Raw genomic sequence first — 71,360 nt, forward strand, 5'->3', positions numbered from 1 at the left:
GGTAGAAAGGTCATGAGTCACAGGGTAGAACGGTCATGAGTCACAGGGTAGAACGGTCATGAGTCACAGGGTAGACTGGTCGTGAGTCACAGGATAGACTGGTCCTGAGTCACAGGAAAGACTGGTCGTGAATCACAGGGTAGACTGGTCGTGAGTCACAGGGTAGACTGGTCGTGAGTCACAGGATAGACTGGTCGTGAGTCACAGGAAAGACTGGTCGTGAGTCACAGGGTAGACTGGTCGTGAGTCACAGGGCAGAAAGGTCGTGAGTCACAGGGTAGACTGGTCGTGAATCACAGGGTAGACTGGTCGTGAGTCACAGGGTAGACTGGTCGTGAGTCACAGGGTAGACTGGTCGTGAGTCACAGGGTAGACTGGTCGTGAGTCACAGGGTAGACTGGTCGTGAGTCACAGGGTAGACTGGTCGTGAATCACAGGGTAGACTGGTCGTGAGTCACAGGGTAGACTGGTCGTGAGTCACAGGGTAGACTGGTCGTGAGTCACAGGGTAGACAGGTTGTGTGAGTCACAGGATAGACAGGCTGTGTGAGTCACAGGGTAGACTGGTCGTGATTAATAGGGTGGACTGGTCATGAGCCACACAGCAGAATGGTCGTGAGTTACAGGGTAGACTGGTCCTGAGTCACAGGAAGGATTGGTCGTGAGTCACAGGATAGACAGGTTGTGTGAGTCACAGGGCAGGAAGGTCGTGAGTCACAGGGTAGACTGGTCGTGAGTCATAGGGTAGACTGGTCGTGAGTCACAGGGTAGACTGGCCGTGAGTCACAGGGTAGACTGGTCGTGAGTCACAGGGTAGACTGGCCGTGAGTCACAGGGTAGACTGGTCATGAGTAACAAGGTAGACGGGTCGTGAGTCACAGGGTAGACTGGTCATGAGTCACAGGGCAGACTGGTCCTGAGTCACAGGAAGGATTGGTCATGAGTCACAGGACAGACAGGTTGTGTGAGTCACAGCGTAGACTGGTCATGAGTCACAGGGTAGACTGGTCGTGATCACAAGGTAGACTGGTCGCGAGTCACAGGTTAAACTGGTCCCGAGTCACAGGGTGAAATGGTCCTGAGTCACAGGGTAGACTGGTCCTGAGTCACAGGGTAGACTGGTCCTGAGTCACAGGGTAGACTGGTCCTGAGTCACAGGGTAGACTGCTCCTGAGTCACAGGGTAGACTGCTCCTGAATCACAGGAAGGACCGGTCGTGAGTCACAGGGTAGACTGTTCGCGAGTCACAGGGTAGACTGGTCCTGAGTCACACGGTAGAATGGCCCTGAGTCACAGGGTAGACTCGGCATGAGTCACAGTGTAGACTGGGCGTGATTCACAGGGTAGACTGGTCATGAGTCACAGGGTAGACAGGTCGTGAGTCACAGGGTAGACTGGTCATAAGTCACAGGGTAGACTGCTCATGAGTCACAGGGTAGACTGGTCGTGAGTCACAGGAAGGACCGGTCGTGAGTCACAGGGTAGACTGTTCGTGAGTCACAGGGTAGACTGGCCGTGAGTCACAGGGTAGACTGTTCGTGAGTCACAGGGTAGACTGGCCATGAGTCACAGGGTAGACTAGGCGCCAGTCACAGGGTAGACTAGGCACGAGTCAAAGGGTAGACTGGTCCTGAGTCACTGGGTAGAATGGTCCTGAGTCACATGGTAGAATGGTCCTGAGTCACAGGATAGAATGGTCCTGAGTCACAGGAAAGACTGGTCGTGAATCATAGGATAGACTGGTTGTGTGATTCACAGTGTAGACTGGTCCTGATTCACATGGTAGAATGGTCCTGAGTCACAGGGTAGACTGGTCATGAGTCACAGGGTAGTCTGGTCCTGAGTCACAGGATAGACTGCTTGTGTGAGTCACAGGGTAGACTAGTCGCGAGTCACAGGGTAGACTAGTCGCGAGTCACAGAGTAGACTGGTCCTGAGTCACATGGTAGAATGGCCCTGAGTCACAGGGTAGACTGGTTCTGAGTCACAGGGTAGACTGGTCGTTTGTCACAGGGTAGACTGGTCATGAGTCACAGGGTAGACTGGTCGTGAGTCACAGGGTAGACTGGTCATAAGTCACAGGGTAGACTGCTCGTGAGTCACAGGAAGGATTAGTCCTGAGTCACAGGTGTGAGCTATGGGGGCAGTTTCAGGTGTGATGGACGGTATGTGGCCACCAGATGGAGACAAAGTCCCCCTCTTATTCCAATTCAGGTGAAGGCCACACCCACCTCCAACACACCTGAGGCAAACCTACCCATTAGCACACTAGTTTAAAAGGCAAACTAGTGCATCCCTTCAGGGCCAGGGAAAGGGGGCCTAAGTGAGGACTGGGAGACTGGACAGGGAAAGTGCCTGAGGAGAAAGAACCAGTGGTAAAGTAACCCTGGCTTATTGTTTTTGGAGAAGGAACCAGTGGTAAAGTAACCCTGGCTTATGTTTTGGATTTTGCTAGATGTAAAGCTTTTTCCTCGTTTGTTAAAATAAAACACAGCTAATTGCTGTTTGTCATAGACCAATCTTGTGACTGTGCTTGTGTTCTCCTGTTCCCGCATCAACACACCCTTTGGTCTAGTGGGTAGTTGATCGCACGGGGCAGACCAGCCTGGCGTCCCGGGGTAGACTGTGTCCCGGGGTGGGCCGGCCCGGCCTGGCCCCAAGTGCCGGGGTGGGCCGGCCCTCTGTCACAGTTGTAGGAGGTGGCGGATGTGGAGCATGCGCCCAGTCAGTTATGCCCCTGACTGTGAGCGGTTTGAATCGCTCCCACGCCCCTGGGTTCTAGACACCGGACTTGGGTACAGGCAACGATACAGAAAACTTGAGTAGACAGGTGATTTGGATGCAACCAAAACCCAAGATTTTATTGAACAGGAAAAATTAATAGTCTTAAAAGAAGTTACCACTATAACATTACAGGCAAATGCACTTATACAGGGAATGGGGAACACACGGCACATCGAGGGAAAACAACTATCTTAACAATCCCCTTATCCTTATTCCCACCCCTATACCTAACTAGATTAAGCTATGAGGGGTCGGAATCTATGTTCACCAATCAAAAAAATGGGGTTTGCTCAATTCAAAACGGCAGTGGGGTTCGGGGTTCGCTCTTGGTGGTCTCCGGGTGCTGCAAGGGCATTGTCCAGGTTAGAGTACCCCAAAGTCAAAGTCTCTGTTTGTTTGGGTACTTTACCTTGCAGGGATGATTCTTCGTCGACAGCTGCCAGTTTGAGTTAGTGTGCAGATATTCGAAGGTCGGCCGAGGCTGAAGGCCCAATGATTCGAAGCCTCCCCTCGTTTGGTCTCCTCCAGCCGGTCTGCCCCTCGGTGATTTTCCCTTTTCCCCTCGTCATGTCCCGCCTTGCCTGGCCTGAATCTGTCTGTGTCTGCCCGACCCGGTGCCGGGGCAATTCCAGGTGGAGTGGGGAAAAAGGGCACGGGCAGAGGCCAGGAGGTAAGTGCGGGATGGGGAAAGAGCGGCGGCCACGAGGGCAAGGGGCCCGAGGAGTAGCACCAGCACACCAACCAACGAACTCTACAGACCTCCTCCGAATGAACGAACTAGCTGTCCTAACTCAATGCTACCCGGGGCCTTCAATTATACCTTCGTCGAAAACCCTTATCTTCGTGCCAAATCAGGTTAGTTCTTTGTCTTAACCTTGGCACACTAGTTTAAAATAATGGTAGCAATTCAGTTAACGGTTTTTAGATGGCCGGTAATCGCATCTACCGGCCCGATAATTGACTTGCATTGTCCTGTAAGTTCCTTGATGGGCTTGTCCAACCTCGATGGCTGTGTTAATCTGTTTCCAATAATGTATGCAGACTGTTTGATGGCCTTAACTATAGGCCTAAACTGCAATTAGATCCATCTCCAATTCAGTCTAATGCATAATTCAGAGTCCTGTCTTGTCCCAAAACACAAAGTTTCTCTTCACAGAAAACCTGCAGCCTTAGTTTTGATTTCTCCCAAGCAGTCTGCGCTGCAGAATCCATTTTTGAATCCCACAGGTTTTCTGCCACGCGGCACGGACGCCATCTTGGGTACCCTTTTTTAATTTAAAATGTCCATGCAGGGTCCCTTTTTATTAATAACCATCTGCAGGGAGATTCAGAAATTTTGCAAATCTTACACAGTGGGGGCCGACCGGGCCCCCGCGCCGACCGGGCCCCCCGTGTCGCGGGGTAGACTGAGTGACGAGCACATAATCTAGGCCAACACGCAGTGTTCATGGGACCTTCAATTGAGAAAATTTGCTGCCGCATTTCCTACAACAGTGACCACACTTCAAATGAACCTCATCAGCTCTGAAGTGTTTTGGGTCATCTTGAGGTTTTGCAAGGCGCTATATAAATGCAGGTTCTTTCTTTACATTTGAGTCACTTCACTTCAAAGTAACTCATTGTATGTAAATCACTTCGGGACATTTCATAGGGACAAAATATGGCACAGTATAAAAGCAAGTCTTTTTTTCCCAGCTCCACAATGCCTAATGCTTTATAATGTTCAGTGCATGTCATTTCTCAGGCTGTACTGCAGATGGTGCTGTTCTCGGTATCAGGATCGAAGCGAGCTGTTAACTGCTTCAGCAAACCAATTCATCTTATGTTTCGATAGTATGAATTCTTTACAAATGATATGGGGAAATCAAATAATGGCCGTGAAATTGGTTGTGAAGAGCTGGAAAGAACGAGAGAAAGTGAGGAAGGATTTGATAGGGTAGATACGGAGAAACTATTGTCTCTAGCGGGGGAATCAAGTCAATCTTAAAATTAGAGCTCAGCCAATTAGGAGGGAAATTGGGAAGCACTTTTTCCACACAAAGGGTAATGGAAATCTGGAACACTCTGCCCATAAGTCTGTGGATGCTGGGGGTCAATAGAAATTTTCTTGACTGAGTTTTAAGTGTTTTCTTAGTTAAGGGCATCAAAGGATACGGGGCAAAGGCGAGTCAATAGAGCTGCAGATCAGCCATGATCTAATTGAATGGCAGAGCAGCCTCAAGCAGGGGTCCCAGCCCGCCCAGAATGACAGGGATTCTTATGAAATGGGGCTTGGGTTTCCGGAACACTGCCTCTGGCAGCCCAGGAGATTATTGGCTTTACATTTTTATGAAGATGTACGTTGTTGTGGTGGAGCCACCAAAGGACTCAGATCGTTTGTATATAATTCCTTTAACATCATGTTAGCTACAGTCTGAGTCTGTATCTTTATTTATGCTGTTTAACTGTACAGAGTGTGGTTACTTTAACAGCGCGGCTAAAACGTGATGACATCACGCCGTTCATCACGTGATCCCCCACTGGCGGGAAAACGTGATGACGTCAGCCACGGGACTGCAGGGGCAGTCCTCGTGGAGCCTCCAGAGAGAGCAGACCTACATTCGATGTTATCCTGCAGTTTCTTGTTAAAGCCTGTTTGTTTCATTAAAGTTTGTTTTGTTTGATCGCTGGAGTAGAATTCAGTCTGTTAGTTAGGAACCCATGTTCCTACATTGGTGACCCTGACTTTCGTGAACGGTTTTTGCGGAAGATCTTCAGCATAGACACGAACGCCATGACTCTGAAACTGCCACAGTTCTGAGAGCAACAACCAGGCTGAAGCCCAGTTCGCCATCAGAACATCATCGTGGATCAGACCAGTTATTACTACGTGGTCTCCGCGCTCGATAGCGCCACTGCCTCGCGGATCGTCAGTCTACTCGGTAGTCCTCCTACTGACCGCAAGTATGATACGTTAAAGGCGCGGTTGCTACAGGTCTTCGGGCTCTCGAAGTCAGAACGCACTCGCCAGCTCCTCGCTATGCCTGGCCTCGGACTCCAAACCGTCCGAGCTCGTGAGCCAAATGCTCACGCTCTTAGGTGCCGAACCGGAATGCTTCCTCTTCCGGGAGCTATTCCTCTGCCAACTGCTGGAGCAGGTGCAGGCTGCCCTAACCAGATCCGAGATCACAGACTGCGCCGAGCTTGCTGCCAAAGCAGATAAGATTTTCACAGTAACCCAGCAGTGCTGCGCGGCCACGAGGCACCCATCCCCCACAGACGCGGCTCCAGCTCCTCTTGCAGCGGTCTGGTGCTCCTACCATGCTCGTTTTGGCGCGAAAGCATGACGCTGCCGCTCCCCCTGCAGCTTTTTGCCCCCCAAAAAAACAAAGCTCCTGCAGCATTCCTGGCGAAGGAGGACCGGGTCTAACGGGCGCTCCGCGGCTGCGATGGCCATCGGATCTACGGGGAAACTTCTTTACATCACCGATTCCCTATCGACGTTTCCTTTGTGACACCGGGGCGCAGTGTAGCATCCTACCTGCGTCGAATCTCGATATGCAAGCTGGGAACTACGGCTTTTCCCTCGTGGCTAGTGGTGCAGCCATTCGAACTTACCGAAAGCGGCGGGTCCAAGTGCGTTTCGGCGGTCAGCGCTTCCATTGGGAATTCATCACGGCCACAGTCTCGCAGGCGATCCTAGGGGAGGATTTTCTGTGTGCCAACGGCCTCCTCGTCGATGTCCGGCACTGCCGGTTGATCAACGAGGCCACCTTCCACTCGATTCCATGCCACCACAGTATCACCGTGGCGCGCTCTATCGCCTGCGCGTTCCCTTCTCCGGATGACTTCACTTGGCTCCTCGGAGAGTTCCCGGAGCTGACAAGGCCCACTTTCTCCTCCTCGGCCACGAAGCATGGTGTTGAACATCATATCACCACTACTGGCTCCCCGGTTTATGCGCGGGCTAGAAGGCTCGAACCCGGCAAGCTCGCGGCTGCGAAAGTGGACTTCGACATGATGGAGCGGCTGGGGATTATTCACCGGTCGAATAGTCCCTGGTCATCGCCTCTCCACATTGTTCCGAAACCAGGCGGCGGCTGGCGGCCGGCGGCCAGGCGGTGACTACCGACGCGGTGGCATAGTGGTTAGCACTGTTGCCTCACAGCGCCAGGGACCCGGGTTCAAATCTGGCCTCGGGCGACTGTCTGTGTGGAGTTTGCACATTCTCCCTGTGTCTGCGTGGGTTTCCTCCGGGTGCTCCGGTTTCCTCCCACAGTCCAAAGATGTGCAGGTTAGGTTGATTTGGCTATGATAAATTGACCCTTAGTGTTAGGGGATTAAATACGTGGGGTTACGGGGATAGGGTGGGATATGTGTCGGTGCAGGCTCGATGGGCCGAAATGGCCTCTATCTGCACTGTAGATTCTGTGATTCTGTGATTCTGTGACTACTCCTGATCGGTACCCGATCCCGCATATTCAGGATTTCTCGGCCCATTTGGCGGGAAATTCTATCTTTTCTAAAGTCGGCCTCGTCCGGGGTATCACCAGGTTCCCGTGCACCCGCAAGATGTCCCGAAAACCACAGTCATCACCCCTTTCTGCCTTTTTGAGTTCCTGCGGATGCCATTTGGCTTGAAGAATGCGGCACAGGCTTTCCAGCGCTTAATGGACTCCGTGCTCCGAGACCTAAACTTCATCTTCGTCTACCTTGACGACATTCTCATCGCCAGCGCTAGCAAGGAAGAGCACATCTGCCATCTGCGTACCCTCTTTACACGCCTCAGCCAGCACGGTTTGATCATCAACCCGGCCAAGTGCCAGTTCGGCCTGCAGCGGATCGATTTCTGGGGACACCGCATAACATCAGACGGTGCCGTCCCCGTACTGATGAAGGTGGAAGCTGTTGCCTCTTTCCCGCACCCGCCAACCATCAAGGCCCTGCAAGAGTTCCTGGGGATGGCCAATTTCTATCACCGATTCGTCCCTAAGGCGGCTCAGCTAATGCAGCCTTTGTACGGGGCCCTCAAGGGCAAGTCCGGTAAGGATCTAATCAGCTGGACGGCCGAGATGGACCAGGCCTTCATCAACACCAAGAGCGCTTTGGCCAACGCAACCATGCTGGCGCACCCACTTCCAGGTGCCACCATCGCCCTTACCACAGGCGCGTCAGACTACGCCATCGGCGCAGTGCAAGAGCAGTGGGTGAACACGTGGCAACTGCTGGCGTTTTTCAGCCGTCAACTACGGAAAAATTATCTCGCCATTCACCATTTCCGGTTCTTATTAGAAGGACATTCCTTCACGGCTTTTGTCGACCACAAGCCTCTAACGTTCGCCATGGCCAAGACCGCCAAACCGTGGTCCGCTCGTCAACAACGTCACCTGACGTTTATTTCTGAATTTACCACGGACATTCAACATGTGTCTGGTAAAGACAACCTAGTGGCGGATTGCCTCTCCCGCGCGACGGTCCATGCGGTTCACCTGGGGATTGACTACGCCCTCATGGCTGCGGATCAGGCCTCGGACCCAGAGGTCCAATCATACAGAACCGTCCCCTCTAGTTTCCAAGCGACCGACGTCAGTTTCCAGGCCGCAGGCACCACGCTCCTTTGCAACGTCTCCATGGGCGTTCCCCGACCTATCGTGCCAGTCGCGTGGCGCGGAAAGGTGTTTGACGCCATACACGGGTTGTCGCACCCTGGTATGAAGGCTTCACAACGACTAATGTCGGCGAAGTTCATCTGGAAGGGTATGCACCGCGATGTCCGTGACTGGGCCAACACCTGCGTGGTCTGCCAGAAGGCCAAGGTCCAGCGTCATGTAAAAGCTCCAGTGGCTACGTTCGCTGTTCCGGAACGTCGTTTCGACCACGTGCATGTGGACCTTGTGGGGCCACTTCCGCCTTCTCATGGTTATATGCATCTCCTCACCATGGTGGACCGCACCACTAGGTGGCCAGAGGCAATTCCTTTGGTTTCCACCACTTCGGCAGATGTCGCTAGAGCTTTCATCTCCTGTTGGGTTGCTCGTTTCGGGGTACCGGCGGACATCTCTTCCGATCGTGGGCCACAATTTTCCTCGGCGCTCTGGAACGCTGTAGCTCAGGGGCTCGGCACCAAACTGCATCGCACCACCGCCTATCATCCACAGGTTAACGGCCTTTGCGAGCGATTCCACAGGTCGCTTAAAGCTGCCCTACGGGCCAGTCTTCAAGGTGCAGGATGGATGGACAGACTCCCAAGGGTCCTTTTGGGTCTTCGTACGGCGCCCAAGGAAGACCTGCAATCGTCCTCGGCCGAACTCGTTTATGGCCAGCCGCTCAGAGTACCAGGGGATTTCCTCCCTTCTCCCACAGAGCCATGGTCCACCTCCCAGCAACTCATCAGCCACCAGGAAGCAGCCAGATGTTTCGCTCCGGTGCCTGCATCAAATCACGGCCTACAGAGCTCCCACTTGCCAGCGGAGCTGAAGAAGGCCGAGTACATATTTATCCGTCACGACGCTCACCGGGATCCGTTCAAGCCCCCTTACACTGATCCTTTCCGTGTCATCGAATCAGGAGACAAATCCTTTTCGGTAGACATCAGAGGAAAGCCGGATCACTTTTCGGTGGACCGGTTGAAGCCGGCTCATCTGGACCTGGACCGCCCAGTCGTCGTCGCTCAACCGCCGAAACATGGCCGACCGCCCGCAGCCGCCGTGCCAGATCCACCACAGCCGCCCGCCAGCTCGACCACACTCGTTGCGCCAGCTCAACCACAACCGCCCGCCAGCTTGACCACCGTCCATCAGCTTCCTCTGCAGGGTTACCAAAGTCGCTCGGACAGACTTGTCAGGCCTCCTTGACGTCTCACTTTTGCTGTTAAAGACAATTCTGGGGGGGACGCATGTGGCGGAGCCACCAAAGGACTCAGATCATTTGTATATAATTCCTTTAACAACATGTTAGCTACAGTCTGAGTCTGTATCTTTATTCATGCTGTTTAACTGTAGAGTGTGGTTACTTTAACAGCGTGGCTAAAACGTGATGACGTCACGCCATTCATCACGTGATCCCCCACTGGCGGGAAAACGTGATGACGTCATGACATCAGCCACGGGATTGCAGGGGCAGTCCTTGTGGAGCCTCCAGAGAGAGTAGACCTACATTCGATGTTATCCTGCAGTTTCTTGTTAAAGCCTGTTTGTTTCATTAAAGTTCGTTTTGTTTGATCGCCTGAGTAGAATTCAGTCTTTTAGTTAGGAACCCACGTTCCTACATTGTGACATTTAAAATTTTCCACCGCAGGACTCCTCCTGTGCTGTAATTTCTCAGTTTCCCCCCCTTTGCCTGCTCACGGGTGGCCTCCTGGGTCTCAGAATTACTCACACAACAGATGCTGACGCAAAACCACAAGATACTCAAGTACAGGGGAGCCAACCTTTTAAGGTAAATGCAGTAACATTTCTAAGGCCTGTGATCAGATGTCACATGATCAGGCATTGCATGGTCATGTGATCAAACCTCCAGGAATGATTCCAACTGTTGGCAACTTCAGCTCAAGGAGCTGTACATAACATAAGACATAGGAGCAGGAGTAGGTCATTGGCCCCTCGAGCCTGCTCCGCCATTCAATAAGATCATGGCTGATCAGATCGTGGCCTCAACTCCACTACCCTGCCTGCTCTCCATAACCCTTGACTACATTACCATTCAAAAATTTGTCTATCTCCACCTTAAATATATTCAATGACCCAGTCTCCACAGCTCTCTGGGGAAGAAAATTCCAAAGATTCACGACCCTCAGAGAAGAAATTCCTCATTCCCGTTTTAAATGGGTGCCCCCTTATTCTAGATTCCCTCACGAGGGGAAACATTCTCTCTGTCGAGCCCCTTCAGAATCTTATGGGGGGAAAATTGAGTTGCGCCCCCTTTGGGGCACTAAAATTAGTGCCACTGCAGCCGATTTTCCCAGGTAGCGCCCAGAGAAGGAGGGGCGCTGCAGGAAGCGCCCCGCGTCCCTCTTGGGGCACTGCAAGACAATATCGCGATGCTATGTGCCGCAGCACCATGCGCTACGGCATGTCACACCACGGTACTGCAGGCCTTCCTCCCCTTATTAAAGGGGAGGGGTCTGGCGCAGCACGAGCCGGGGCCCAGCTTGACCACCAGGGAGCGGAAGTGCCGGCAAACGAGCCCGGCACTCAAGTGGCGTGCCGCGCTCAGAGCAGCCAGCACCCCACTGGGGGCTTCACGGGGGCCGGGGACAGCAACAGGGGCCGGTGCTGGCAGGTGCCCAGCAACAAAAATGGCCGCCCACCACCTACCCTTTAACTAGCGCCGCCCCAGCCACAGGTAGGCCCCCCTGACCCCATCAGACATAGTGTCCGGCAGTAAGTCAGGGGGCACTACCAAAGATCGCAGCTGGGGCGCTGCACACGGTGATGACAGCACCCTGCGGCGCTACGCTGCCGGCAATGACAATGGTTACCGCCGCCGCTAACCTCCCGTTGAATTTCGCGGGAGGCATTGCGCCTGGGCACTAGTTGCTTTGCGCCCTCTTAGGGCGCTAACGGGAGGCGCAAAGCAACCGAATTTTTCCCCCATATGTTTCAATAAGATTCTCTCTCATTCGTCTAAATCCAATGAGTATAGGTCCAACCTGCTCAACCTTTCTTCATAAGACAACCCTTTCACCTCCGGAATCAACTTCATGAACCTTCTCTGAACTGCCTCCAATGCAAGTCTATCCTTCCTTAAATAAGGAGATCAAAACTGTACGCAGTACTCCAGGTGTGGTCTCACCAACGCCCTGTACAGTTGTAACAGGACATCCCTACTTTTATACTCCATTCCCTTTGCAATAAAGGCCAACACTCCATTTGCCTTCCTAATTACTTGCTGTACCTGCATGCCAATTTTGTGATTCATGTACAAGGACCCTCAGATCCCTCTGTACCTCAGCATTTTGTAATCCCTCCCCATTTAAATAGTCATTTGCTTTTTTATTTTTCCTATCAAAATGGATAACCTCACATTTTCCCACATTATACGCCAGATTCCTGCCCACTCACTTAGCCGATCTATATCCCTTTGGAGATTCTTTGCGTCCCCCACATAATTTGTCTTCCCAGCTATCTTTGTATCATCAGAAAATTTGGTTACATTACACTTGGTCCCTTCATCCAAGTCATTAATATAGATTGTAAATAGTTGGAGGCTCCAGCACCGATCCCTGCTGTACCCCACTAGTTAGTTTGCCAACCTGAAAATGACCCATTTATCCCGACTGTTTGTTAGCCAATCCTCTATTCATGCTAATATATTACCCCCAATCCCGTGAGCTCTCATCTTGTGTAGTAACCTTTTATGTGGCACCTTATCGAATGTATAGTGTATGTACCTTGAAGAAGGAACTATATTCTGCAGCCCCTGTATACTGCAGTACCAGTAGTGACCACCCCTGTATATAAGCCTGTATAGTAGTACCCGTTTTGTCTCCATTCAGTAATCACCTGTTATAACCAACTTCTGCAGTCCGTGTCTCAATTACACACTGACATTACATTAGCGACGAACAGATCCGAACTTACCTACAGTTCTGCACCACCTCACGGGGATCCATCCCTGAAGCGAAGTTATTAGAGGTCGAAGCCAGAAGGAAGAAATCCAAAAAGAAAAAAAAACAAACAGAAGAAACGGGCGTCGAGCGTGGGCAACCGCCCTCTGATTCATCGAATTCGAAGATTTGCAGGAGAGGCTGTCGAGAGCTGGGCTGGTTATCCAGTCTATGGTGTTCCAGCTAATCATGCTGGTGGCAGGTAGTACACTGATCCTTCCTGGGCTGCAGCGGGCTAGAGCTCGATCGGGTGGCTTTTCAACGGAGCCGAGCAGCATTGTCGGGAAGAGGAGAGAGAGAGGGTGGAGCACACAGGGTGCGGCCGGTGCTACGAAGCCGGGCAGTGTACAGACCCGAGAAGAGGGAGGGAAGTGTCCCATAGGGTCTGCACTGACGACGGGAACAGTAATTAAAAGAAAAAGAAATTAGAAGCGCAGAAAGCCGCGAGGAGCTGCAGTTTGCCACGGGACTGCGGAGAGCGGCGTTGGCAGCAGCGCGGGGGGAAGCACGCGAAGACCATAGGGCGTCGCCATCAAGGCATAAAAAGGCCAGCAACAGCGCTGGCAGCAGCGGAAAAGGCAGAAAGCGCGGGAGGCACCATCTTAATCCAGCGGGGAAGGAGGCAAAGTGCGGGAGGTGCCATCTTAGATCTCCAAGATGCCGAAGACTGGCAATATCACTGCCTTCGATAATGCAACAGAAGACTGGACCACGTATGTGGAAAGAGTCGAAGTATATTGCAAGGCAAATGAAGTAGCCGATGAGAAAACGGCATCGGTACTACTAAACTTAATGGGCGCAAGAACGTACGGCCTATTGCGGAACCTGATCACTCCAGTCAAACCGATGGAGAAGAGTTTTAACAAAATTGTTGATATCCTACAGGAACACCTAAATCCTACACCGCTGCTGATAGATTTAAATTCCACAAGAGAAATCAACATAAAGATGAGAGCAATGCTGATTACCTTATGGAACTACGCAAGTTATCAAAGCACTGCCAGTTCGGAGCAGGACTGGCAGATACCCTACGGGACAAATTTGTCTGTGGACTCCTGAGTGAAGGAACCCAGAAGAGGTTACTCTCAGAGAAAGAGCTGACGCTAGATAAGGCATTCAGTGTGGCAGTATCGTACGAAGCAGCAGCAAGGGGAGCTGCGGAAATACAGCAAAAGCCACAGGAATACGGCACCCATGAAATGACACGGGGATTTGAAAAATGTTATCGCTGTGGCAGAACAACCCATGACCAGAAGGACTGCTGGTCCAAGGACAAAACATGCAGGCAATGCGGAAAGATGGGACACATTGCACGAGTTTGCAGGTCCGGGAAGAAGACTAACGACAACAAAAAGACTAAGGGAAAGTACAAAAGATGATGGACAGTAGTTCCGAAGACCAGAAGAGCGATAGTGAATGTGGGAACAAGAGACTAAGCTGTCTCAAACTACACAACGTAATCACAAAAGAGGATCACCGAACCATTTGGGTCACCCTCACGATAGCAGGGTCCCAAGTCAAAATGGAATTGGATACAGGATCAGCCCTGACCGTCATGAATCGACGAGACTACGAGCGGCTATTCTCACACATACCCTTGAAAGACACATCCATTGTCTTGAAGACATATACGGGGCAGAAAGTATACCCCAGAGGGAAAATAAGGGTGCCTGTCGAATACAACGGCAAGGAAATACAGAAATTGTATCTGTACATACTGCAAGATGGTGGAACACCGTTATTGGGACGTGAATGGATCAGAAAGATAAGTTTAGACTGGCACTCCATTCAGGCACTGACTGTGGCTGGTAAAAAGGATGACGATGTCACACCTGGACGATTGTCAAAAATCTTAGCTAACGCTAAAGAGGTATTTCAACAAGAACTGGGAACTCTTAAAGGCATAACCGCCTCGATAAAAATAGAAGAGAATGCAATTCCCAAGTTTATCAAAGCAAGACCGGTACCGTATGCAATTCGCCCAGCCGTTGAGGCAGAGCTGAAGAACCTGGAGAATGCAGGCGTGTTATCCAAGGTAGACTGGAGTGAGTGGGCGACACCCATCGTTCCTGTCATGAAGAAAACGTTAAACAATAAGTCTGAGGAGCCGAGGAAGGTTCGCATCTGTGGGGACTTCAAGGTGACTGTGAACCCAGTCCTTCACACAGTACAGTATCCTCTTCCGAGGATAGAAGATATTTTCGCCTCACTATCTGGAGGGAAACGTTTTACAAAAATTGACCTAGCGCAAGCATATTTGCAGATAGAGGTTGAAGAATCCTCTAGGAAATATCTCACGATAAACACTCACAAAGGTCTTTACCAGTATAATCGACTGGTATTCGGAGTAGCATCAGCTCCGGCTATATGGCAAAGAGCGATGGAACAAGTCCTGCAAGGGATTCCAGGGACTCCGTGTTACTTGGACGACATCCTAGTGACAGGTGAAAATGACAGGTGAAAATGACAGTGAACACCTTGCCTACCTAGAGCAGGTGCTCACTAGACTAAGAGAACATGGGCTACGAGCCAATCGCCCCAAGTGCGAGTTTTTTAAGAAACAAATATCATATTGTGGCCACGTGATTGATGAAGAGGGGTTACATAAGTCCCCTGACAAAATTGAAGCAATAGTTAAGGCTCCAGCACCTGAAAATGTGTCGCAACTGAGGTCATTCCTCGGATTGGTAAATTACTACCATAAATTTTTGCTGAATTTGTCCACAATTCTGCACCCACTGAATGCCCTGCTACAAACTGGAGTAGCATGGAAATGGAGCAATGAATGTTAGCGGGCCTTTCAGAAGTGTAAAGGCCTGATCACTTCAAGAGAAGTATTGGCTCACTACAACCCATCACTACCGATAAGACTGGCGTGTGATGCGTCTCCCTACGGCGTTGGAGCGGTACTGTCACATAAATCCCTTGATGGTTCAGAGAGGCCGATAGCTTTTGCGTCACGCTCGTTAACTGCAGCCGAGCGTAACTACGCCCAGATTGACAGAGGCCCTCAGCCTGGTGTGGGGGGTGAAGAAGTTCAATCACTATCTGCACGGACAGAAATTTACTCTACTAACTGATCATCAACCTCTCGTCTCCATTTTCAACCCTAAGAAGGGCGTCCCGATAATGACAGCACAACGGCTACAGAGGTGGTCCCTTTTCCTAGGGGCACACCAATATGACATCGAGTACAAAGGAACTAAACAGCATGGGAATGCTGATGGATTGTCGCGGCTACCGTTGCCGATGGTGGAAGAAGCACCTGCAGTGGATCCTGTGGAGATATTCCACTCGACCATAGTCGAATGTCTACCTGTGACGAATGCAAACATAGAAAAGGAAACACGAAATGACCCGACACTCTCCAGGGTCTATGATTTAACGGTGAAGGGATGGCCAGCACATGGCGAACCACTGTTGCCAGCATTCTCGCCGAGAAGAGAACAGCTGTCAGTGTGCCGAGGAACCTTGATGTGTGGATCCAGAGTAGTAATTCCACCCAAATTGAAGGATAGTGCTCAATGAGCTTCATGAGGGTCATCTGGGAGGGGTAAAAATGAAGAACTTAGCCAGAGCATTTGTGTGGTGGCCAGGAATCGAGAGAAATTGAAGAGATGACCAAGAGCTGTACAGGATGCCAGAAGGTCCAAAACGCCCCACCACAAGCCCCTCTACAGCCATGGGAGTGGCCCTCATCTCCATGGCAAAGGGTACACATTGATTTTGCTGGTCCATTTATGGACTCGATGTTTTTAATTGCAGTGGATGCACATTCAAAGTGGCCAGAGGTAATAAAAATGTCCTCAACCACCACAGAAAAAACTATCACAGTCTTACGAACCATATTCGCCAGGAATGGGCTGCCTGAACAGATTTGCTCCGACAATGGACCACAGTTTGTGTCTGAAGAGTTCCGGAGGTTCTTAAAGAACAATGGTGTTAAGCATTACACATCCGCCCCATATCATCCAGCCACCAATGGATTGGCTGAGAGGTTCGTTCAAACATTCAAGAAGGCTATCAAGGCAATGTGTAATGAAGACGTACCCCTACAACACAAGGTGGATAACTTCTTGTTTGCCTACCGGAATGCGACACATGCGGTTACCAACCAAACTCCAGCCATGATGTTCTTCAATCGAAGACTAAGGTGCCGCTTGGATTTGGTTAAGCCAAACATCAGAAGAGATGTGGAGAACAGGCAGTTTCAGAATATGAATGAAAGGCCGACCAGGAGTTTTAAGATAGGTCAACCGGTTTTGGCCCGGGACTACCGCACAGAGAAATGGCAGCCAGGAACGATCTGCACACGGCAAGGACCTCTAATGTGGACGTTGGAGAGAGCATTGTAAGACGCCATGCTGACCAGATTCTAGAGTCACTGGAAAATGTCAAATCTACACCACGATCCTATACACCTGGTGATGAAACCGAAGTACCAATTGCATCTACCTTAGAATCGGTGATATTGGAAGCAGACGAACCAAACAACGACGTTGATCCCGAATCAACTTTGCCAGAAGAACCTGATATCCTAAAGAGGCGTTATCCGGACAGAATCAGGAAGCCTCCTCAGACTGAATTTATAATTGATTAACTTCAGCTAATGTATATAGCAACTGTAATTGTAAATGTTATTTAATTATTAATCGAATGTTATGTACTGTTTAGCTAAAAGGGGAGGAATTGTAGTGTATGTACCTTGAAGGAGGAACTATATTCTGCAGCCCCTGTATACTGCAGTACCAGTAGTGACCACCCCTGTATATAAGCTTGTGTAGTAACTTTGTATAGTAGTTCCCGTTTTGTCTCCATTCAGTAAACCCCTGTTATAACCAACTTCTGCAGTCCGTGTCTCAATTACACACTGACATTACAGAATGCATTCTGGAAATCCAAATACACGACATCTACTGGCTCCCCTTTATCCACCCTGCTCGTTACATCCTCAAAGAACTCCAGCAAATTTATCAAACATGATTTACCTTTCATAAAACCATACCAACTCTGCTTGACTATATTATGATTTTCTAAATGTCCTGCTACCACTTCCTTAATGATGGACTCCAGCATTTTCCCAATGACAGATGTTAGGCTAACTGGTCGATAGTTGCCTGGTTTCTGTCTCCTTCCTTTCTTAAATAGGGGCGTTACATTTGCGATTTTCCTGTCCGCTAGGACCTCTCCAGAATCCAAGGAATTATGGTAGATTACAACCAATGCATCCACTATTTCTGCAGCCACCTCTTAAGACTCCAGGATGCAGGCCATCAGGTCCAGTATGACCTCCTCTTCCTAACCTTATATCTGTACAGGTGACCCAAATTAAAACCTGTTCTTGGAATGCAGATGACAGTCAATACAACAGGGATGGAGAAGAGAATTCATAGAATGTTTACAGCACAGAAGGTGGCCATTCAGCCCATCGCGACAGTGCCAGCTTCTTGCAAGAGCACCTCAGCTAGTTCCACTTCCCCATAGCCCTGCAAATTTTTCTCTTTCAGGTACTTATCCAACTCCCCATTGAAAGCCATGATTGAACCTGCCTCCATCACCCTTTCAGGCATTGCATTCCAGATCCTAACCACTGAGTAAAAAAGTTTTTTCTTATGTCACCTTTGGCTCTTTTGCCAATCACCTTAAATCTGTGTCCTCTGGTTCTTGACCCTTATGCCAATGGGAAATACAAAAAAGATTTGGCATCATTTCCAAACTTAAATAGTAAACATTAAAACTATGAAAGGAGCTGCATACTTTCCAATGCATACTTCTTATACCAAGCAGTGGGCTATCTACTCTGTCCAGACCCATGATTTTGAACACCTCTATCAAATTTCCTCTTAATCTTCTCTGCTCTAAGGAGCTTCTCCAGTCTATCCACATAACTGAAGTCCCTCATCCCTGGAATCATTCTCTTAAATCTTTTCTGTATCCTTCCTAAAGTGCGATGCCCAGAATTGGACCCAATACTCCAATTGAGGCCGAACCAGTGTTTTATATAGGTTCATCATAATTTCCACACTTTTGTACTCCATTCATGAAGCCCAGGATCCCATAAGCGTTTTTAACTTTCTCAACCGGTCCTGCCACCTTCAGCGATTTGTGCACATATAATATAATAATAATCAACTTTATTGTCATTGTTAGTGCACAAGTGCAGTACAACGAAATGTAGGCTTGCGGCTCCCGAGTGTGTACATTTAGATTAAGACATTTAAACATTAAACATTCATTTGGCTTGTAATACATTAACATAAACATAACCATAATAAAGTGCATTGGCAAATGTGCAGGCTTTAGAGATTATTTGTGGAGTTCAGTAGGATGACAGCCCTGGGAAAGAAGCTGTTCCTAAATCTGGTCGTTCGGGTGCGAATGCATCTGTAGCATCTCCCAGATGGCAGGAGGGCGAACAGACTGTGGCTGGGGTGGGTAGGGTCTTTGATGATGGTCCGTGACCTCCGTAAACAGCGTTTCTGGTATATGTGCTCTATGGTCGGTAGCCGGGTGCTGGTAATGCGTTGGGCAGTTTTGACTACCCGCTGCAGGGCTTTCCGGTCATGGTAGCTACAGCTGCCATACCATACTGTGATAGTTAGTTAGGATGCTCTCTATTGTGCAGCGGTAAAAGTTAGAGAGGATCAGGGGTGACAGGTTACATCCCTTCAGCCTCCTTAGGAAATATAGGCGCTGCTGGGTCTTCTTCACCAAAGAGGAGGTATTGAAGGACCAGGAGAGGTCTTCCGTGATGTGGACTCCGAGGAACTTAAAGCTGTCCACCCTTTCCACCACAGCCCCATGGATGTGGATGGGGGTGTGACTTCCGCCTTTAGACTTCCTGAAGTCCACAATGATTTCTTTGGTTTTCTTGATGTTAAGGGCCAGGTTGTTATCGGCGCACCACTTCACGAGATGCTGGACCTCCTCCCTGTAGGCTGACTCATCGTTGTTGGTGATCTGGCCTACTACCGTGGTATCATTTGGAACCATGAACAGCCACACAGTCGTGGGTGAAGAGGGAGTAGAGGAGGGGGCTCAGCACACATCCTTGTGGGGCCCCTGTGTTCAGGGTCCGGGGGGGGTGGGGGGGGGGGGGGGGGGGGAGAAGGAAGAGGAGAGGGAGAGGGGTGTGGTTACCTAATTTGACAGACTGGGGTCTGTTTGGTAGGAAGTCCAGAGTCCAGTTGCAGAGGGAAGTGTTCAGGCCAAGAGTGTGGAGTTTGGTGGCCAGCTTGTTGGGGACGATAGTATTGAATGCTGAGCTGTAGTCTATGAACAGCATTCTGATGTAGGTCTCTTTACCATCTAAGTGATTCAGTGCAGAGTAGGTCTCTCTGTTCATGCACCTGCTTTAGGACTGTACCCTTTAGTTTTACCCTCATTCATTCTACCAAAATGTATCACTTCGCACTTTTCTGCTTTAAATTTCATCTGCCACGTGTCCACCAGTCTATGTCCTCTTGAAGTCTATCACTACCCTCCTCACTGTTCACTATACTTCTAAGTTTTGTGAAATCTTTGAGTGGATGAGTAAACATGTACTGAATGGCCACCCTCTATTGATCCAGTAATGTGGTTCAATATTTACACAACAATGGAAATAAATATTCATGCAATCGCACACATTTTAAAATTGATGAATGGAATCCCGATAAAATCAGTGCTATTTGCCAGGTTGCTCACTCGCTCCTTGGGCTGGGTATCAGCCTGTAATTCACCAACGTGCCTATTCCTCCTGTGCAGGCCTACACACCAAGTGTTGACACTATTTGACTCGGGTGTTAGAGCCAAGCCTGATCCTGTCCTCACCCAATAGCAACACCAGCTCTGTCCAGTAGGGGTCATGGGACCAATGGTCAGAAAACAGGAATTCTGGCTGGGTTTGCTCCTCTTACCCCGGGGGAACTAAGACTAACTGTTACCACTGCCCCTACGGCTGAGATCATCTGTCAACACAGACGGAAGATCAAACTGTAGGATTCGCAAAATTTCCACATTTCCCCAGTTATTAGTAAAAAGGACCCTGCATGGACATTTTTAAAAAAAGGGTACCAAAGATGGCGTCCGCACCTGTCTACTCGAGTCTTTTCTGTATCGCCACCTGTACCCAAGTCCGGTGTCTAGAACCCAGGGGCGTGGGAGCGATTCGAACCGCTGAGTCAGGGGCATAACTGACTGGGCGCACACACCAACCACACCACCCCCTACAAACCTGGCATCATCTACTTTGTATGGCCCAGTTAAGCGTTGCCTTTGCCCAGTCCAGAAGTCAAGCTTCCTCTAACAGCCCAAAATAACAAGACTCAAATCAATGATATTCTTAAATATGGTTTTAATACTCTTCTCCATTTCTGTACATCACAACACCAAGTTGCTGCTTGGGATCTTTCTGCAGAGGCTGTAGTGCATGAAAGCTGAGATCTACCCCTTTCTCTGAATTCAACAGATCACTTCCATTTCAGGAGAATACATTGGTCAAAGAAATACAAAAAACATTTTGGCATCATTTCCAAACTTAAATAGTAAACATTAAAACTACAAAAGGAGCTGCATACTTTCCAATGCATACTTCTTATACCAAGCAGTGGGCTATTTGAAAAAGTAAATATATATTTATTTATATATATATATATTCTTCTGGTTTATGTATCAAAATGGCCCCATTTACACAGTTTGAGCAACCCAGTGCTAAAAGCATGGTCCAGCACAATTCTCTCTTTTGGACAGGGGCTGGGGAGGACGAATAGAAGGACATCGCACATATGAAACTCAACGTGAGTTCTACACAAATCCTTTTGAGTACTGAAAACTTCAAAGGCTAAAATGACAAACAGAATTGCAATCATTTCATGAATACCGTAAAATATTCTGCACATTTTCTTTCTAAATTCTACTTTATATATTCAGCATTAGAAATTTACTAATTTAAAACAGAAAACCACTTTTGAATGTTTTGACAGAAAAGCACGTTTCAAAAGCTGCAAACGGATTTCAGTACTCAGAGGGTTTTTGAAAACTTAATATATTATCTTGACGATGAATAGAAGCACATGGTATACTGGTTTTAAATTGCTAACTTTCTACAGTGTATAACTGCACTAAATTAAATATACATCTAGTCAGAAACAGACTTTGGGAACTGTGCATGAGTTATGTACACAACAATGTAGCACAGGTCACTGCTGATATGGAATAGGAGGGTCTTACTGATTAATGGCTATGGTGCTATGCATTGGAAGTTTGTCAGATAGGAAACAAAACCCGATTTATGTTACAGTGGCCCGTGAACTGCACCGTACACACTGCAACTGAGTTAAGGAGCTTGAAGGAGGTGCTCTGTGTTGAGAACTGTACAATCAGGACACATCTCCCCCATTATTTGATAAATACCACAATGTCTCAACATAATCACAGGCATGCTGATTAATAGAAATCACTGCCTTCCTCTTACCTAATAAAAAACTCCACAGGTTAGCAGAAATGGGTTTGATTTCAACATACAGGTTGTGCATGTTGCAAGCAGTCACTCCAAACAATATGCTGTGTGCAAAGTAAAAATGTACATTCACTTGCCACACCTCTAACTTACATAACTTCACTCCACTTTTGAGCATTCATTATTGAAATGTATGACAAGTGCTGCAATCCAATTAAAAATCCTAATGACCTTTTCTCGATTGTATTAACAAGTGACTGCTTCAGGCACGACAAGGAATACCAGATCCCATCCACCAAGATATTTCAGTGAACAGGCTACTCAACAAGGCTTTCTTTTGACATTTGCTCCCATCGATTCCCCAATCAATGCATGTCCAAAAATTCAATACAGCTCCAGCCCAACGCCAATATTCACATTTGTACTAATGTACCTTCACTGCTCTGTGTGGTTTTAATGTTCTATTTCAACCCGTCTACAGTTTGGTTAAAACACTCAGATTCCTGTTACTGCTTCTCTTCAATTGCTCTGGTTCAGTAACAACCCACCGTCCTGTGTCCATCCAATTTGCCGGATCATTACACCAGGAGTTTAAAATGTGAGGTTCCTTGCACTGGCTCGACGCAAACTCAAACAAAAATGCGATATCCGTGTTTGATGAGTGGATGATGGTGCCTGGCTGCCTTTGCTAGAATTTGGGGCAGTTTCAAAGAAACACGGACATAATTTTCCGATTTGAGCTGCAGTTTGTGCGGCAGAGGCTGCGTCCCGTAGCGTGATCCAAGGGTCAGCCCAGGTCAAGTTCATGCTATACCAACAATAAACCCCAATATGGAGCAGATCCTAAGTTCGTACAATACACGTTCAACCAGATCAAAACCATCACACGTCCCAAAGTTAGAATTTATTGGCTCTCGACTCACGAGCAGCCAAAGGAAACTCTGTTAATACAACAGAATGGGAATGCTCGTCTAAAACCATCGAGACCACTGCAGGTAGAAAACTTGCTCTGGGGATACACTACCTTTTACCACCACTAGATATCACTAGCACACATCCTGGCAATATCTAGCAGCAGCCAAAATGCTGTTTAAACCTCCCCTTTAATATTTTTTATATATAAAAGGCTTGAGGGATTCTTTCCTGCTCCTTCCGCAAAGGTAGAAGCCAAACAAATATTGGTCACAAATCTGAAAATTACCCCCGCTCCCAGCTTTATTTCGAAGAGATTAACTTTAATTAATTGCATGACAAAGGCCTATTCTCCCCCCACCCCCTCCCAGTCACAGCTCAATAGTACCCATGTAAATGGGGTCACACACTGCACAAGTTACTCAAGTTGTCTTTTTTTTTTAAACATAGAAACTCTCTCCAAGGGGAAAAACAGAGAGCTCATATCCATTCAGCTTGCAGAAATGAAGTTCAATAGCATTCCGTTTTTATTATTTGCCTCTACATATGGAGGTAAAAAAATCTCAATTTCATAAAATACAACAGCAACAAAAGTCCCATTGAAGTAAAAATTAAAAAAAAAATGAAATTTCTCGAAAGATTAGTCCAAACTGGCATTAGGAACACAGTAGTTTGGTGTTGCTGCTGTATTGACACTATGACAAATCGAAGTGTGTTATTTATTTTTTTTAATTCACCATCTCCAATGTATTTAGAGTATCACAAGTTGTGTAAATGTCTGTTCTAAGGCAGGGACTGATTATTCCGCTGTGGATCGTCACTCCTTGGGTTGGATGCTGGAGGGTTAGGCACCTGTAACCAGACCTAGTCCAAACTACCTAGTAGTCGTCCAGGTCATAAAAGTCATCCTCATCTCCCTGGTATTCCATACCTTGAAAGTCCACACGGTATCGCAGGATGCCTGTTTTAAAAAAAAAAAAAGACTTGCATTTATATACCACCTTTCACAACCTCAGAGGTTCCAGAGCATTTACAGCCAATGAAATGCTTTCTGAAATATAATCACTGTTGTAATGTAGGAGACTCGGCAGCCAATTTGCACACAGCAAGCTCCCACAAACAGCAATGTGATAATGACCAGATTTTCTGTTTTAGTGGTTGGTTGAGAGATAAATATTGGCCAGGACACCGGGGAGAACTCTCCTGCTCTTCTTCCAGTAGCGCCGTGGGATATTTTTATGCTCACCGAAGACCCAGACGGGTCTCAGGCTAATGTCTCATCTGAAAGACGGCACCTCAGACAGCACAGCACTCTCAGTACTGCGCTGTCTGACCTGCTGAGTGTTTCCAGCATTTTCTGTTGTTATTTCGGATTTCCAACATCTGCAGTATTTTGCTATCGTCACTCTCAGTACTGCGCTGGATTGTATGCACAAGTCTCTGGACTGGGACTTGCAGCCACAACTTTCTGCCTCAGGCGAGAGCTATACCACTAACACCGTAAATTATGAATCTCCACGCAGGTGACCTACATTGGGAATGTGAGCCCAATACAGTTAGACTCCAGAGAAGTAAGTTTTTACTCACACTAAAGAATAATCACATTTGGGAACAAGAATACCCAGCTCCTCAAGTGAGTGCATGCACTACCCAATGGACTGAGCCAGGAGGATCAGAAGGTCCCTGGGGCCGTGCCCATTTTGTACTGCGATAGCTAATCCCAGCCAAGGATCCCAGATCACCACGACAGCCCAAGAGCTGGGTGAAGGGCCGAGGCAGGACCCTCCTGTCCAAATGACTCTGCAGTGATCCTGGCTATAAAGATGCAAGTGCGTGGGCATCATTGAAGAGCAGGATCTACTGTGATGCTCACCAAGGTTGAGCAGCTTGCCAGCGTTCACTCAGCTCACACGGAATGGCTACTTTGGCAAGATATGAGGGGGCTGCCTGCAGAATGTGTCCCAAAACTATCAAGAGAGGAAGACACATAACTGGGGCACAGCATTCAATGACATCAGGTTTAGTTAACAACATTTTGACACCGTATGCATTTCAAACACCATTATATTGAACATATTTGGATGGCAGTGTGCCCCGAGCAGGGTAGAGTATATACTGCTGCCTGTGGTTCTGTGCCCCACAAGGGGGTAGGAAAAGGAGGGTTGGGTCATTCTACCATCCACTCCCTAAATATGCAGTTGGAAGCACTCACCCATCAACTGGCCCAGATCTACATCTCATGCACAGCCTGTTCTGTTGACCACTTGGGGACTCAGCAGTGCACAAGTAGCTCTGGGTCCAATGTGGCTTTGCTTTTAGTGGTTAAATCACAGGGTGCAGCAAGGGATTCTCTCTTCACCCCTAGCTCCCCACCCCTCTCACCATTTCTCTTAGTAATATTTGAGGGTGCAGAGAACAAGTTATGAGAGGCGATCTTATTGAAACATAAGATTGTGAAGGGGCTTGATCGGGTGGATGCGGTGAGGATGTTCCCAATGATGGGTGAAACTAGAACTAGGGGGCATAATCTTAAAATAAGGGGCTGCTCTTTCAAAACTGAGATGAGGAGAAACTTCTTCACTCAGAGGGTGGGAGGTTTGTGGAATTTGCTGCCCCAGAAAGCTGTGGAAGCTACATCATTAAATAAATTTAAAACAGAAATAGATAGGTTCCTAGAAGTAAAGGGAATTAAGGGTTACGGGGAGCAGGCAGGAAATTAGACATGAGTCTAGGTTCGGAATGGTCATGGCCCTGTGGGTAGTGGAGCGGGCCCAGGGGCCGTGTAGCCTGGTTCTGCTCCTACTTCTTGTGTTCTAATTCTGTGTTAGATTTCAGGAGATGGTTTTATTCCTGTTCCTGGCTGGGGTGGAGATCGCCTTTACAGAAGGTAAGTACTGTAGAAAATATAGGGACAGAGTGATCTCCTGGATGAGTTTCGATCGCCTAGATGGGTCGGAGAGGAATTTCCCAGATTTTTTTCTCCCAAATTGGCCATTGGGTTTTTTAATCTGGTTTTTCGCCTCTCCCGGGAAATCACATGGGTTCGGGTGGATGCAGAGTGATAGAAGATTTGAGGTTAGGATATCAGCCATGATCTTATTGAATGGTGGAGCAGGCTCGAGGGGCCGATTGGCCTACTCCTGCTCCTATTTCTTATGTTCTTAATATTTCCCTCATCCATCCGACGTCGGGCTCTTGCCAGATAGGAGCCTCTTCACTATCTGACAGATAATTGGGTCAGCAATTCAATTGGTGACATTTAGGCTGTAATTTGATTTCCTTGTCCTCAGAGAGCAAATTAAAATCTTGTTTTATTTCAATTTTCTGAAGAGATAGTTCCAGATCCCCATGTATTAGCATTCTTTGCCTAGCTCCTCCAACATCAAGTTAGGCACAAATAAATCTGTATTTTTGTGTTTGTAAAATATGACTTTACATTGACTTAGCAGATGAGAAATCTAAACTGCCGTCAGAAACATGACCACAGGGAGTTAGTCAATACACAACACAGTCTCGACTCATCTACAGTTCCAATGAAGGTGGTTTGCTTGCTTTACTGGTGATGTGCCTAATCAGATACGAATGAGCTCAGGTTTGCTTGAAGGTGAGGCCATTGGTTTTTGTTTTTTTGGAAAGGTCAACATAGGCAGGGTTTTAGACTGGAGTAGGCAGCTGGAATGGCCAATCTACTGAGGATATCCAGAGAGCAAGATAGATAATGTCGCAAAATTAACATCCGTGACACGAAAGGCTTCTTTTGTCATTAACACTATTGCCAGTTTCTCATCTTTGGTTTAATGTTCAATATTTCCCCCCCAGTTTGGTTTAGTTTCTGGAATTGACAGCCTAAAAAACACTTACTGAAGATATTTAATGTCTTTGTGCGGCGATTTTGCCTTTGTTATCCATGTATATACTATTAGTATCTTGCAACATATTTCTGCTTCTGGGTGATTATCTTAGTTGTAAATAAGCCCAACTATTACTCTTAGCCTGAACGCAATAGCCCTGCAATATGGCATTTACTATTTTAGGAGTAGACAGAAGTGTGTGTGGTGGGCATCGCATATAGTCTCTAGTACGTTATACCAGAATGAAACAGCAATCGTTAATCAACTGGTGGTCTATCCAATTCACAGCTCAAAAGCGCAGCTCTTACCACCAATCCCACCAAAGCCTTTCACAAACTGGGATCCTTCCTGTGACTTGTCTGTGACGATCTCCAGCGTAGCTCCAAATTTTTTGTAGTTGTTGGCGAACCATTCCAGGAGAGGCATGCTTTCTATCAGTTCATGTTCCTGTCCAGTCTAATTTTTTTTTTCCCAAAACAGAACCAAAATAAATTTTACTTTACATAACAGACTTTGTTAATCATTGAAATTTGAACAGGCTCATTCACCTTTACACTGCTTAACATAACTACATCCAGGACTATCAATTCAACATTTATCCAGTCCGAGAGTCTAGGGTCGAGTGTCAAAAATGGCACACGAGATGACCAGTGCCACAGACGATGTCAGCTCTTACTCGAATACACCATCTCACTCATGTACGATATCTGCACCCTTTTAACGGGGAGAATCACAGTGCGACTCAACCCAGACTACCTTCATTTCAATCATAGCATTGTCACTGGCTTGGAGTAACAATGGCCCAGAAATTCGGGTCCCAACGCGCGAGTACGCACGGGGTACTCACGCGTGGACCCGATGGAATTGCCGGTTTCTTGCATGCACTGCACATGCGCGGGAAACCAGCACTTCCATTCCTCCGAACGAAGGGGTTCAGAGGTCGAACGCGTGCGCACGGGAGTCTGCGCGTGCGCTTTGAACTTACGTTTTTTTTTTTTAAAAACAGGTCTTTCCGTGAGGGTAAGTCTTTAGATTTTAGAAATGTAAAAACCAGGCGTAAGGCCTGCATTTTAAAAGGTAAGTGGTCAATTAATTAAAATTAAAACATTTTTCCACAGGTTTATTATTTTTAAATACTTTAAAGCAAGGTAAGTTTATTTTTAGCCCCTTTTTTTATAAAATTATTTTTTTCAAAAATTTAAATCATTGTTTAAAATAGTTATTTAATGTAATTTATAGTTTATTTAAAAAGTGTGATTTAAAAAAAAAAATTATTTGAAGGTTTACTGTTATTTTAGGTATATTCATAAGTTTAGACAGGTCTTCCTGTCAATCTTATGAATGGGCTTTTCCCTCCTCTGATTGGCTGCCCATGGCTCACATGATCCCAGGGGATGCATCGCACTAACTGTGCCTCTGGGACACGCAAGCACAGTGCGCCAGGAGTTGGAGCAGGCCCCGGAGCGGAATTCCACGGGGTCCTACAGCTCAACTGCCGGCGCGCAAGGTAAGTGCAGGTCGGGGGCTTGCACCCGCGGGAAGCCCCCGACCCGAATTTCTGGGCCACTACCAACAAAGTACCAAAAGAAACAGTAAATGTCATTTAATCTTCACACGCAATCCAAGTTTGTTAGGACAAAACCCGTGTAGTGCTGCTGGGTGTTTCCTACAATTTGAATGGACAGAGTAACTGGAGTCCTCCATACAAAAATCAGGACAGCTGCGTAAAAATGTCACGCAACCAGCGTAACTCTTCACTCGCAGTCATGAGACTAATCCCTAGTGTCAGATAACGGAGTAGCTCCTCTGGTCAAGATGAAGAAAAAAAGAAAACAGAGTTACCACCAATGTTCCCTCTAAGGTGCATGCGTACGTGGCCCCGCAGGTCACTCAAGCTTTTACATTGGAAATACCGTACAAGTCCTAGGGCACTTCACAAGAGTGACATCAGACAAGAAAATTGACACCGAGCCACAGAGGGAGACATTAGGAAAGGTGACCAAATGTTTGGTCAAAGAGGTAGGTTTTATAGAGCATCTTGAGAGAGAGAGAGAGAGAGAGAGAGAGAGAGAGAAAGAAAGAAAGAGGTTTATATAGTGACTTTATGTTTAAAGTCACTATATAAATGCAAGTTGTTATTGTCTAGGCTCATCCATGAAGAATCACCACCATTGGATGACGTACAAGCACCGTGGGACTATATCTCACTATGTCAGTGCCATCTCAAGAGGAGGAAAGTGAAATCAAACCTTTTGTGTGTTGCTGTTAAGAGACCCCAGGTACTAAGTCCATTCTATTCAAATCCATTTTGTTTTAAATCAAGCTCAAACCCAAACTTCAGAAGCAAAAGCCTCAACCAAATGCCATTCAGCCCATTTGCTACTGCTTGGTGTAGAATTAAATTGTACCTCTTTGTCTGTGAAATGGGATTTATCCTTCTCTTGCTCAGGTGTCAGATACAAGATTTTCTCTTCTGGGAAAATAGAACACAGTTAGGAAGTTTGCCTATTCTGGTCCAATCACCAAGTCACACATTAACAACTACATCCTGTCTTTTAATACAAGTTCTATGGATATTCAATATGACGCTGAAGAACTGACAACAAAGGGATCACCACTACCTTCTGTGCCGTGACAGCGGAGTACGTATCGCATTATATCCAGATTTTCATAAACTATCAGGATCTCAACTGCACCCATCTCCAGCGCTTTCAGTGTGTCATCCACGCCGAAGCAGTACTTCCCCGTATCCTGGCTGATTTCATCGAAGTATCGTCCTAAATGTTTTAAAAAATTGTTGCTTATTGCTTCGTGCGAGTGTTCCAACAAGTCATAAGGTTTTTAAAAACAAAATTAAGACACCAATGCCATCCCAGTAACAGGACTCCCAGGGTACCTGCTCCAATTCGCTGCCCATTCACCCCTGCTCAGAGGTGCCCATATATATGGAGAGCAGGCAAGGGCAACACAAGATTCAGCTGTGGCTCTATGGCTATAGGAGGAACAGCCACTGAGATGGGTCAGTTCAGGGCAACCAACACCTGCCCAATGACCCGAGAAACTGCCAACTTTTGTATAGCATAATCAAAAATTGTCACCGTTTATATACTTGAACAAAACTCAATAGAATGCTTCATCTAACATACACGAACATGGCCTCAGTGGTAGCACTCGCCCTTCGAAATTAGGAGGTCGCAGGTTCAAGTCCCAAGAATTGAGCACGTAATCCAGGCTGACCTCCAGTGCAGTACTGATGGAGCACTGCACTGTCGGAGGTGCCATTTCTCAGATGAGACGTTAAACTGAGGCCCAGTCTACCCTCTCAGGTGGGCGTAAAAGATCCAATGGCACTATTGGAAGAAGAGCAGGGTAGTCCTCCTCAGTGTCCTGGCCAATATTTATTCCTCAACTGACATCACTATCTGGTCTAATCCCATTGCGGTTTGTGGGAGCTTGCTGTGCGCAAATTGGCTGCCGTGTTTCCTACAGTACAACACAGTGACTCCACTTCATTAGCTGTAAAGCGCTTTGGGGCATCCAGAGGTCATGAAATGCGCTATTATAAATGCAAGTTTTTTTACTGAACTAATTAACTCCATTGAACCGCACCAAGGACTTCTCACCTATTAGTTTCTTTTCCTGAATGAACTTCACACTGGACAAGACCTCAGCCGACAGCTCGATTGCTTGATTAAAACCATTCTCACCTCCGTAGGAGATGTCCACCAGTTTCAGTACTTTGCTCTGCAATCGCTGTGCACAAACACACGAGGAACAAGATTTACAATGAGACAACCATTTTGACATTTAACACACACACAAACAGCACCGAGAAAGAGCACAGCATTCCAGTTCCAACTTACAACTGTGTGGCTTTTAAGTGCCAAAAAAGTGTCTCCCCTAATGGGCAAGTGAGTAAAGGAACTTCCACAGCAGTTGTGAACCATGCAGCCCACGCAGACCCCATGGGGTGTCCAAGCTCATATCCTTGTCCGACATGGGTGCAGTTGGGAGCCTTCACAGTCATAGACACACCTGACATTGTTTGTTTCCCTTCATTCGCAGATATCTCAAGTTGCTGACACCAACAGATCTTGGTGTTCTCATTCAGGATTTCTCCAGCAATGAGCCAACTGCACCAAAATGGCCAGGTCTGAGACTGCTCGTGACCTATTGCCTGCAGTAGAGTTAGCGGACCCCAGCCATGAGGTTTGGGGGGGGGGGGGGGGGGGGGGGGGGGTGGACAAGAACTGGCCTCAGTACCCCTGGGACAGAGGCAGTTGTGTTTTAAAACAAAATTGCAGACACGATTACTGTTGATCCCTATCACAGGACTCTGCTGGAAAACGGGCAGGCTAGAGAGAGGCGGGCCAGAGCGAGAGATGGACGGGGTTGGGCACCCGGACGAAAGCAAGAAGGGGGGGGGGGGGGGGCAGGGAGGGCAGGTGCCCAGGCACGAGAGAGAGAAATGAAAAACAAGCTTGGGTTCAAATATCCTGCCAGTGCATGGTATCCAAGAATTGGTAAAAATGCTGGAGGGAGGTACTGGAGGCAACCACTGCCTGTTGGGCTGCAACAGACTTGGACTATTGCCTGCTGAGGAACACAGGAACAGGAGGAGGCCATTCAGCTCCGAGCCTGTTCAGCCATTCAATGAGATCATGGCTGATCGGTATCCTAGCACTATCCGACCCCCACCCCCCAATACCCTTCGCTAGCAAAAATCTATTGATCTCAGATTTAAATTTATTAATTGAACTGCAACCTACTGCTTTTTTGGAGAGTTCTACATTTCTACCACTGTGTGTGGAGTGTTTCCTGACTTCTCTCCTGAACAGCCCCTTGTTCCAAACTGCCCACCAGCAGAAAAAAAGTCTATCGACCCTATCAATTCCTTGCAAAATCCTAAAAACCTCAATCAAATCACCCCTTAACCATCTATATTCCAGGGAATACAAGCCTAGTTTATGTAATCTCTCCTCAATCTAACCTTTAGCCCTAGCAACATTCTGATGAATCTGTGCTGCGCTCTTTCCAAGGCCAATGTATCTTTTCTAAGGCGTGTGTCCAGAACTGTTCACAGTACTCCAGATATGGTGTAACCATGGCTTTGTATAGCTGTAGCAAATGTTCTTCCCCTTTGTATTCTAGCCCTGTAGTTATAAAGGCTAACATTCCATTAGTCTTTTTGATTATTTATTGTACCTAACAGCAACAATTTGTATTAATATAGCGCCTTTAACATAGTAAAACATCCCAAGGCATTTCACAGGAGTGTCATTAAACAAAGTCACAAGGAAATATTAGGGCGGATGACGAAAAGCTTGGTCAAAGAAGTAGGTTTTAAGAAGCGTCTTAAAGGAGAGAGAGGTAGAGAGGCGGAGGTCCAGGGAGGGAATTCCAGAGTTTAGGGCCGAGGCAGCTGAAAGCACAGCCACCAGTGGCAGAGCGATAAAAATCGGGGATGTTCAAGAGCCCAGAATTGGAACACCGATATCTCAGAGGGTTAGAGGACAAGAGGAGACTACAGGGATAGGAAGGTGCGAGGCCATGGAGAGTTTTGAAAACAGGGACGAGAATTTTAAAATAGAGGCGTTGCTTAAATGGGAGCCAATGTAGGTCAGCGAGCATATGGGTGATGCGTGAACGAGACTTGGTGCGAGTTAGGATACTGGTTGCAGAGTTTTGGATCACTTCAAGTTTATGGAGGGTAGAACGTGGGAGGCCGGCCAGGAGTGCATTGGAATAGTTAAGTCTAGAGGTGAAAAAGGCATGGATGAGGGTTTCAGCTGCAGGTGAGCTGAGGCAGGGCGGAGTTGATCGATGTTACAGAGATAGAAATTGGCGGATTTTGTAATGCCGCAGATGTGTGGTCGGAAGCTCATTTCTGCGTCAAATAGGACACCAGGGTTGCAAACAGTCTGGTTTAACCTCAGGCAGTTGCCAGGGAGATGGATGGAGTCGGTGGCTAGGGAACAGAGCTTGTGGCAGAGATCAACGACAATGGCTTTGGTCTTCCCAATATTTATCTGACCACTACATTTTAGTGATGTGTTATTAAACCCCTAAATCTCTGGACCTCCAGTGTTACTAGCTTTGCACAATTTAAATAGTACTCTGGCCCATTCTTTTTTGGTCCAAGATGAACCTCACTTACTTGTGCTGAAATAATCTGCCACAGTTTTACCCACTCACTTATTGAACAACTCTCTTTGTAATTTTGTGTTCCCGTCTACACGACTTACTATGCCACCTATCTTGGTGTCATCCGCAAACTTCGATATATGGCTCTCTCTTTATTAGTGACTTAGATAACATAAATAATTATTAGTTCAGGCCCTGGCACAGATCTTTGTGGGTCACCACTAGTCACTTCCTTCCAATTAGAGTACAGACCCATTCTCCCTATTCTCTCCAACTGCCTACCAATCTCCTAACGTGGGCAGTAATTTGCCTTCAATTCTATGAGCTTTGATTTTAGTTAACAGTCTCTCACTTCTGTGCAACCTTATCGAATGCCTTCTGGAGGTCTGTTCAAATGTCTACGTGCCTAGTCACTCTGTCCTTAATTATAGATTCCAATAACTTCCAAACAACAGGTATTAGACCAATAGATCTATAATTTCCTGGTTTCTCTCTCCCTTACCTTTCTTAAATAATTGAGTTACATTTGCAATTTTCCAATTACAGGAAACTTTGTGCTATCCGTCACCGACCTGTTGCCGTTCCCTCAAAACTGCCGGACACTCCAGCGCAAATGTTGAAAGATACGGAAGCTTCAGAGCTCCGTATCTGTCAACAAACCCTGTTGCAACAGCTTCTAAACAGTCCAAGCGTCTCTGTAGCTTAGCAATAGCTTCAGCAGACCTTGCAGAGCTTGACTGTGGACGAAAAAAGCAACGAGAAGAAAAAAACCTAACGAAAACGGCACCTGATTTTTGCCAGTGGCTCGAGCATTCCGGACAGTTAGCCTCCGGATAACACAAAGTTTCCTGTAAAGGGATATTTCCAGAATCGAAAGCGCTTTTGAAGATTATGGCTCAAGCATCTGCAATTTCCTCACCTACTGCCTGTAAAACCCTGGTAGAAACCATCATGTCTGGGGGATTTTTTGTCTTTAATCCCATTATTTTTCTAATACAGGTTGGACCCCAGTAATCCAGCACCTTCGGGACCAGGCCGGTGCCGAACCACTGAAGGTGTCAAAAGTCACCACAAACACCGCCACCACCTGCTCCTCCTCTTCCTGCTGCTGCCCTCCCTGTGCCGCCGCCGACCCCGCCGCCCACGGGCTGCTCGGGCTCCGCCGAGCCGTCGGTGATGCTGCGTGGTCCAGGCGCTGATCCTGACCCGGCGGCGGTCCCAGAACCTGAGCCGGACCCATCCCAGGGAGGGAATGTGACAGCAGGACCTTCCCCGTGCCGGACCAATGAAGGTGCCGGACCGTCGGGTGCTGGATTACCGGGGTTCAACCTGTACTGTTTTCTTGCTTACATTAGTGAGTTCCAATCTTTGATTTACTTTAGTTTCCCTGGAATGTCAGGTGTATTATCTTCTTCCTTTATTGTGAAGACTGACACACAGTAATTACTCAACAAGTCTGTTATTTCTTTATTTTCATTTGAATTATTACCCGCATCTGTTTTTAAAGGGCCATCGAGGTCGAATGAAGCAAAACTCAAACCTCTCAGAAATCGCAGATACCAAACAAATCGGCAAATGTGAAATTTAGGGGGGAACAAAAATCAGTAAAAGCCTGTTGCTGTTTAAAATACGTACTTTATATTGGGTGGGGTGGGGGAGAGTAAAGGTACTGACTATACAATCCACACTAGGGAATCCAGTCTGTCTGGATTCAAACCCACAGCGGAGATAAATGGGCAACTTTCCAATCACTGCACAGAGTCCCATTCCCAGCACTGAACATTTACAGAAACAAATGGCAGTGTTTAGCAATTCAGGTCAGCCGGCAGTACGATGTATTGCCCTTTTCAATTCGTGCAGTTAGTGCTCTCCTTCAGCTTACCGGATCGAACATGTCTGACTGGCTGAGCTCAGTTTTGAAATCAGCCGATCCAGCCAAGATGAGACCCGCCACGTTCACCTTGTCGCTGCTGATGAAGAGCTGCACAGCCGTCTCTGCTACCTTCCGTACGTAATTATGCCTCTTCTCCATTCTCAGGCGAGCAAAACGCAGGGCGGACTGACCTCCTCTGCCTTTAAATGCAAAACACTTGGATTTAAATATCTACTCCTTGAAAAGCCGTGTCCACAACGGTCAATAACTCGAGAAATCTGAAACAAATAGAAATGCTGGAAATTCAATGCAAGACTTCACCTATACGGTGCCTGACTTTGTCTCAGAGCTTCATGTACAATTAATTACTGTGGAATGCAGTAACTTGTCAAACAGCCGCCACCTTGTGCATGGCAAGATCCCATAACCAGCATTCAGATAAATGACCAATCTGTTATTTTACTGGTGTTGGTAGAGGGAAGGATTTTAGTCAGGAAACAAAACATTCCTGCTCTTATTCAAATAATGCCCATGGATCTTTAACATCCACTTGAACAGGCCAGCTGTGCCTCAGTTTAATGCATCATCCGAGGGAAGGCACTTTCAACAATGCAGCACTCCTTCCGCACAGCTTGAATCATGAGCTCAAACTCCAAGCCCCAGTAAGTCGCACAACTCTAATCACAGATTAGTACGTGGTACCAACTGAGCTATGCACAAGTCAGTCAGCATCTGAGCATCAATATTTTGGGTGGGATCCTTTGTCAGTTCTGCTGTGTATTGCCAGCAATTTGTTTTATTCAAAGTACAGGTGTCATATTGTCAAAAATGTCCTTAACCTAAAAATTGAGAAACAGCACACACACAGTGAAATATTAGTGAGCATTCCCAGTCAGAGACTGAGCAATCAGTACAAATCAGATTGTGTCAAGAACTATCCTTAAATGTATAGCTGAATACCCACACGAGAGTGACCTCCACCTAGTAGCCCAAGAGGGTTGGGAGGCATTTCATAGGAACAGCATTAGGCCATTCCTCCACCATTCAATTAGATCATGGCTGATCTGAATCTTAACTCAGATTCCATAACCCTTAATACCCCTGCCCATCTATCAATCTCAGTTTAGAAATGTTCAACTAACCCTGAGCCTCAACGGCCTCTATCTACCCTATCAACTCCTTTGATCATCTTAAACACTTCCATTCAATCACTCCATAATCTTCAATATTCAAGGAAATAACAAAGTTAGTCTATGCAACCTGTCCTGAAAATGTAACCCTTTTAGCCTCAGTAACATTCTGGTGAAACACTGCTGCTCCCCCACCAAGGCCAATATATCCTTCCTGGGGTGCAATGCGATGTGATGCCCAGAACTGAATGCAGTACTCCAGGTGGGGTCAAACATGACTTCCACCCCTCGAGATAAAGGCCAACATTCCATTAGCCTTTCAAATTATTTTTTGTACCTGTCCACTAGCTTTTAGCGAGTTCTGTACTTGGACCTCTAAATCTCTGTTGATCCAGTTCTGAACTTCTCACTATTTAAAAAATACTCGGATCTATCTTCGGTCCAAAGTGAATAACCTCACATTTGCCTGCCACAGTTTTGCCCACTCACTTAATCCATCAATGTCCTGTTGCAACCTTCTGCTTCCATGTACACTATTTACAGCACCATCTAACCTTGTGTCTTCAGCAAACATAAATATATAGCTCTCTATTCCTTCGTCCAAGTCATTTATACATATAGTGAAAAGCGGAGGCCCCAGTACAGATTCCTGGGGGACAGCACTAGTCACATCCTGCCAATTTGAGCACATATCCATTAGCCCTACTCAGTCTCCTACTGTCAAACCAATCCCCTATCCAAGCCCAATGGAATTGCATCCAATTCCATGCTCTCATTTTTGTCAAGTCTCTTACGTATTTGGAACCTTGTCGAATGCCTTCTAGAAGTCCATATAAATAACATCCATAGACACTTCCTTATCTATATTTGTTATCTCCTCAAAAAAATTAACTTGTTTCATTAGACAGGACTTACCCTTTACAAATCCATACTGGCTCTCTCTAATAAGATCATATTTCGCCAAATGCTCAGTCACTCTTTCCCTAACAACAGATTCTAGTAACATCCCAACAACCAACATTAGACTAATAGGCTTATGATTCCTCGTTTATCTTTCTTATCCTTCTTAAATAATGGAATGACATTTCAATTTATTTATTTAGCAAGTGAGCATTTGATGTGCATTGAAACCAATCACCATGGTTAAGAGTCTCCAAACCAAACTGAGAAATCCACAGAGGTAGTTTCTGTTGCCTGATATGGAGAGTACACACACTACCTGTAAGGACACACCCCATTCACTCAAGTCCAGAGAGCTGGGTGAAAGATCTCCAAGTGTGTGCAGGGATAGTGCTGGAAGTCCACCAGTTAATGGTGCAACTCCCCAGCAGAGCACTGGTACCAATACTGCTGCTTGCCCAGCTAAGACCAGCCTGACCATTAGGGCAGGGATTGAGAGGACTATCTGGAGCCAAGTGGGGAGAATGCCAGCATTGAATGACAGGTATACCACTCAAAGTCCCATTAACAACCAGGCCAACTGGACAATTATCAGTAACTTGGAGAACTGCCGAGCTCAGATAACAAATTATCGATTTAACCACCAACTGCTGACTTGGTTGCAATCTTCCAATACCTCTCAGGTCAAGTTGAAGCAAACTCGAGCCCAAATAGTATTTACTTGTCTGCCCCGCCCAAGAGGATAGTCACTAGCTGGTCAACAGACATGGAGAAGCATGGGCTTCAACCATTGCTGGGCAAACAGCCGATAACAGGAGCTCAGTGAGAGTTTCACAGTCAACAGCAGAACTCACTATAATACGTGCGAGTGCACGGTTACAGTCGTGTTGGGCACACATCACAGCCGCCAGTTGGGAGTGGCAGAATGTCAGCATTTACTGCTTGCCTCGGAAACTGGCCATTCTCAGGACGATCTTCAGGGAAGGTTCTTCAAGCAGCAGCCCCCGAGTGTCACTGGTTATATGAAGCAGGTGGAATGGCCCACACACAGTAGCTTGTAATGTGCCAGCCAGCTTGGGATGTTTGAGACATCAAGTCCAATGTCACATTAGCAGGTTTACTCTTCACTAAATGCTTAATCCAAGTTCTCAGGTCAGCGGCTTTGATAGAGGCGCTGCTGCCATGAGGCTGACTTCTCCCTGCAGGATACTAAGAAGCCAAGCCAGACTAAGCCCTCACCTGACGTACAACCCACACATGGGGCCACACACCTTCTGATCACCTTTAATTATTGCGATTTTTTAAAACAAATCATCTGCTTTGCTCCTTAGGAGATTACATTAAAATAGAAGTCAGGCAACAACAAACGGCAAGTGAGTGGATGCCAACATGGCAAAAAAACAAATTGCGGGCAAGAGGGGAATTTCTCATTTAGGATTTATCCACCAATGAGGCAGCAGCGCTAACAGCCCCTTCCCAAACCACAAAATTCTCACTGAACAGACCAACAAGTAACAAATATATGTGCAAATAGTACTGAGGGGACTGGGTTTCGTGGGCTGGGTTGCTGGGGTTCACAGGACAGTTTGGGATGCCTCTGTTTCAATACAAATGGTTGCAGATTGACCAATTCTGCCCACGTTAACAGGCCCTGTATTGACACACAGAACTGGCTGGCTGGCGACGCAGGAATATAGTTGTGTCAGTGAGTTCAGTCCTAAAAGGGCTGAAATCTATTTCTTCTATCTGGTCCTTCCCCACACCGAGCTGATGGATACTCAGTGCCAGCTACAGGTTAGTGCTGGTCTATGCAACTATCCTGGCTCATCAGTATAGCTTTCAGAACAAAAACCTCTCCAATGCCCTTCAGTAGATTTCCATCATCCAGTTTGGATATAAATGTGTGTTTGATATTTTAAAATACATAACTGTTAAAAACAGGACCAGCCTCCTCTCCTCCTCCCCCCGCCCCCCATGGTTAAACTTCTAACGTACTGACCTATGTGGAGCAGCCATGCAGCTTGAAGTTTTGATCCTATTGTGTTGGGTTAGCTAATCTCTGCAATAGCGTTGCAAGACTTTGGTCTCAGGATCCCAGGGCTAGAGGTGTTGAGTGGGGGGGGGGAAATGGAGTCTGGGAACCTGCTCTCGATCACTATCTAATGACTCCAGGTGGAAACTGCATGTGTTAAGAGGTGGGACAGGATTGGGTTTGGTTGCATTGCCCCTCCCTTCCTCCCATGGTCAAACAGCCTGGCCATACTCAGTTAAATTCAAAAATGAAAACTGCACACTGGGGCAAGGTACTGAGACACATATATTTGAAACCGTTCCTCAGAAGCTAAGTTAGCAGAATGAAAGCTAAAAAGGAAAACAATTCAAGTAAATTAAAATGCAGACACAAAAAACACTGGGAAGATTGAAGAGCTGCTATGTATCAAACTGTAGGAAACAATAGCTCTGTCCTTACCGTGCTTCTTTGGTAGATCCACAGTGAACTTGTGTAGTACCTCTCGCGTGTTTCCCTGGAGAGTACCGAACAAAGCCCCAGTACCGTCAATTACGATGAACCCAAACTTGCTGTCATCCGACAGAAGCGCAGTGAGAGCCTTTCAAGAGAATTACAGGCAATGTAAGCGATTTCAACATGCAAAATAGTCATTGGAGAACATGTGTAAGGGCTAGGGCTCGAGTCCCAGTTGATACTGAACAGTTTAATCATCCTTGACCAGAGGGCCTGCTGACCCCAGTCAGCAGAATGAGCCACCCAAGGAGCGGGCTCTCACGTCTTGCCCTACAGATGGTGTCAGCTGTGGCTCAGTGGTACCACTCTCGCCTCGGAGGCAGAAGGTTGTGGGTTCAAGTCCCACTCCAGCAGCCTGAGCACATAATCCAGGACGACACTCCCAGTGCAGTACTGAGGGAGTGCTGCACTGGCGGAGGTCCCTTCTTTCAGATGAGATGTTAAATCGCGGATTCGTCTGCCCTCAGGTGGACATGAAAGGTCCCATGGCACTATTTCGAAGAAGAACAGGGGAGTTCTCCCTGGTGCCCTGGCCAATATTTATCGCTCAACCAACACCTAAAAACAGATTACCTGGTTATTATCACACTGCTGTTTGTGGGACCTTGCTGTGCACAAATTGGCTGCCGCTTTTACTACATTACAACAGTGACAACAGTTCAAAATTACTCCATTGGTTGTAAAGCACTTTTGGACATCCTGAGGTTGTGAAAGATGTGATAAAAATGCAAGTCTGTCTTCCTTTCCTCCAAGAGGTTGAAATGGCCCAGCTTCAACAGACTACTTGCTTACTCTGAAAATCTGCAACTTCTCCACAAAGAGAAATTCTGAATAAACTTTGAAAAATGGGGGAAAATCAGGGAGATGGGGGGAAGCAATCAATCATGGAGGAATCAGGAAGAAGGAACTCCAGCTGAGCATTCCTTCTTAGCCCAGGAGCAAGCCAATTTGAGCAACCCAACTGTCAGCCAATCTAACTCGGGAGACTAGGAATCAAACCAGGGACCTCCTGGTCTGGAGAGCTCAACTATGTGCTGATGTTTACAACTGGGCCACTGGGGATAGCTTCAAATTAAGCAGCAATGTATGGGGAGTATACCATGAGGCGAAGCACTGTGCGCTGAATACACCGAGACCCAGCACTGGAAGGTGAATATATCATGAAATCTAGAATTGTAAGGAGAATATACCCAAAGTAACTGACAGTTACTTACCTCTGTGTGAAATTTGTTGTCACAGAGGTATAGCGATGTGTTAATTGGTTTGAAGGGCTCAAAATCAATGTTAACTTTCTTTTCTTTGCCTTCTTCTGTTACAATTGTTCCACAGTAGACAACCAAACCATTAGGTGGTACTACAAAAACAAGACAGGTACAGTAAGATCAAGTATTAGTGTTTAAAGTAAATTGCTCAGAAAGTCCAAAAATTGAAAACATTCTGCTTCCCCCCCGCCGCACCACGTCAGAACTCTCCCCTCCATTCCAATCTAACTTTATAAGACTGGCAAAGCACAGGACTTGCAGAAGGTGCATCAGAATGGTATTTAACTGCCCAACTCCCTAACACTATAGTTACTAACACATGCTGACCTGGTGTTGCTTGTACACTGGTGCTAATATACTGAAGGAAAATATTGTCTTGGTACTTTAAATTCACCTGCTCACATCGCACCCCCATTAACTGTAATGAAAAGGTACTGCGGCCAAGTATTAACCGTGGGTTGTCTGGGGCGAGCATTTTAACTGCTTAACAGGACGGAATCCATAACTGTACCTTTGGCCATTTATCTCCGTTCAAGTGGACACAATATGAAATGCCACACATTCATTATGTTCACTGAATTTGTGTTTTTAAAAACTCGCTTGGACGGTGTCTGCATTAAAATTTCACATACTGCCATAAGATCCTAGTGGCACCGCTGTATCATGGCTTGCTCTATGGGGCTTAGCTTGCAATGTACTTATCAGCACAATCACATTAAGGGCTTAAGACGGGAGCTCAGGAATAAAAGTCTTTTCAAACACACCAGGTTTTTTTCCCCTTAAAGAAGCATTGTAAGCTGCTGGGTTAGGAAATAAGAGTCAATTTTCTTTGCCCAAGTCCACCCATTCATTTTTCTAGATGATTCCACTCGCCTCGCTTTTCCTTATTTCTAATTTTCTAGGCTCCAGAGTTTATTCCACTTTGGCTTTTCTCCAGCTCAGTCCACCAACCAATGTCTCAGCTTCGCAATATTTGCTTTTCATCATTTCTCATCTCACATTGCTTCCTCACTGGCTTTAATCATCTTTAACTTCAGTCTCTACATTCATTCTAATCCTAATCTGTTTGTCGATAGTGTTCACTAACTTGAACTATCCACTGAATAACCATCAGGTTGGTAACACTGATCTTTGTTCCTGCCTCAGTTTAATAACAAGGCCATGTGGAGCTCGCAGTCAACACATCAGGTCATTACACTTTACCCACTAAGCCATGGGGAGGGGACTTAAATAACTTTCAACACAAGAGGTGACTTTAATGTGAACACATACCGGTGAACAATTGCTGGTATTGACAGGGTCACTGGAACCAGTATCCCACCATAATACATCAAACCCGTGGAGAAATTTGGATAACGCAGAAAAGACTGACCTTTATTGTATAGTTTAAGACGCTGCTGCACAGACGTAATGGCCCCCAGCACAGACAGACGGTTCACTCGAGATTTGATGTTTGAGGCAGTGCCAAACTCATCCGCCAACATCTTTGCTACTCGTGAGATCTGGTCTTTGGGAGGAATGATGAGCGAAATCATACTGGTGCCATTCCTGAAGAAACAACAAGCTGTCAGTAATGTTGAAATGGAAGAAACATTCTTCAACACAGGGGTGCCCAGTCTACTACTTCATGGCACGAATGTGGATCGTCAGCCTTGGCAATCCGGCCCATGAAGCCCAGCAACTATTTGCGCTGGTGTTGCTGATTGACTGTTTTGTAATGTTTGAATGATGTGAGCCGGGGTTGGAAAGGGCTGTTCTCAGCACTGTTGCCTTGTTGGTGGCTAAATCTTAAACCACAACATCTCGATCTGAGAACAACTGCAACATTTAATGAGAACAGAGACTTCACTTCATTCGTGCCTCCCGCCCCCAGTTTTCATGGTCTGCACCCGAGTGGCTAAATTAACTCCCATTACTTGAAGCAATCCATACAATGAACTATCCCATCTTCAAATCAGTGAGGGAACCACCCCACTACTTGTTTTAAATAAATAAATACCAAATATAACAATGTATCCAGCACCATGGGTACACTGGGGCAGTCAGCCAGAGTTCTTGCTCCAGACTGCTGACCCTATTGTGGTTGTTGGGTGAGAATAGGCCCCTCACGCTCTTATAGCCCGAGTGAGGTAGCAGAGCGCTACCTGGTGCTACGGAATAGTGGAAAAGATCCGCCACCTTCAACAGAGAATGCTGGTAAACAACAAATCCCATCTTACTGTACACACAGCTTAGAATTTGTAGAGTAATCGTGAGAATTTCCTGTATATGCGGCTCATAACTTGACACCTGAACACTGGAGAATTTAGCCAGAGTAGCAACAATCTGAAATGTTTGAAATCGTGAGCACAGTGGGAATTCTGTGTTGTAGCCGCTACACAGCAAGGATGTTGATCTCGCCTGCAGACTTCTCCACTTCAGTCTGTGCTCTGTACACTCCGTTGCAACGAGAGCACTGCAGTAAGGACGGAGCAGAGGTTGCAGAGAGAGTGAGATACGTGTCAAAGAATAACATTACAGGCCACTGCCCAGAATGATCACAATGTCGACACCAACCACCACACCAGACTGAACACCTGCTCAGGGCAAAATAAAATCATTCAACTCAATGGAATTTCTGAGCCTTCTTGCAAAGTCAGAAACAACATTGACAGCAAAAACAGACACAATTACACCCCCCCCCCCCACACCCATTTTCCAACATGCCTCTCACTGACCCAGTATGTATTCTCTTAACAAATGAATGGCTGTATTATTTTGTTAACTATCTATTGCTTGCTTAAAAAACAGTAAAAGCTTTGCTGTTTCTGGTCACCCAATAGCTCAGTTGGCAAGTTGGGGGAAAGAATGAAGTCTGTGCTCCTGTCCCCGATTGTGAGCCAGTTGGCCCTGGTGAAAGCTCCTTAACGTTACGTGGAAATTACAACTCAATTAGGCTGTCCGACCCAACCAATCCGTGTCCACTCTCCCAGTAGCAGTATCCAAATCCCATGTGCCCACCCTATTCCCATATCCCTTTATCCCCTTTTCCTAAAACCACCTATCTTGCCTATTCTTAAATGTTGACATGGTCTCTGCTTCAATCACTAACTCTGGCAGTGCATTGCACAGCCTCACCCCTCTGTTAAAAAGTTTCTCCTGCTCTCTGTCCTCAATCTCTCACATTTAAGTTTATATTCTATGTCCCCTTGTTCTGGATCCCTCAGCCACTGGAAACAGTCTGTTTCTATCCACTCTGTCCCACCTCTTCATTTTAAACATCTCCATCAACTCAGCTCAATCTCCTCTGCTCTACTGAAACAGCCTCAATTTTTCCAAGTATTTTTTCATACAGTATTTGTATTTCCCAGTGATTCTGCACTGTACCTTCTCTATTGCCTCAACATCCTTCCCATACTGTGGAGCCCAAAATTGCACACAGTATCCAAACTGTGGTCTTACTAATGATTTATATAGATTAAAATACACAGATCGCACATGCAGGTATTGAGTGATCCAAGTCATCTGTGCTGCCCATGCTAGTCGAATAGTCTACCATCGCTCATTGGCCAGATTGATATGAAGAACAGCCACCGAGGATAAGTTGTCAGAGGGCAGTGATTCAATAGGGTAGATACAGAGAAGCTATTTCTTTCATCCTTTAAAATGAAGTTCAGGACGTGGAACATCAGGACCCTCATGGACAACCCCAACAGCGACAGACCGGAATGCCATACTGCAACCACCGTCCGCCCCACCATCAGTCACCCGAGAACTCATTTTTAGTGCGGAAGCAAGTCATCCTCGGTTCCGAGGGACTGCCGAAGGAGGAGAAGATTTCCTCTGAAGCTGGATTTTTGTAATAATGGTTTCCTTTTACAAATAAGATGCTTTTATATATTTTTTGAAAAGGTTGAAAATGTAGATGGGAAATTTTTACAAACCATGAAAATTCTCCCTCCTTGCTGATTCACCTCTTAACAATAGCTCAATTCACACAAAGAAAATCTTGTACAACTGAACTCTTCACATCAAGCAGATTCAGAGTTCAACTCCAGTTCTGAACCTACTTTTGCATGGAATTGCATTGTATACTTCCACAATGCAACACAAGACACTTGACAAAGTTGTTCTTTTAAAGGATCCTAGAAGCCCACACATACTCAAGTGCTGTGCTGTCATGAAGCTTTGGTGGTCAGCTAGCCTTCAAGAAAAGGGGGATGCTAGGATCCAGAAGCTCAACCGACACCACGGCCTTGACCCAATCAGCTAGCAATCTCATAGTTCATATTTTAAGAGTCACAGATTGAACGGGACACTCAAAAGCTGCGAGAGAGCAGTATCTGGCAGCATTCCTCAACATTCAAATGAATGACCAAAGCCCCCCGCCCCCCCCATGGCTCCATTGGTAAAGATGTCATGTACAAAGCACAAAGTCCCTGATTAACTCTCCAATATACAATGGTAGCTGCTTGCAGCCAATGGGTAGCAGTTGGGCACTGTGATTAGACACTGTGCATGAATCAGTGCCTTTGGATAGGGGAAAGGAGGAGGGGCAAGAGAGAAGAGTTAATCCCAGGTTGGATGCATCACACAAATGCTCAAGGAAATGGCCACTATGGAGCCTTAAATCAAACCAGTGATTGAATGACAGACCAGATATTGATTTTTTTTTTTTTTTTTTTTTTTTTTTTTTTTTTAAATGGCTTTCTAAAGTGACCTCAGTGACGAGCATCAGTGTTTTATGCTGTAATAAACTCAGTGTAGCACAATACCCACAACAAACAAACAGAAACGGTTACGCTGCCTGATGCTGCCCCTCCCAGTAGCAGTATGATTAAGAGCCTATACTTAATATAGGTTATACAAAAGCAAAATACTGTGGATGCTGGAAATCTGAAATAAAAACAGAAAATGCTGGAAATACACAGGTCAGGCAGCTTCTGTGGAGAGAGAAACAGAGTTAACGTTTCAGGTCAACGACCCTTCGTCAGAACTGGCAAAGGGTCTTCGACCTGAAACGTTAACTCTGTTTCTCTCTCCAAAGATGCTAGCTGACCTGCTGAGTATTTCCAGCATTTACTGCTTTTATTACTTAATATAGGTTATTTGCCTGAAGAGCTAATGAGTCCAGCAACACAGGATCCTGAAGGCATTAACTCTTGGTCCCATGGTCACACACAGCCTCCAGTATAACTCACCCAAGTGGCTGCTCTTCATATGTAAACCCAGGAGACAATGAGGGCAGCACAGCTGAGCCAGATCATGCTCTCTTCCAACATTGAAAAGTGCACTTTCCAGCAGGAGTCACTGGAGAGCTGAAGAACCTCTGCAAGGAGGTCGAAAAAATGCAACAGGAAAGGACAACTGAAAAATTATATAAAATGACAGACTCCAACCGAGGCAATGAAATGTCTTTTCACTGTTACCGATGGACTGCAATGTATCTCCTGTACTTTGCATCATAAAACAATGCCCTTAACACAAACAGAACCAGTCCCTAATAAAGAGGAATGTTGGATAAATCCAAGCGAATACATTGGGTTCGAATAGATTTGGAGCAATTCACCTCGTTAAAACGAGGCCAGGTACACCTTCAGTGAATACACTTTGAAAACCAACTGTTTGAAAATGATTTAGCTTTAATGAGCAGTGACTTAAAACACAACAATCTGTAACAAGGGACTCGGAACCCCGCGTACACAAACTCCCCAAACCTGCAATATGTCTGTACTCAGCTATTAATGTCCAAATAGTTCAGCCATAGCTTAGACATACCTTACTTACTTAATTACATGCTACAACAGCAATTGGCTGCATCTCCAACAGGCTCCATTTACAACAACTTGCATTTATATAGCACCTTTAAAGTAGCAAAACGTCCCAAGGCGCTAAACAAGAGCATTATCAATTTAAAAATTGACACCGAGCCACAGGTGGTGATATCAGGACAGATGATCAAAAGCTTGGTCAGAGGTAGGTTTTAAGGAGCATCTTAAAAGGAGGAGAGGATTAGTGAGGCGGAGATATTTAGGGAGGGAATTCCAGAGCTTAGGCCCAGGGCAGCTCAAAGCAGAACTGTCAACGGTGCAGCGATTAAAATCAGATGTGCAAGATGCCAGAATTGGAGGAGCGCAGAGATCTCAAAGGTTTGTGGGGCTGGAGGAGGTTACAGAGATAGGGAGGGGCAAGGCCACAGAGGGATTTGAAAACAAGGTTGAAGATTTTAAAATTGAGGCGTTATCACACCAGGAGCCAGTGTAGGTCAGCGAGCACAGGGGTGATGGGTGAATGGGACTTTGTGCGTTAGTTTAAAGGCAGCAGAGTTTTGGATGAGCTCAGGTTTATGGAGGGTGGGAGATGGGAGGCTGGCCAGGAGAGCCTTGGAATAGTCGAGTCTCGAGGTAACCAAGGCAGGGAGGAGGGTATCAGCAGGTGAGCTGAGGCATGGGCAGAGTCGGGCAATGTTACAGAGGTGGAAGTAGGCGGTCTTGGTGATGGAGCAGTTATGTGGTCGGAAGCTCGTCTCAGGGTCAAACACTACACCAACGTTGTGAATGATCTGGCTCGGCTTCAGACAGTTGCCCGGGACAGAAAGTTAGTGGCAAAGACCAAAGATAACAGCTTCAGTCTTCCAATATTTAGTTGGGATGAAATTTCTGCTCATCCAATACTGGAAATCAGACAAGCAATGTGACAAATCAGAGACTCTCTCAATCCATGGTACCAGAAATAAACCAGGGGTTTATTCTGATGTTGTGTGAATCCAGTTGCAAGCCAAGTCCATCTCTGCAATGCACAGCACACAACACATCGTGGGAGTACACAACACACCCTCTCATAAGGATACAATCCATTGAGGCAATGCAGAAATTCAAGACAAAATTTCATTAAGAAAAAGCAAAGGCAACGTAACTGCTCTAAAGAACAGATTCCACTTCAGCATCCAGAAGGCGGTGAACACCACTGCCTTTAGAGAACTTGAGCATTTCTCCCAACTCATATCTGCCCTTGGAACAGAACAGGTTGGACTAAAAGAAAGCAAAGAGTGGAGCAGTCCCATATAAAGTTAGCACTAAAGGCTGATAACACCTCATCACCTAAACCTAAAAACAGTGACTCCTGAAAGCATGGGAATTTAATCCTTCAGCCTTCTCCATGAGACAGCTCCAGTTAGGATTACAGGAAAGTTGTACAGGTAGACTATCCTTTATCCGAACTTTCAAAAACCGAAAACCTCTAAAAACCAAAAGTTTTTTCGTTCAGCGTAAGTCGTGCGCACGACTTACGCTGAGCAGGGCAGAGGGTCACAGAGTTCCCTCCTGGGTAGGAGATTGCAGACCGAGCCGGGCAGTGTGAAGGAGGTACCGGGAGAGTGAACCCAACAATACAGCGGCCTGTCCGATATTCTTTTCTCCCCCCGAACCGAACCGCGGCCCGTCCGATATTCTTTTCTTCCCCCCGCCGCCCCCAACCCAACCCGACCCGCGGCCCGTCTGATATTCTTTTCTCTTCCCCCCCCCCCCCCACCCGTCCGATATTCTTTTCTCCCCCACCCGACCCGACCCACCCCCCCCCCGACCTGAACCGCGGCCCGTCCGATATTCTTTCCCCCCTCCCCCCCCTGAACCGCGGCCCGTCCGATATTCTTTTCTCCCCCCCCACCCGACCCGATTTGCGGGCCAGCTTAGTAGGAGTCAGCCGATATCCGGCTTTCCAGAGAAGCAGGAAGGGGAATGAGACACGGAACAGTCACAAGAGGTAGCCTGAACTTTTAAAATTTATATTAAATACAAATTTCCCAGTCTTATAATACCTTCTGAAATCCGAAAAATTCCGAAAACCGAAACTCAGCTGGTCCCAAGGCTTTCGGATAAGGGATAGTCTACCTGTACTATGAATTCTAAATCTTAGTGCCTCAACACATAGTAGTTTCTTCCATTCTTGTTCTGTCTCATTACTAGGATTTTAGTGGAGTGTAACGCTGCGTGGTCAGAGTTTGAATGGTCCACTGTTAGAATTTCTTTTCCTCCGCCAAATAAACGTTTCAATAAAGTGTTAACAGAGGACACGCAAATTTTTGTACTGTGGCAAAACATTTGGCAGTATAATTAGAGACTTTGTCCTTGCAAACTTGTGGTTACTAGTCCAACAATAATGGTGCAAACAGTTTGAGATGACAAATTAAGATTACACAGCAGATGGCATAACATTTAAACACACTGAAGTAGATTTTTCTTGTACTGTATTCTACCTGTCCATTAAGTAAACTTGGCAACTCCTGCTCTGTGCTTTACTTGCAGCTGGCTGGAGGCATTTAACAATTTGTGAAGATGTCCATCACATGACATTATGAAGTCCCTCTTCTGATGAATGGGGGTGGGGAGGAAACAATGGCATGAACATCACTCGCTATTTACGATGTCACTTGGAGAATAACTTCATGTCACAGTTTTACACAAAATGCTCCCAGTAGTAGTAGCAGGTTAAGAAGAGGTGATAAGTATAAGCATTTAAATTTCTTAGTTTTAAGATTGTAGGTTAACCAGGTACAAGTAAAAAGAATTCAAGAGATCCCAGCCACAAATGAGAACCAGAAAGTTGGTAAATACACAAAGCCCAGGAAATTAGCAGGTTTGATCCATGGTCTGTGCCACATTGCCCTTATTGCTGTCCTGTCAGAGACCTGCCACTGTGTGGAGTCTGTGAAGCCAGTGCAACTCCATCAAAGTTTCCTTAAATTAATGTAAACCACTCCAAAACTAGTTAACAAATTTCACAAGATATTTCCCCACCCCCGATTCCACTGGACTCCATGCAACTGGTGCAAAAACTTACAGGTCCAACTATAAAACACCCGGCCTATGTGCTAACAGAGGAGAGGCAGGGGAAGGGCACCAGCCACTGCACCTGCTCACAGTCCAGTGAACCCTGCTCCAAAATGTATGAATGTTTACACATTAGTTGAGGACGTGGTATTCAGCTGTGAGGGTCCCATGCATGAATAGCCCGTACATTTTTGCTTGGGGTTCCTTCCCTCCTGGAGGCAGACCAAATTTGTGAAAATTGTACAATAATTTGAAATAAGCAACATAAATAAAGCAAAGTGGAAATTGTACACTTAAAAAATGTGAAGCAATCAGCATTAATCTACAAGCCTATAATTGGAGGGTGGCCTCAAACCATGTCTAAATAGTTCAGTCCAGTCACAAGAGGAGTGAAACATGGAGGAGGAAATAAAAGACAACTACAGTTCCTGTGATTACTGCTAGAAGGAATAGACTGCAGTAAACGGGGTGGGGAAATCAGAGGATGTAAATCTCAGATAGTTAAAGGATCAGGATTTTTATGTTGGAACTAAATGTACAGAATTATGTCTGGTATGGAGCAGTAACACAAAGATTCAGGTGCTGTTTATTAACAGCATCTAAACCAAGATGCATATTAAATCAAAGCATCTTAATTATCAAGATAACCGAGAGAGTTGGGACTTGACACTTTAGAGAAGCGTAGGCTATGATGTGATCTGATTGAAGTTTATAAGATGAAGGGAATAGATTATGTCCCAGTTGACAGTTTGTTCAAATAGGTTAGGGAGGACATGGGGTCAAAATTAAGTTATGCAAGGTTAGATGTCAGGAGGTGGTTCTTCTCCCAGAGAATAGTGGACCTCTGGAACAGGCTGCCGCCTCGTGCGATGGATGCCGATTCGCAGAATTCTTTCAAGCGAGAACTGGACCGGTTTCTGGTTGGGGCAGACATCACCTCTTACTACTTCAGGGAATTCGGGGCCAGAGTAATCTGCTGGACTAGTTCTGATCACCTAGGTGGGTTGGAGAAGAATTTCCCAGTTTTTTCCCTCCAAATTGGCCTGGGTTTTTAATCTTGTATTTCACCTCTCGCAGATCAGTTTTGGGTGGGGTGGATCACAGATTGTGGGGGGCTGGATGGACCAGAGGGGCTTTACCTGCCCATCACTGTTCTTATGTATGTTTGTATTACCACTTTGAAACGCACCCAAAGGTTACCCCAGTGTCTCAGACACAGCCTAACCACATAGACCAGGTTTAATTCCTTGTCTGTGCTAAACCACTCTCAGCTGGGGCACTACCAGGGACACCATGCAAGTGCAAATGTCAAGATTAGGCTCAGCCTCCACAGTTGAATATCTTGCCAGCATGAACGGCTATTTGTGCAAGGTACAAGGTGGCTGCCACCGACTATGGATTTGCACCCCAAGCAGGAGTCAGTGCCTTCAGAAGAGGGAAGAAAACTGGGCAATAATACCTCACAGCCTTTGTAACAGATAAGTGGAGCCCAAGGAACGAATTTGATTGTATTTTCAATAATAGTCATCTCCCAAACAAATCAATTACTGCCAATAATATCACATTACACGATTCAAACAGCACTCAAATTAAGGATCAGACGCACGGATTTTTAAACTTCAGGATAAAGAACAAATGGATTTCAGCTGTAGGCATCAATTCAATTTCATGGCTTTACAACACACAGTACACTGTCAGCATTCAAAACCTCGTGAATTGAATCCCTATACCACCGTCGTTTAAGTCAAAGGATTAGACTGCACGGAGCCTGCTGCTGGCAAAATAAAACACACCAAGAATGGAATTCCACCTGTGTGTATTATATAAACCACAGGCTACAGGGTGTTTTGAAGACTTGTATTTATATAGCAACTTTCACATTCTCAAGTCATCCCAAATTGCACAATGGCCAAAGAATTGTTTTGAAGTGCAGTAAACATGATCTATGCAAACACAGCCGCCAAACTATAAACAGCTGGATCCCACAAACAGCCAGGAGATGAATGACCAATTGAGCATGGAACTTTCTGCTCAGTATTTTTCGGGAGTGTTGGATGAGGGACAAATTTTAGCCAGGACAACGGGAAAATTTGTTGCCTTTCTTCAGAGTGGCATGTCCATAGAAAGAGGCAGTGTTCTAATTTATTAATTTATTATCTAAATCAGAACACTGCAGCTTCAACAGTGAAGCACCCCCACCCCCCCAAAAAAGGTCGATCATCACAGCCCCAGGACATCGCTGCAGGAGTTCCTCAGGGCAGTGTCCTAGGCCCAACCACCTTCAGCTGCTTCATCAATGACCTTCCCTCCAACATAAGGTCAGAAATGGCGATGTTCGCTGATGACTGCACAGTGTCCAGCGCCATTCACAACTCCTCAGATAATGAAGCAGTCCATGCCCGCATGCAACAACACCTGGACGACATTCAGGCTTGGGCTAAGTGGCAGGTAACATTTGCGCCACACCAAGTGCCAGGCAATGACCATCTCCAACAAGCGAAAGTCTAACCACCTCCCCTTGACATTCAATGCATTACCATCGCCAAATCCCCCACCATCAACATCCTGGGGGGTCACCATTGATCAGAAACTGAACTGGACCAGCCATATAAATACTGTGGCTACAAGAGCAGGTCAGAGGCTGGGAATTCTGCAGTGAGTGTCTCACCTCCTGACTCCCCAAAGCCTTTCCACCATCTACAAGACACAAGTCAGGAGTGTGATGGAATACTCTCCACTTGCCTGGATGAGTGCAGCTCCAACAACACTCAAGAAGCTCGACACCATCCAGGACAAAGCAGCCCGCTTGATTGGCGCCCCATCCACCACCGGCACACCGTGGCTGCAGTGTGTACCGTCTACAAGATGCACTGCAACAACTCACCAAGGCTTCTTCGGCAGCACCTCCCAAACCCACGACTTCTTCCACCTAGAAGGACAAGGGCAGCAGGCGCATGGGAACACCACCACCTCCAAATTCCCCTCCAAGTCACACACCACCCCGACTTAGAATTATACTGCCGATCCTTCATCGTTGCTGGGTCAAAATCCTGGAACTCCCTGCTTAACAGCACTGTGGGAGTACCATCACCACACGGACTGCAGCGGTTCAAGGCGGCGGCTCACCACCATCTTCGAGGGCAATTAGGGATGGGCAATAAATGCTGGCCTTGCCAGCGACGCCCACATCCCATAAACTAATTTTAAAAAGTTCCATCCATCCCAGCTCACAGGGCAGGGTCCCACCATCTCATACAAACCAAATAGGAGGAAGATGAGAATCCAAGAGCCCAGCACCCAACAACCAGTCAACGGCAGCAAGCACTTTAAAAATAAAACTATTCCATCTCCAATGATGGAGCAAAGGGAAAGAAAAATATATGAGACACAAGCAATGACATGTCCACAGCAGGGCAGTGATCAGGCAGTACATTAAAGACAAATTCTTTTTTTTAAAAACTTTCCTCTTCAATGAGGGTAGGAGAAAGTTTGAAAGACAGCACAAGGTGGGTAGCAGCTCCACTACTGGATTGTGAGCCACAAGAGGCCTGGTAGCCTGACCGTTTATTGAAACCTATTAAAACAGGATTTTGCAGGCCAATTATGTAAGAACATGAGCAGGAGGTGGCCATTCAGCCCCTCGTGCCTGCTCTGTCATTCAATACGATCATGGCTGATCTTCTACCTCAACTCCACCTTCCCACACTATCCCCATATCCCTTGGTATCCAAAAATCTATCGATCGGTCTTGAACATACTCGAGGACTGAGCCTCCACAAGTAGGTGAGCAACAGCTTACCCACTGAAGGCCGTGGCCAAGCTGCACAATAAAACACATTCATTTCTTGAGCCAAAAGCAAGCATTCCAAACATGAACTTTATCATTTCACAGAGCTGAAGCACAGAAATTTGCAGTAATTTATTTTCAGAAGCACACAAATGGAGGTAGAATGGCAAAAGAACAACTTTGGACAAATATCTCACCCAAGCAGTGGAGGAGCAGCACACTCAGGTCAGAGGGATATTTGCAATGTTGAGGGAGTTACTTCACCAAGATTTTGGGTGAAAAGGCGGATCTTGTGCTTTTGCCCCATACTGCTCCTTTGGTTCCATGCCTCAGTGAGAATCGCCTCCAGGAAAAAGACAGTCATCCATAAATATACTGAGAAATGTTGGTATAGACAAGAGGAAAAAATGCTCCCTCAACTAAAGCTGGTGGAGCAGAAGCAACAGTTGGTTACAATGTCAGCTCAATGAGAACACAGCTGTGTGATGTTGTGGTTCCCGAGTCCTGCTCCACTCCTCACTTTAAAAAAAATCCTAGTCACAACAGACCCTGTTTAGCCCAGCAGTGTTGCCATAACAGATCATGCTTGAGGAGCAGGGGGCACTGCACACATGGGTGCCCCCCTAACTACCAGTCCCAGTTAATTGACAGAAGTATTCCCACAGGGAGTGGAGTTTATACCAGCACCCAAGGTCTCCACTACATAGAATTCTACTGAAAAGTGCATCAGACGGCGGGAAAGGTTATGCCTTGGCTGTGATCCTTCCTCCATGATCGAATAGCTCGTTGACATTCATGGTCTAATCTTACATGAGGAATAGCCAGAGTGGGGAAAAAAACTGGAGAAAAAATATACATTGCAAATTGCATCCCATCCAGTCAATGAGAAAAGATCAAAACAGAGCTGACCCATGTCGCAACACTATTAGTGAGGAGCACTATGAGGGAGAGGAAACAATACTAGAAAATTCCTTATAAAAAAGTTTTAAAAAGAACTGGAGGGTAAATCATCAGGTTACTATCCAGCAATTCAAATACAAAGCAACATGGACAAAAACTCAGGTGCAGGCAGGGGTGAGCTTAGGGGGCTGAGAAGCAAGCAGCCAGAGGAAAAGCTCTTATCAAGCAATGATCGCACACTTTCCAGGAATGGCAGTGACTGATGGGGTGACTCCCAGAAGCCTGGGAAACTTGAATGAGCTTATCCCATGCACACTGCTGCCAACTAAAGGATTGAATCTCTGCTCAGTGAAGCCTCACCCACGGCTCGGGGGCAAGTGCAGGTAAATCTACAGTAGAAGTGGCTGGTAGCAAGAGTACAGTCCGTTGGAACATTATTCTGGGAATTTATGTGTCGGAGATCTAACGCACATAGGATTGGATCAGGGTTCTGTGGCAGTGCGAACATTTCAAAGGAGATCTTGCTGGGGGTGCTGTAAGTGGCGCTCATCATACAAGTCACATGGTTGTTCACTGAGTCTGGGCAACAGGAAGAAACTAACCCGATGAGATCAGCCACAGCTTCAGTTACTAATTTCAGCAAGCCTCAGCTAAAACTGCAAAGTCCACAGCTTCACATCTGTGAATGAAATATAATGATGTAGTACCAAATGAAAAGGACTATGGGACCCCAAATCACAATTAGGTTAAAGTATACTCCTCTACCTCATGTACCCCAACTTAGCTGTGTCACTGAGTGGCAAGCACACTTCCTGCTCACAGAGAAAGAACTTCCATTTACGTAGCACTCTGTGATGTCCCAAACTGCTACACAGCAAATTAAGCACTTATTGAATTGTAGTTACTGTTAGAAGGAAATGCAGCAGCCAGTTTGCACACAAGGCCCCACAAACAGCAATAAGATAAATGGCCAGATCATCTGGGTTTTTTTTTTTTTTAAAAAGTGATGTTGGTTGAGGGATAAATATTGGCCAGGATACCGCAAGGGCTCCCTGCTCTTCTTTGCAATAGTGCCATGGGATCTTTTACATCCACTCGAGGGGCTTGGAACCATCCACTTGGTTTAACGTCTCAACGCAAGACGGCACTTCTGACAATGCAGCTCTCTCTCAGCACTACACTGAAGTGTAGAACATGTGCTCCAGATCAGAGTGGAGTTTGTACTCAGCCTCCTTACTCAGTGGTGAGTAGGGCGAACAACTTGAAGAGGGTGGGAGAGAGGAGGGGCCGAAGAGTACAAAATGTCACTATACTGCTCTCACGCACCCAACTAATATCACAGCAGAGACACAGAAGTAAAAATCCTAGAAGTGTCAGCCTTGGCACAGTTGGTAGCAGCCGCCTCGGAGTCAGAAGGTTCAAGTCCCACTCCAGAGACTGGAGCACAAAAAATCTCGGCTGACACTCTAGTGCAGTGCTGAGGGAGTGCTGCACTGTCGGAGGTGTCGTCGTTCGGATGAAACATTAACCAGAGATCCCATCTGCTCTCTCAAGTGGACGTAAAAGATCCCATGGATTAACTGGTCGTTATCACACTGTTGTTTGTGGGAGCTTGCTGTGTGCAAATTGGCTGCCGCGTTCCCAACATTACAATAGTGATCATACTTCATTGGCTGTAAAACGTTTTCGGACGACAGTGGACATGAAAGGCGCTGTAGAAATGCAAGTCTTTCTTTCCTTCTTTCTAGATGAAAATCCACACAAAATTACCTGGGGGGGGGGGGGGGGGGGGGGGAGGAAAGAGAGAGAGAGAGAAAGAGAATAAACAGCCCTTAATTTCACACCTGACAACTAAGTGCATGTGTGGATATCAGGCAAGGGTAAGGACTGGGATTGGCTGCAAGATCTCCACATCTAAACGCTCACTATCTAGACTTACACAAAAACTGTTACTGTGCCAATTCCAGGGTTTCCCCTCGTTACCCTATCCAGCCCATTCCACGTGTTGAACCTCCTCACAAGAATGATCAATTTGCTCATGGTGATTTATAAACACCGGCATAGACCAGTTGGGTTGAATGGCTTGTCCCTGTGCTGTAAATTGTGAGTAATACAAGGTCACCTTCCTTTCAAGGCTGAAAAGCCCAAGTCTCCCCTCATAACTCAGTCTTCTCATCAAAACGAATGAGTCTCCTGTCACTTCCCTAGACATGGCTCCGAGGTTTGAATGTCTCCTGTGTTTCACTGACCAGAACTGGGTGCAGCACTCAAGTTCTAGACTCACCAGATCGCCAAACTGTTTAAGCATTACTTCCGCCAGCTTGTACTTTGTTGTTCTGGCTACACAGTACAGTATTGTGTTTGCTTTGTTGATTGCTACTCCACAATGATTGGATACGGCAAGGGTCAACTCCACCAAAAGCACTAGATCAATTAACAAGCCCAGGAGAAGTTTGTCTGCCGGACTGCCCAGTGAGGTTTAGCAGCAGAAAATTAAGGAAGCGCAAGTGGAGCAAACCATCTGTTATTGCTTGGATCAGCATTTTTTCATATGGAAAGAAATTCCAGTACTTGGGCAGGGTATCACTGTAAATGCAGCAATTGCAGACATTCATGGGATTCATCACCCCGAACAAGGACCAGTGCCCCCAAGCTAAACTTCCTAACGACATCGCGAGAAAACACAAACCAGAAGTTTCCCAGTTAGCTAATCTCAGTTGTTGTGGACAGTGAGACAAACCAGGCAGGGTTCTTGTCCTATTGGAAGTGTGTGCATGTGGATGTCAGGCAAGAGTAGGATGACTGTGATGCCTCTCATGGTGGAATCACCAGCTGCCAACTCACTAAGGTCAAAACATGCTGTTAATGTATTAAATTTTACATAGGGGAGTTTCTTCTTGTGGACACCTGTGGTAAACTAGAAAGATTTTCCCAGTACATCGGGTAATTGCAGCCTATCTACTCGAACTTCAAAATTCATTTTAGCTTAAAACCCCAATGTTGTCCAGCTGATCTCGAAGGAAAACCACAACAATCTTATTAGAAAAGAGCAGTTACAAAAGCATTTACGTCAATTGTACTGATGCTGAATCTTGAAATGCAGATTCAGTGCAACTATCTAGTTTGTATGATTTATTACTCCACACGGATTTTTCCATCATATTTCTAAATTTATGGGGAAATTGTCATCAAGCTTCAGTTGCAGGCAACAGCCTTGGATCAGCGGCAGCACTATGGCCTCCAAGTCAGAAGATCGTGAGTTCAAACCTTACTTCAGGAGACTTAAGCACCTAATCTTAGTCTGATGCTTCAGTGCAGTACTAAGGGATAACTTTGCGACGCCCCAATTTTAAAATTCTCAGCCTGGTGTTCAAAGCCTTCCATGGCCTCACCCCTTCCCATCTCTGTAACCTCCCACAGTCCTACAACCCTCCACAATCCTACAACCCTCCACAATCTCTGCGCACCTCCATATCTGGCCTCTTGCACATCCCCACATTCCATCGCCCACCAGTGGCTTTCAGTGGTCTGGGCCCTAAACTCTACCTCTCGCTCCTCCTTGAAGTTGCCCCTTAAAACCTAGCTCTCTGATCAAGCCTTTGGTTGTCTGTCCTAATATCTCGATGTGGCTCAGTGTCCAATTTTGTCTGCTAACACTGGTTTAATACTATCCCTCAACCAACATCACAGAATCACAGAAACCCCACAGTGCAGATAGAGCCCATTTCGGCCCATCGAGCCTGCACCGACACATATCCCACCCTATCCCCGTAACCCCACGTATTTAATCCCCCTAACACTAAGGGTCAATTTATCATAGCCAATCAACCTAACCCGCACATCTTTGGACTGTGGGAGGAAACCGGAGCACCCGGAGGAAACCCACGCAAACACAGGGAGAATGTGCAAACTCCACACATACAGTCGCCCGAGGCCGGATTCGAACCCAGGTCCCTGGCGCTGTGAGGCAACAGTGCTAACCACTATACATCACCTAAGCCATTTACAGGAAACTTTGGTTTATCCGGGAGGTTGTATGTCCGGAAACCTCGATCTAACGGCAGAAATCAGCAGCCGTTTTGGTTAGTTTTTTTCTTCTTCTCCTAGCATTTTTTTTATATATAAAACAGTCAGGCTCTGGAAAGCGTCTCTGTAGCTTAGCAACAGCTTCAGAGACGCTTCCAAGGTACGGGCCGAGTGTTTACAAGCTGTTGCTAAGCAACAGTGTTTGTTGTCAGATACAGAGATGAAAACCTCCGTATCCTTCAACATTAGCGCTGGTCTATCCAGAAGTTTTGATAGATCGGCAGCAGCTCGGTCCCATTGGTGCCGGATATCGCGAAGTTTCCTGTATCTCATTGTTGTTTGTGGGATTTCACTGTATGCAAATTGGCTGCCGCGTTTCTCTACAACTGTGACAGTTCAAAAAGTATTTAATCGGGTGTGAAGCGCTTTGGGACATCACAAAGGGAACTATATCAAATGCAAATTTTTCTTCCGAAAGCTTTAAGTTGAACTGTGCAATTTGCTTGTCCCATCAAACTTGGGTCAGGCCTGGAGAGCATTTTGTGCTGTGCAAGTCGGGTGTTGTGCTAGTGGTGCAGGTTAGGTTGATTGGCTATGATAAATTGACCCTTAGTGTTAGGGGGATTAAAATATGTGGGGTTATGGGGATAGGGTGGGATATGTATTGGTGTAGGGGTTATGGGGATCGGGTGGGATACGTGTCAGTGCAGGCTCGATGGGCCGAAATGGCCTCTATCTGCACTGTGGGATTTCTGTGATTTCTTTCTGTGTGGTCTACGTGGTGTCAAATTACAAGCATCACAAAGTGAGATTTGTCTTATACTGTAAAGTGTAGTAACAATGCGCATGCAGGATATACATATTAAAGATAATGCCTTAAAAAACACAAAAATAGGCAGTGGGTGGCACAGAAAGGTGGTGGTCCCATGGCACGAGTAGATGAATTTGCATTAATGTCTAACTTATCCCAAGGAGGGTCTAGTTTAGGCCTGCATTGGTCGCAATTTATTACTTACTGTAGGGCCAAATCCAATCCCTGTCACAGGGCTACTGAGCTTGTAAAGCTCAGCAGCAGCACCATCACTACTACTCCTCCTCCTCATCATCATCATGGCCACTCGTCACATGGGGTGTACTGAAATGAACACAAGCTACGCGAATGTGCTGGGCATCTGGTCTGATCCTGTTGCTATTTTCCCCCAACATTTCCACAGCCCTGCATGATTTTTTTTGCCCCATCTCTACTTTGGGGGCACCAAGGGTAATTGTAGCAACTCCACCACTGTTTCACATGAATTGGCAGTCGCATCACAGCTTAACAATCCGACCAGACTTTCTGATCTGCCTTACTCATTTGACTGTTGGATAAGATACAAGAGAAAATATAATACACACTAGCTTACAGGAAATACAAGCTCTTCCGGTACAAGAGTGATCATAGGTTAATCCTATTGCTTTAAATAATTAAAAGTCAAATAGCTATTGCACACAGATTAATACTTCGGAACTATATCACCAAGATACAAACATTGTAAATCCCATCAGGATTCAGTCAAAGCTGCAATGCTTCATGGACATTTTATAGAACAAGTTGCAATGCAACACCTGTCATACCGTTCCTTAGGCCTGCGGTAACCACCTTTGTAGCCAACTCGGGCAGTCACTGGGGCCATTGCTAACTAGACATGATCAGCGAGTGTACCAGATCACCACCTTTAGAAAGCAGGGCTGGGGGTGCCACCTCAGCCTGTGTGTAACACAGGCAGTGAATTAAAGCTAGCCTGCCACCTTCTCAATACAGTTTCTGACTATCCATACTGCAATGCACAAACCTTTCACAGGAGAGATTATTCCCTCCAGCCCCAACCCAGCCAAACCCTCATCAATCTCTAATAAATATTTTCTGATTGTTATCACAACCTTTCACATATAAATAGGCACATGTGTGTGTGTGTATTATTTGTGGCTTATTAGCCTTTATCTTTGCTTAAATTTTAGTTTAAGAGCACTATTAAAAACAGCATTATAAATAAAGCATCTGCTTTAAATACATAGATATAAAAATATAAATAGTTGCAGCCGGGTCTCGAATTAAAATGCCACAAGGTGGTGACCATCACGCAGACCCATTTTAAAACAAGTCCATGTAATAGGAAGGCCCTCCCTCGCTGCTCCCTCCTCAGAGGCGCGGTGGGGTGGGGTGAGTGCAGCCCCCCCAATGTGTGCGTGTTGGTGAAAAGGTCTACTCACCCTCTGGCGGCCTCCAGGCTCTTGATGAGTTTCTTGATCTTCCAGATCTCCACGTTCCTGTCGGCTGCGGTCGGGTCGTCCGCCATTTTCTTCTCGTTGTGGTGCTGCTGCTGCTGCTGCTGCCCTCGGCCGGGGGGGGGAGAGAGAGAGAGACGGCGAGTGAGAGTGGCGCTCACTCACACACGCCCGCCCGCCCGCGCTCACACGGCCCCGAGCCCCGCCGCTGGTTAATTCGCTTTTTCCCCGCTCTCTCTCCCTCACGTCCGTCCGCCAAAACCCCGCTCGCTCACTCACTCACTCCCGCTGACGTAAGACACCGGCTCGCATGTGTGCTAACCTCACATGGAGCGCTCGCCGTCTCCCTCTGACGTCGGCGCCAGCATCCCCGCCGTCCATTGGGCCAGCCCGCCCGCGGGCCACCAACTAAAGTCCTCTCCGATTGGTCGCGCCTCGCTTTCCCCCTCCCCAACAGCCCTGCGCGACAGGGCCGCGGTGCGTTCTGGGAGACGTAGTCCCCCCTCCCATTTCCTCTTCCTGGTTCTGTCCCACAGTTTAAAATAACCATGAATCATTAGTATTTCAAAGCACAACTATGACTTTATTTTAATGTATGTATTTACCATTACCTACTGTTAGAAGTGCCAAACAATGGATATCTTGCAGCAATAATATAATATAACAATATACAGTAATATTTTGCCTGTTACATTAAGGGTAACAAAAAATAATTGTTTTCACTGTAGCTGAGTATACGCTTATCCCATTAAAAACAGGCATCTAAAAAGTATTCATAATAACAACAGAAAATGCTGGAAAAACTCAGCAGGTCAGGCAACATCCGTGGAGAGAAATTTGAGTTGACGTTTCGGGTTTGACCCTTCTTCAAAACTGGAGAGAAAAGGAACTAGATCGAAGGCAGGGCTGCGATCGGACAAAAGAATAAAAGAACCAAAAGAAGTAAAAGAGATTAGAAGCTAGACGAGATGGTAATAGGCTGGGATTAGGTGTAAAGTGTACTGGCAGGGCAAAAGATAGCTGCCAGGTGTGAGAGAGAAACAAAAGGAAAGGGGGGGGAGGAAAGGAGTGGAAAAATATAAGTAAAAATGAAATAGGGGCCGAGGTTATGATCTGAAATTGTTGAACTCGATATTGAGACCGGAAGGCTGCAGAGTGCCTAATCGGAAGATGAGGTGCTGTTCCTCGAGTTTACGTTGAGCTTCCGTGGAACAGTACAAGAGGCCAAGGACGGTGAGGTCCGAGTGGGAATGGAGCGGTGAATTGAAATGACAGGCGACCGGAAGCTCGGGGTCACCCTTACGGACTGAACGGAGGTGTTCCGCAAAGCGGTCACCCAATCTGCGTTTGGTCTCCCCAATGTAGAGGAGACCGCATCGTGAGCAGCGAATACAGTATACTAGATTGCGAGAAGTACAAGTAAATCGCTGTTTCACCTGGAAGGGGTGTTTGGGGCCCTGGACAGTGGGGAGGGGGGAGGTATAGGGGCAGGTGTTACACCTCCTCCGCTTGCACGGGAAGGTGCCAGGCGAAGGGGAAGGGCTGTTTGGGGTGATAGAGGAGTGGACTAGGGTGTCTCGGAGAGAGCGGTCCCTGCGGAATGCTGAAAGGGGAGGGGAGGGGAAGATACGTTTGGTGGTGGGATCACTTTGGAGGTAGCGGAAATGCCGGAGGATGATCCGTTGAATGTGGAGGCTGGTGGGGTGAAAGGTGAGGACAAGGGGAACCCTATCGTGGTTCCGGGAGGGAGGGGCAGGGGTGAGGGCAGAGGTGCGGGAGATAGAACTGACACGGTCGAGGGCAGTGTCCACCACGGTAGAGGGGAATCCTCGGTTGCGGAAAAAGGAAGACATGTCTGAAGCACTGGTGTGGAAGGTGGCATCGTCGGAGCAGATACGGCGGAGGCGGAGAAACTGGGAGAATGGAATAGAGTCCTTACAGGAAGCGGGGTGGGAGGAAGTGTAGTCCAGGTAGCTGTGGGAGTCAGTGGGCTTGTAGTAAATATTGGTCGATAACCTATCCCCAGAGATGGAGACGGAGAAGTCGAGGAAGGGAAGGGAAGAGTCAGAGATGGACCATGTGAAGGTGAGGGAAGGGTGGAAATTGGAGGCAAAGTGAATGAAATTGTCAAGTTCGGGGCGAGAGCAGGAAACGGCACCGATACAGTCATCAATGTATCGGAAAAAGAGGTGAGGGAGGGGACCCGAGTAGGACTGGAACAAAGATTGTTCCACATAGCCCACGAAAAGGCAGGCATAGCTAGGACCCATGCGGGTACCCATGGCAACGCCTTTGATTTGGAGGAAATGAGTGGAGTTAAAGGAGAAGTTGTTCAATGTGAGAACAAGTTCAGCCAGGCGGAGGAGGGTGGTGGTGGATGGGGACTGGTCGGGCCTCTGTTCAAGGAAGAAGCGGAGCGCCCTCAGGCCATCCGGGTGTGGGATGGAGGTGTAGAGGGATTGTACGTCCATGGTGAAAAGGAAGCGGTTGGGGCCAGGAAACTGGAAACTGTTAAAGTGGCGGAGGGCGTCCGAAGAGTCGCGGATGTAGGTGGGAAGAGACTGGACAAGGGGAGAAAAGATAGAGTCAAGATAGGAAGAGATAAGTTCCGTAGGGCAAGAACAGGCTGAAACGATGGGTCTACCAGGGCAGTCCTGTTTGTGGATCTTGGGAAGGAGGTAGAAGCGGGCTGTGCGGGGTTGGGGAACTATGAGGTTGGTGGCAGCGGGGGGAAGATCTCCAGAGGAGATGAGGTCAGTGACAGTCTTGGAAACGGTGGTTTGATGTTCGGTAGTGGGGTCATGGTCCAGGTGGAGGTAGGAGGAGGTGTCGGAGAGTTGGCGTTCAGCTTCCGTTAGGTAGAGGTATTCATGGTTACACCATCTCTATTAAGAATGTAAGCCCTTTGTGTGCCAAATTCTCTGAGGGAAACTGTCCATCTTGAGTCACACCGACTAGGAAAGTCCCAGGGTCAATTGTCATTCTGGGTTGAGTTTGGTGATCTCAGCTGGACTGTGATAGGAGCACTACAATTTGTCTCAGCACCCCGTATTATTAAGAAAGGATAAAATAGTCAGCGTTCTGAAGGTTATCTGGCGACCCCAATTGAAAATGTGTAGATGTGGGTGAGGACAGGGCAGGGCTCAACTCTGCTGTCCTCCACAGTCAGGTAGCCTGCATTTCTCACTGTTGAGCCTCCAACATGAATAATGGTGGCTTGAACAAGGTATTACAGACAGTAGGCCGACAACAATGTAAACTTACCCCTGGTGAGCCTCCTTGTGGGCCTGCTCCTGGGCCTGGCTAAAAGAGCCATTAATTGGTCCAGGCAGCGGGCGGTCGAGGGAGTCGTCCGGCTGGATTGCCTGCCTCTCTTCCGCGGCCATGTTCGCGCCTGGGTGGCCCTGGAGATGGAGCACGCGGTGTCCGCCGGTGCGCTTGAGTATTTCCGCGACCGGTGGGCGCCGCGGGGACTGGAGTGCATCATCAACCCGGAAAACCAAATTTTAATTTGATTTGTTAAGTTTTAGTTGAACTTTTGTTTACAGTCCAATTTGTTTTGTTTTTTGGTACAATCAAAAGAGTACCCCTGGTGAGCAAGTCAACACTTTCAAGAGGGGAAGGGAGGGAAGAAAAAAAAAGGAATATTTTATGAGGATGAAGACTAAGCTAAGTGATCATGACATGAAATGGAACAAAATTTGCTGAGGGTACAGAGATTGCATTAGGCCCTGAGAGACTTTGAATCATCATAAACTCTTCACTTGTTCTGTTTGATACAAAATATATCAAGTAATGAGATAAGCATATTATACAAGATATATTCTAGGCTGCCACTTCAGTTCAGTACTGAGGGAGTGCTGCATTCTCTGAAGTGCGTCATTTGGATGAGATGTTTTTAAGATTTCCTGCTTGTGTCAAACTTACTTTCAGTCTGCTAGTGATTATACTTCAAAAGTATTTCATTGGCTGTAAACGCTTTGGAACATCCTGAGGTGAAAGGCACAGGCAGGTAGTGCAGGGGTCCCCTGTGGACATCCCCCTCTCAAACAGATACACCACTTTGAGTACTGTTGGGGGGGATGGCTTACCAGAGGAAGGCAGCAGCAGCCAACTTCCTGGCACCAGGGGTGGCTCTGCTGCACAGGACGGGAGGAAAAAGACAGGGAGAGCTACAGTAATAGGGGATTCTATTGTAAGGGGAATAGATAGGCGTTTCTGCGGCCGAAAACGAGACGCCAGGATGGTGCGTTGCCTCCCTGGTGCAAGGGTCAAGGATGTCTCAGAGCGGCTGCAGAATATCTTGGAAGGGGAGGGTTAACAGCCAGTTGTCGTGGTGCATATAGGCACCAACGATATAGGTAAAAAGCGGGATGAGGTCCTAAAAGCGGAATATAGGGAGTTAGGAGGTTAATTAAAAAATAGGACCTCAAAAGGTAGTAATCTCAGGATTGCTACCAGTGCCACGTGCTAGTCAGAGTAGAAATAGAAGGATATTTCAGATGAATACGTGGCTAGAGGAATGGTGCAAGGGGGAGGGATTCAAATTCCTGGGACATTGGAACCGGTGCTGGGGGAGGTGGGACCAGTTCAAACCGGACGGTTTGCACCTGGGCAGGGCCGGGACCAATGTCCTAGGGGGAGTATTTGCTAGTGTTCTGGGGGAGGGTTTAAACTAAAATGGCAGGGGGTTGGGAACCTGAGCAAGGGGACAGAGGAAAGGGAAACAAGGATAAAAGCAAGAGATAGGAAGGAGAAAAACAAAAGTGGCAGTCAGAGAAATCAACGGTTTAAATCAAACATAGCCACAATAAATAATAATTCTAATAGGTGTAAGAGCGTTAAAGAAACAAGCCTGAAGGCTTTGTGTCTTAATGCGAGGAGCATTCGTAATAAGGTGGATGAATTAGCTGCGCAAATAGAGGTAAACGAATATGATTTGATTGGGATTACGGAAACATGGCTCCAGGGTGGCCAAGGCTGGGAACTCAACATCCAGGGGTATTCAATATTCAGGAAAGATAGGCAAAAAGGAAGGGGAGGTGGGGTAGCATTGCTGGTTAAAGAAGGGATTAACACAATTGTAAGGAAGGATATTAGCTCTGATGATGTGGAATCTGTATGGGTAGAACTGAGAAATGCCAAGGGGCAGAAAACATTAGTGGGAGTGGTATATAGACCTCCAAACAGTAATGTGGAGGTTGGGGACGGCATTAAAAGGGAAATTAGAGAAGCGTGCAATAAGGGCACAGCAATCATCATGGGTGACTTTAATCTACATATAGATTGGGCTAACCAAATTAGTAACAATACTGTGGAGGAGGAATTCCTGGAGTGTTTAAGGGATGGTTTCCTGGACCAATATGTCGAGGAACCAACCAGAGATCAGGCCATCTTAGACTGGGTATTATGTAATGAGAAAGGATTAATTAGCAATCTTGTTGTACGAGGCCCCTTGGGTCGGAGCGATCGAATTCTTCATTAAGATGGAGAATGAAGTAGTCGAATCAGCGACTAGGGTCCTAAATTTAAATAAAGGAAACTACGATGGTCTGAGGTGCGAGTTGGGTAGGATTGATTGGGGAATGTCACTCAAAGGGTTGACGGTGGATAGGCAATGGCAAACATTCAAAGACCACATGGATGAATTACAGAATTTGTTCATCCCAGTTTGGCATAAAAATAAAACAAAAAAGGTGACTCAACCATGGCTAACAAGGGAAATTAGGGATAGCATAAGGTCCAAGGAGCGGACACATAAATTGGCCAGAAAAAGCAGTAAACCTGAGGATTGGGAGCAGTTTAGGATTCAACAAAGGAGGACAAAGGGATTAATTAAGAAAGGGAAAATAGAATATGAGAGTAAGCTTTCAGGGAACATAAAAACTGACTGTAAAAGCTTTTATAGATATGTGAAGAGAAAAAGATTGGTGAAGTCAAGCGTAGGTCCCTTGCAGTCAGAATCAGGGGAATTTATAATGGGGAACAAAGAAATGGCAGACCAATTAAATACATATTTTGGTTCTGTCTTCACAAAGGAGGACACATAAAACCTCCCAGAGATGTCGCGGAGCATAGGGTCTGATGAAAGGGAGGAACTGAAAGAATTCAGTATTTGTTGGGAAATGGTGTTAGGGAAATTGATGGGATTGAAGGCCGATAAATCCCCAGGGCCTGATAATCTACATCCTAGGGTACTTAAGGAAGTGGCCCTAGAAATAGTTGATGCTTTGCTGATCATCTTCCAGCATTCGATGGAATCTGGAACAGTACCCATGGATTGGAGGGGTCATAGTCTAAGGATAAGGGGTAGGCCATTTAGGACAGAAATGAGGAGGAATTTCTTCACCCAGAGAGTGGTGAACCTGTGGAATTCTCTACCACAGAAGGCAGTAGAGGCCAATACATTAAATATATATTCAAAAAGGAGTTGGATATATTTCTTAAAGGCTAAAGGGATCAAGGGGTATGGGGAGAAAGCAGGGACCGGGTACTGAATTTGGATGATCAGCCATGATCGCATTGAATGGTGGAGCAGGCTTGAGGGGCTGAATGGCCTACTCCTGCTCCTATCTTCTATGTTTCTATATAAATCCAATTCTTTCTTTATGTGCCCCAATTTTTTTGTCAAGCTGTTGCTATTTCCATCTTACCTGAATGTCACACCGGGGTATTATTTTAAGCTGTAAGGTCTATATATATTTACCATTTTTATGCCTACCTTTCAGTTCTCCCAAAGATAGTTAGGGTCGTGGCACTACGCCCCACAGTGTCACCCACCATCCTTTCCCTCCACAATCCTAGCCTGCAGCCCTTGCTGGATGCATTCCCGTACGCACAACTAAGAAAATCGGCCCTGGCCCAATCCTTCTCCCCACATGCTACACATCACATGCGGCAATTATAGATTTGAAATGTGGCTTATTTTAATGTATGTCACTATGAAAAATAAACAGAGCTCCAAATAGTTAACTGTGTTTACCAGCCACTCCTGGACTAAGAAAGGGGAGGCAGGGAGGCAATCCTGGTTGTGACGCCCCCTGTAGTCGAGCAACCTGCCATCGCTCACTGACACGGCTCACAGATGATAGCCACTTGGCAAGGTGCCTAGGGCACACACAGGACTGCATTGTGGCAGTAGAGGGGGGGAGAATACTGGAGGGGGGGAAGAGAGAAATGTGTTTGCAATCTCTTTCACTTTTGTGATATTTTCAACACTCCCCCAATGTTGACAGATCTGGGAAATTGGTTGAGGGAGGAACTGAGTCAGTGAAAAATCTTGGTTAAAAAATAACTACGTAGGAATTACATTCTATGTTTACGTTTGCCTCTGTGAAAGCAAATAGTCCTAATCACAAATAAAAACAGAAACTGCTGGAAATACTCAGCAGGTCAGGCAGCATCTGTGGAGAGAGAAACAAAGTTAACGTTTCAGGTCGATGGCCTTTCATCAGAACTGGAAAAAGTTAAGAGATGTAACAGGTTTTAAGCAACTACAGAGGCAGGGAAAGAGGGGAAGGGAGGAAAGAACAAAAGGGAAGGCAGGAGAGATTAAATGACAAATGGGATGATGGTGCAAGGCGAAAGGGGATGGTACTGGGACAAGTAAAGAAACAAAAGATGGGTCTAGAGGAGGTGTAAATGGGAATAGTAGAATCATTACCAACAGCTGCTGTCCGAAAAAATGAGGGCAGTGGTTATGATCTGAAATTGTTGAACTCAATGTTGAGTCCAGAAAACTGTTGAATGCCTAAGCCATAGATGAGGTGCTGTTCCTCGAGCTTACGTTGAGCTCCATTGGAACAGTGTAGGAGGCCTAATCACATTTATCCACCCTGTTCTCATATCCCATCACCCACTTTTCCTCATTGATCTATCCAATTTAATCTTGAATGTCGACATAACTGATTGGATGTGTTGGGGAAAGGGGTGCACATGATATCAATACCAATGCAGCCAAGAAACTGGCCAACAGGGGATGCTGGAGAACAGGCAGTGTATGGTAGTGTAGTGTTCACCCATTCGCCGATCTACATTGGCTCCCGGTTCAGAAAACCTCCATTTTAAAATTCTCACCCTTGTTTTCAAAACCATCCATGGCCTCGCCCCTCCCTATCTCTGTAACCATTTCCAGCCCTACAACCCTCCAAGATCTCTGCGCTCCTCTAATTCTGACCTCTTGTGTATCCCCAATTTTTCTCGCTCCACCAGAGGCGGCCGTGCCTTCAGCTGCCTGGGCCCAAAAACTCTGGAATTCCCTCCCTAAACCTCTCCACCTCTAGCTCTCTCTCCTCCTTTAAGACGCTCCTTAAAACCTACCTCTTTGACCAAGCTTTTGGTCATTGTCCAAATATCTGTTTGTCTGGCTCTGTGGCAATTTTTGTCTGGTAATGCTCCTGTGAAGTGCCTTTAGATGTTTTTACTACATTAATGGCACTATATAAATACAAGTTGTTGTTTTAGTGGTTATAATACTGGACTAGTAATCCAGAGAATTTGGGTTCAAATCACACCATAGCATTTGGAAGAATTTGAGTTCAGTTTAGAAAATCTGGAAATAAAAAGTTGGTATCCTACTGTGACAAAGGATTTCAGAGGTAGGTGGGCTGAGGTAGTGGTGGAGGTGGGCGATGTTACAGAGGTGGAAGTAGGTGAATTTTGTGATGGAATGTATATAGGGTCAAAAGCTCAGTTGAGGGCCGCACAGAATGCTGAGGTTGTGAACAGTTGAGTTCAACCAGAGAATTTTCCGTGCAGGGAGTATTGGATCGCAGTCAGGTGCAGCAACCCTGGCTGATATCTCTCCTTCCTATTCCAAGGGCACTGAGGGCAAAAGTAGCAACCCAAGTGAGATCAGCTAACAGACGCAGCGACTTTCTGTTGTCCGTGTTACATCAGGCAACCCCCTTTGCCCAGTAAGGGATCTCACTGCTAGTCTTTTAAGCTTGACCTCACAGTGGTCATTGTGATGCTATCCCTCAACAACATCCTAAGCTGACCCATGGGTGGACACAACAAGATTGCCTTTTTCCACTGAGCTGGCACTCACCTCTCCAAAGCTGTTTTCTTGCTACTTTGAAAATCTCTTATCAACTGAAATTGAATTTTCCCAGGTATCAAATCAGTTAGTAGTGAACTAGTTTAACTTGCTGCTTCGGTTGACTTTGTGCTCAGTCAATCCACAGCTGGTTCCCTTCAAACATAAAAGTGGAACTTCACAGAATGGCGTTGTCATTGGTAACGTTTTCTGCTCCTCACTACCAACCCTTATATTCATATCAGTAATGGGGGACATCCTGGTGTATGCCAGTGCAAGCTGTCGTGAAGTAACACAGACGGAAAACTGTGAGATTATGATATCATCTCTACAGAATAATACTGTCACATGACTGGCAGGAGGAGGTTATTAGGGGGGAATTGTGTACCTGTTTGGATAAGTAAAGGTCAATAGAAAAAAATCATAGCAAATCCTACCTCATAGGGTTAACCTCTTCATATTGTATTAATACCATGACAACAACAACAATTTGTATTTCTATAGTGCCTTTAATGTAGAGAAATGTCCCAAGGCATTTCATAAGGGTGTAATCAGACAAAAATGGACGCTGAACTGAAGAAAGCGATATTAGGACAGGTGACCAAAAACCAAAAGCTTGGTCAAAGAGGTAGGTTTTAAGAAGGGTCACAGGAGGAGAGAGACATGGAGAGGTTTAAGGAGGAAAAATCCAGAGGGTGGGGCCTAGGCACCTGAAGGCACTGTCACCTATGGTGGAGGGGTTTGCAAAAGATGTCACAATCATAGGAACGAGGAGTTTGGGTGGGGTGGTGGTTGTAGGCCTGAAGGAGGTTACCGAGATAGGGAGGGGAAATGTCATGAAGGTATTTTAAAAGGGGGATGAGAATTTTAAATTAGAAGCAATGGAGGACTGGGAGCCAATTAACATTGGATACTAGTAGCAGAGTTTTGGATGAGCTGATGTTTACAGAACATGCAGGTTAGGAGTCTGGCTTGGAGAACATTGGAATAGTCAAGTCAGGAAGAGAAATGGGCATGCATAAGAGCTTCAGCATTAGATTGGCTGAGATAGAGCCGGAGGCAGATGTTGTTATGGAGGTGGAAGTAGGTGATCTTTGTGATGGAGAAATTATAGGGTCAGAAGTTCAGCTCATGGTTGGCAAGACAAGTTGGTACCAATTGTACATGAACTCTAGAGTCGGTCATCTGTCTGGTCATGATTCATGAGGTGAAATAACGGAGCAGTTACATCCCATTGTTGCCTACATAACAGCACTTTGAAAGTAACTCATTGGATGTACCCCACTTTGGGACACCCTAAGGATGTGATAAGGCCCTATGAAAGTGTCAGCACTCATTCATTCGTGGCACTTTCGCCTCTAAGTCAAAAGGTCATGGGTTTAAGTCCCACTACAGAGCCATGAGCACATAATCCAGGCTGACACTTCCGTTCAGTACTGAGGGAGTGCTGCACTGTCAGGCGCCGTCTTTCGGATGAGACGTTAAACCGAAGGACCTGTCAGCTGATCCCATGGTACTATTCAAAGAAGAGCCGCAGTATTCTCCTGGAGTCCTGGACATCATTTATCCCTCAACCCACACCACAAAAAACAGATCATCTAGTCATTTATCTCATTGATGTTTGTGGGAACTTGCTGTGCACAAATTGGCTGCTACATTTCCCTCCATTTTAACAATGACTACACTTCAAAAGGACTTCATTGGCTGTGAAGCGCTTTGGGAAGTCCTGAGGAAATGAAAGGTGTAACATAAATGCAAGTTCTTTTTATAAAAATGCAAGTTTTTTTCTTTGAAACAGGTTTTATCAATGACAGTATGTAACTTTATTAACTATTGAATTCAGTATTCTTGTCACGTTTGAGGATCGTTAAGTCCACAGAAAAACTTTGGGAATAAAGTTACTTTTTTAAGTGTTCGGGTTTAGAAACAAATTGGATTGGCACAGGTTTTAAAAGGAAGGCCACAGTAGGCATTTGGAAAATGTGTATTAAGGTTATACATTGACACTATTATCCAGGGTCGCCTGAAACACTAGGGACTTTGTTATCTCAATCCAGGGGCTCCCAACAAACATTCACACAGGCAGGGGATGAAATGTTCCTTTACATGAAGCAAGTTTCAAAGGGAGGGGGCA

The 71,360-nt window shown here is 46.4% G+C and overlaps 1 protein-coding gene across 3 annotated transcripts; it reads right to left on the reverse strand.

The window, feature by feature from the left end:
- Nucleotides 1–20,687: 20,687 nt before the first annotated feature.
- LOC147113763 (eukaryotic peptide chain release factor subunit 1) lies at nucleotides 20,688–60,608 on the reverse strand. Of its 3 annotated transcripts, none has more exons than XM_085995073.1 (11): nucleotides 60,175–60,608; nucleotides 41,777–41,952; nucleotides 40,357–40,496; nucleotides 39,089–39,227; nucleotides 34,598–34,788; nucleotides 30,195–30,324; nucleotides 29,193–29,348; nucleotides 28,980–29,044; nucleotides 26,880–27,027; nucleotides 24,594–24,687; nucleotides 20,688–23,681 (listed from the first exon to the last, which is right to left on the reverse strand). In XM_085995073.1, exons 1-11 carry the CDS (start codon nucleotides 60,258–60,260, stop codon nucleotides 23,630–23,632), a joined length of 1,377 nt encoding a protein of 458 aa, XP_085851199.1. In that variant the 5' UTR covers nucleotides 60,261–60,608; the 3' UTR covers nucleotides 20,688–23,629. The 3 variants fall into 3 exon arrangements, with proteins under 3 accessions (XP_085851199.1, XP_085851201.1, XP_085851200.1); XM_085995075.1 differs by lacking the exon at nucleotides 60,175–60,608 and adding an exon at nucleotides 55,564–55,650; XM_085995074.1 differs by lacking the exon at nucleotides 24,594–24,687 and having other exon boundaries at nucleotides 60,175–60,600.
- Between the last annotated feature and the right edge of the window lie 10,752 nt (nucleotides 60,609–71,360).

This window comes from Somniosus microcephalus, chromosome 8 (genome assembly GCF_052327205.1).
Source record: "Somniosus microcephalus isolate GS21.2 chromosome 8, FLI_Smic_1.0, whole genome shotgun sequence".
Lineage (NCBI taxonomy): Eukaryota > Metazoa > Chordata > Chondrichthyes > Squaliformes > Somniosidae > Somniosus > Somniosus microcephalus.

Bases quoted from the DNA above. Each gene is read 5' to 3' on its own strand.
- LOC147113763 (XM_085995073.1), bottom strand. From the start codon at position 60,260: ATGGCGGACGACCCGACCGCAGCCGACAGGAACGTGGAGATCTGGAAG. The intron at 39,228-40,356 runs GTAAGTAACTGT...TTCTCTTGAAAG, and splicing joins ACAACAAATTTCACACAGAG to GCTCTCACTGCGCTTCTGTC. The intron at 34,789-39,088 runs GTAAGGACAGAG...TTGCATTTAAAG, and splicing joins GGATCTACCAAAGAAGCACG to GCAGAGGAGGTCAGTCCGCC.